Genomic DNA, 66,556 nt, shown 5'->3' with positions numbered 1-66,556 from the left:
TTTTTTCTGTCCATCCATACTGTGCTGCATGGTGTGAAACCGTAGTATTACTCACAGACACAGACTCCTCATTTACAGGGGTGGTTTTTCCTAAGCACCAGTCCTGGCTGCTTATCTGAAACTTCCTGCCTCTTTGGCATCCCAATGAAGTCAGTAAGGCTCTGTGGGAATACAAAGCCAGTCTGCAGGATCAGTGCCTCAATCTACAAACACAGAGCTACTGAATTTGGTGTCAAACACAGGCAAAGGTGCACTACCAACTCCCAGAAATCTCTGTCTTCAGCTTTGACAAAAGCTCAGCACTTTCTTGCTCCTTTATTGTGCAAATACTTTTTAAAATTAGATCATCTGGCTACAGCTCAGCCCACGCCATGATGAGCAGACCACCAAATCACACACGCTGCAGCCTGTTCCCCAGTTTCACCCAGGAACCATCTCCCTCAAGACACAAGGATTGGCTGTGGCTCTGATGAGAGCTGTACAAACAATAGCTTTTGAACCATTGGATAAATAAAACTATTTTCTATTTTTAGAGTTGAATTGCAACATTTTGTGGGAGTTTGTAAGTAAAACAAATAACATTGAAAGCAGTGTTGTAAGTGATATAAAGCAAGAGGCCATCGTTAGTTTACATCACTCAAAGAATCAGTTTTTGTTTTTCAGCTGGCAAGTGGTAGAGAAAAAGCATTCTTCTGGCAATTTCCATCTACTGAGCTGTATCCACTGCAGGCTTGTCCAAAGCACTCCACTGCACAGTGCTTTATCACGCAGAACACAAATGTTAATGAACTTTAAAAACCTGAAGTTAGCAAGTAAATAAGAGCTGAAAAAAATTGCTATGCTCTACTTTTCTGATTCATAGTAGAAGCAGTCAGGATTTTGTCCATTTTAGAGGTTGAAAAGCAAACCAATAGAGGTCTGGTTTTTGTTTTTAACATTCTGATTCCTGTCTTTTTCAGCTATCTCAGCACAGTTTACAACTTATCTGTAATAACAGATCAGCAGGTCAGCCAGGTGATTTTACATGTAGCACTCTGCGCAGCTATCTACAGAAACTGGGTATGAATCTTTTCCTCAGCCTCTTACTCAGTAATTGCTACAGATAAATGTGAAAGACGCTGTACAAAAGGCACAGCAAAACCCTGGGATTGCAGTAGTTACGCCAGAGGCTTTTTTTTTTCTTTTTACTCTCCAAATGGAACAAAATGAAACCTCCTTAGTCAAGAAAATACTGCGATGACATCTTGAGGTAAAGGGTATTAAGCAATGCTTGATAACCGGGGACACTGCTCTGCTGAGGAATATGCAGATGGCAGGACCAATAGATGTCAACATTCACTCCAGTTCCTGTTCTGCAGGGGATTCCTTTGCACCTCATCTTCTGGAGCAGAATGATGACACCTCGGGGCTACAGCCAGATAAAAGATGTTCTGAGAGAGCCCTTCTTACCTGTCTTTCAGGTAAGCTTTGATCCGCATTTCTAATGTCAAACCTCGTTCTATGAGCATCTTTAAGAAGTGAGTGATATTTCTGAGTCCTAACGTTAGAGTATCCATCTGAATATCTAAAATTAATTAAGTCCTACTTACAGTCAATGAGTCCTGTTTCCTGCACCTGTCCAGGCTGCAAAGCCAACTGATGATTCTGTAAGGAATGAATGATAGTAATGATCAGATTTTTGTCACCGGGCCATCAGAAATTGCTGTAAGAAAGAAATAACACATAGAAAAGAGACAAGCATATGCAAGAAACAGTGATGCATGCTCATAAATTAAACTTCAAGAAATCAAATCTCACAAAAAAGTAACAAGATTGGCCCAAATAAAAGACTCGGGCTCTTTTGCACCAAGTACTGGTTTTATTTCACCTGTAAGAGGATCTCGTTTCCTGTGTCCTCTACCCCTGTATCATAGGACCATAGAATAGTTTGGGTTGGAAAGGACCTTAAAGGTCATCTAGTTCCAACCCCCCTGCCATGGGCAGGGACACTTTCCACTAGACCAGGTTGCCCAAAGCCCCATCCAACCTGGCCTTGAACCCTTCCAATGATGGGGCATCCACAGCCTCTCTGGGCAACCTGCTCCAGTGCCTCACCACGCTGTAATGCAAATGCCTTTTAAAACCTAACATTAAAAATTATACAAAAGGAAACTTCTCTGCTCGTTTAGTTTCTCCCAAATCCTGATGGATTGAGGAGACATTATTTTACTCCTCTCTGCTTCCTTCATTACTTACAAGGTGTATGTCCCATTCACAGTCTTCCTGCCTGATTCCATGAGGTCAGCCGACACTAGGGCTGCCAGAAGAAATGCACAAAATCAGGGTCCTTACCAGCAGCTTTCAGGACTGGTGAAATTTGTGGCTGCCCTTTTGTTGGGGGCTTCAGGGGTGGTGGGGAGCAGAGCTCAGGTGTGGAGACAGGCTCTGGCTCAGGTCATGCCATCCCAGAGGCAGCTCAGGGTGCTCTGAACCTGTGGTGCCAGCAGGCTTGGGCTCCCCAGCAGCGCCCAACGGCTTGCGCCCAACAGTTTGATCATTCTTACCCACTTCTAAGCTAATATAAGCCAATTTAAGGTTGTCTACATAAGACTTTCCCCATTTAAATCACTTTAGAAATACATTTGCTTAAACTGGTATGATTATTGTGTGTAGCCCTAACCCCTAATTCCTTTCCTTCTTCAGACTGTGTATTAAATCAGATCATTAAATTCACTGTGTCAAGATTGTTTTGGTTTTTAAATCTCAGATATAAAGAAGTCAAACCAATAGACTGTGTACCTATTAGATCTCCTCATGTCAACAGCGGGGGTAAGTATGAACAGCTCAGAAATTAGTATCTCAGAATAGTTTGGTAGTTAATGATGAACGCCATTCCAAGAAATGCACAGCATAAAAATATACATACTGGTTTGATTTCCAGAGGCAGCCAGGAAGGTTAATAAGTAAGCCATTGTTGGCAGTGAAAAAAACGGAGGAAAACAGGTCGTTCTCAGATTTCAGCAGGCAAGACAGCAGTACCTTGCTGCTAGAGAGGACTAGGAGGCATGTAATGAAAGCAGTGAGCTTCATCTCTTGTGTTGTGCAGAGTGATGTCACCATCTGACGGGATGTAGGCACGTTCTCCCAAATCAGTCCTGAGACTGCCCTCTGGTTGCACCTATCTTACACTGTATCCATTATAAAGTTGGTATAGATTACTTTGATTTAGATCAATAAGAAACCAAAGAAACTTCAATCAATATTATCCATTTTTAAACTAACTTAAGTTTATAATCAGTTTGAGATTACAAACAGTTTTTGTGTAATGCCTAAAATAATTGTTCCTCACAACTGTTGCAAGGTGCCACATCACTACAAAAACACATGCTTAAAACTAAACACAAAGTTGAAGTTGTCTGACTGGCAAGCGTGACTTCATAATGATCTAAAAATATTGCTTTCTTTAGTCAATGGTGGAGATGGGTCACTGTCTCTGATTTAAAAGGAACTAATCAATACATGATTGTTCTGTTGACATGCAAGTAAACAAAATTAAAGTGAGTTCTAAACTGAAAGAGAATCGCAGCTTAACAAATCGATAAGCTTTTAAAGATTTCATCCAATACAATTTACAATTTTCTGTGATCACAGCAGAGTGCTTTTCTGGCAATAACCAAAAATCGTTTACCATAAAGATTTATATGAAAATAAATGCATTCACCTAGTTACAAATGAAAGATACCAGAAGTAAGCTGTCACAGCTGTGTTGTGATATCTGCTAGTACAGAAGAAGATTAACCTGACCCTGTTTTATACCTGCCTTAAAGCAGAAAAGGCTTCTGGTAAATTGATTTCCTGAAGGGAAGATGTGGCAGTACATCCGTAACAGAAGATCAGTCAACAGAAAACAGGACAAAGAGAAAGTGAGTGTCAGAGATGTGTTGTGCGGTGGGGCCATTTCAGTGCTGGGTGGCAGTAGAAGCACAAGGCTGTTTGCAGAGGCTACCTGGCGGAGTCCTGGCAAGCAGCACTGGCACTTGACATCTGCACAACACACACTGCCTGCCTTGGAAGGACTTTGAAATTATTCTAATCTTCATTCTTGAGGGCTAGCACTGAAGAAGGGGGCTATTGCTTCTTTTTGTCAAGGTCTGAAGCTTTTCTGAGCTTGTTCCCATCCCCCTTGACTTGACTGGATGACCAGTCTCTCTTGCCTCGTCTCTTCCCCCACGCCAGGCGAGCAGGGTAGGGTGGTGACAGGAAGCAACATGCCCCATCGACAGTCCAGCGATCATCAGGCAAAGGCATGTCCATAAACCCGGTCAGACGATCCAAATACTCCAGCAGCAGGGCTGGGAGCGGGCACAGCACCTGCAGCACTGCTCTGAATGGGAGCAAAGGCCCAGGGATGGCCTTCACCGGGGCTCCAGGGCCACTGGCAGAGGGTGGGTGGGAGGCGGCCCAGGGGCGGTTGCTCAGGGCTGGGGGGCCACCGGCGCACCCAAGGCTCTGGCAGGGTCTCCGGAGAGTTTATTCCAGCTTTTCAGCACAGGTATTGCATTTTAGGCACTTACATGTATTTATTATAACTACCCATGTAATTATCCCTGCTACACCTGTAATTACACCTACAGCAGTAATTTTTTTCCCATTACCTTTAGATGAACAAAGTCAGAGCAGACTCTGACCCATGGTTTGCAATATTAATTATTTTTCATAGTCACAGAAGTGTTGACAGAAAAAATTCCTGAAAATTTAATTTTAACACTTCAGTCTTTACTACCCAAATGATACCTTTCCCAGCAATTTATGACATTTTTTCTCTTCATGTAATTAAATTTTTTTAATTCAAGCCCCTCGTCTGTGATGTTTAGGATAACGAATACTGCAAAATCATAAATGCGCATTCGGAGGTTAAACATAGTGCCCTTTCCCTGGTGTTTTGTTGTTATAACTTTGCAACATTATAACAGTGCTGCTCCTTTTGTTTCAAAATAAAATCAATTTCCCCTCCTATAAGGTGGAGAAAGTGATTTTATTTTCAAACAAACCCAGTTTGACTGACACCCTCACTGGAGTGCACTCACGAGCACCCAGCTGTGCCCCCCCAGCCTGCCCAGTGTGCAGGGACCCAGGCATGCATCTGGTGGTCTGGCCAGGACTCCTTGCAGCGACGCTGAGGATGAGGGAGTACTGTCAAGTATTGGTAGAAATATTAAGCACTGTTTTATTACAAATGAACAAAGTTCCTACTTCAGAAGAGTTGGCCCACAAGCTGCACATTCTTATTGCAGAATGTTGCTGGAAATCCCTTAAGAGAATCTCTGTGCATTAATGGTAGCAGGTAGAGCATTGCTCCAAGTTCCCTCTTATACCTCTCCCTTTTGCTTCACCCAGCACACTGGGGCAGCCGAAGCATCTAATGACCTGTAGGCAATTTCAATACACTGGACACCAGCTAGGTATTTCCACCACGCCGGAAAAACAGTGGGCTTGAAACTACAATGTTTTGTCTTACCTTCCCATACAGTTGCCCAATTATAAAGTGCATCCTGCAGAGGGGAAAGGTGGGATCAGCTCCTCTCTTCTTCCCAGGAGAACAACAGGGGAGCAACTTCATCAGGAAACCCTAACAGCTCTGTGTTTTCCCAAATGCCTCCTAGAGAAGAGCCTGTTGCTGCCAAAAAGGCAGTAACAGAGGAAGCCAGTTTGGAGACAATGTGATATTTGTCCTGCTGAAACAAGCAACAGCCTGTTGCAAAGACACTGCTTCACGTAGGATATGCTCAGGGTTTGTGCAGCACCACATGACAAATACTTATCAGGATTTTTTCTGCTAGTAGGAGATACTGCCAGAGCATGTTTCCGCCTGTGACGAGTACGGTGGGGTTACTGGCGGTTCCTAGAGCGGAGGAAAGCGCTCTTAAGGCCTGTTGATTGGGGGATATCCAGTGGCTGTCAATCTCCTCCACGTAGATTGTTTTTTTGGTGGGAGAAGACTGAAAAGGTGATTGTGTTAGCGGGATTGCAGTTGCTTTGGTGACCCCCTCCTTCCTCCTGAGCCAGCCAGCCCATATTCGTGTCAATACAGCATTGAGCTTTCTGTTCCTTAAACACTGCCGCAGTCCCTGAGCATGCAAGTGTAGTGTTCACATGGAGAAGACTAGCACATTCCTGGAACGATGAACTTGCTTTTCTTTTCTGCGTTCAGGGCTGCCTGGATTTCCTTTACCGAGCGGGGTGCCAAGGGAAGATTGCTGGGCAGCAGAGAGCAGCAGAGAGCTATGAGATGAGTGCCAAACCCAAGGCAGCCTCCAGCTTTCAGAGCCGTGTCTGTGCGCATCTATCGGGCCTAGCACGTGAGGACATAATAAATAAACGCATAAACATAAGGAACTTGCTTCTTGAACAGTTGTTCAATTAAAAATTATATTTTGTTTTGCCAAGGACAATTTTTCCCTAAGTTCCTTAGTAGAACAAAATTGATTTTTAATCATGCAAATTTCTCAACAGATTTCCTGTGCTCAGGCATAACGAAGGATAATTTAGGTATTGGCGTGCTTGGAAAGGCTGATTGCTGAAGGGGCTGTATGCATACCACCTCTCACTGCTGCCTGCCTGCCTGCGAGGAGCCTGGCACTACAGCAGCCCTCCAGCTGTGCCCAGATGTGCAGCTGCCAGGACAAGCCTCTGCACCCCTACCTGTGTGCACAGCGCATGGCTCATGGACTAGTCTGGAGAGCTGCCCTGGGGTTATGCAAAGGAAGAAGTACAGATAAGGTCCTACGTAAAGTTCTCCCTTAGTCCCAGGAGGCCTAAGGCTGAGGTGTGGAAAAATGTGTTAAGGATGGACTAAAAGCTGGAGAACTGACCCTGAAAATGTCTTCATGGGCCAAACCGTTACTCCACTTTGTCCGATAATCCATTGGCTATACTGAGTATAATGCACATATTAATAATATCCTGACCTTTTCTTTCTGGGAAGGTTTTAGGTTAATACTCTTTGCTATTATAGTAACTCACTGAAAAGAGTTATCTCTATCTCACCAGAAGATATATTTTACTTGGGCTTTGTCATTGTCTACTGCAGAAAGGCAGAAATGAAAACCATTTCAGCCTAGATAAAATGCCTGCATGCTCTAATTAAGTAAATAACACTTTACCCATCCTCTGGCTAAATAAAATAAAATCTTATGTATTTGCCTTTATAAATTCCCAGCAGTAAATCAGCATCTGCTTTCAAATGGCAACACTAGTCTTTACTAAGCGGTTTCCTATTTGGAGAGCCCCCGCTGTCTGCTCGGATGGCATTACAACCTTAGTCAACATTGGAAAAGAGAAGGAATTAATTATTATCTATTTCGAGGCCCTGTGCCATTAGTTTGAGAGCTATCAGAGACTGGTTTAGAGGCCAGCGCTTGTGCTTTGGCAACCAGATACGGTTTCCTTTGAAATCCAGGCAGAGCTTTGTGTTTGCCCTGTGTAACTTTATGTAAGAAGCACCGCATTCGGTTACCACACGCGAGCGGGAAGCATGTTGCGGGACACGGGTGGGCGTGCGGTGTACGGGTCGCGCACAGCGCTGCCCGGCTATGGAGTGGGAAAATGAGGAATTCTCTGAGGAATTTACCCTGTTCTTCAGCTCGGGCTCTCCGGCTGCGGTCGGAGGCCAGCACGGGACCTCTCCCGTTGCTCCTGGAGGCTTGGCGGATCCGCAGACAAGCCTCCCCACCGGCCCCGCCGCCATGGCGGCGGCAGCGCCTGAGGCAGCCTGCAGGAGCCTGAGGGAGCGCGCGACCCACCTGACTCCGCCCCCCCCGCCTCCCGCCCCGCGGCGGCGGCCAATGCGAGCGGGCCGGCCGCTGACGTCACGGCGGCTGTGCCCACAGGAGCGGAGGCGGGCGGCGGCGGCGGTCAGTGCGCGTCCCGCCGACCTCGCAGCTGCCCCGGCCCGGCGTGTCGCTCCGCCGCGGCGGCGGCGGCAGAGGAGCGGAGGCCGCGCCATGTCGTGGCTCAGCCCGCAGGAGGAGAACTTGCAGGGTAAGGGCCGGCGGCCGCTGACAGGGGACACCGGGCCTGGGGCCGCCGCGGGCGGTGGCGGGGTCCGTGAGGCGGTCCGGCCTCCCCTCTCTTCCTCCCTCCCCCGGTGCCCGCCGGCCTGCGCGGCCGCGGGCGGCGCTGCCCTCAGGGGCGGCGCTGAGGCGGGCGGGCGGTCCGCCGCCGCCCCGGGCCTACCTGGAGGCCGGGCGCGGAGGCGGGGGCGGGCGGTGGCTCTGCCGCCGCTGCCCGGGCGCGGGCGCTTTGCGGGGGGCGAAGCCGCGGGGCAGCGTCCTGCGGCCGTTAAGGCGCCAGAAGCGCGCCTGCCTCCGTGGGTCCGGGCAGCCCCACGGAGGCTTGCTGCTCGGGCGGTGTGTCCCTCGGCGGGGCCGGGCAGGCGAGACCTGACGCGCTGTGCCCGGTCAGCCCCCGTCCGTACGGGGCGGGTTTCCCTACCCTTCGGCTGTGCCCGTACCGCAGCCCGGCAGTCGTTGCTCGTTAAACCGTCCTCAGAGCTTCCTCGTCGCGCAGGGAGATGAAGACTTGGGTGGAAGAACGGGTCAAATGTGAAACGCCCTGGTGTCTCGGTTGTGTAGCTGAACTGGCAAGTAAGGCTAGGTTAGCGTAGATCCTCGTGAGATCTGTGCACTGGGGCAAATGCAGATCCTTCCTCCTCAGAAGAAACCATCTGCGGGCAGTTTGGGATATGCCTTCGAGGAGAGATCAGGGTCAGTTGCGCGTATTGTGCGTTTCGCTGAAGTCGGAAGGAAATTTACCTTGCCCGTGAAAGATCTGTGTGCAGCTGCGTACTAAATTGGGTGATTTACACGGTGACTTTTAGCAATTTAAGGAGACATTCTCATTTTTCTGTGGAATTTTGCTTTTTTGTTTCCGGTTTTGAAAGCCATACGTTAAGAAATTAAGATTTCCAGACCTGCTGTACTCCCGCAGTATGTATCCTGGGCTGGAATATCGTATAAGATCATTCTCTTCAAAATCCTTCCCCACAACTTGGTCTGTTCAGTTTGCATTGCCGTGTTACGTGTGCTTTTATCTGTTTGTATTTCCAGCCTCGTAAAAATACGGTTTCTTTTGTCTTTAAATGATAATAGGACACTCCTAGTGCACTAGCACAACCTTACTCTCAAGAGAGTCTAAAAAAAACCCAACAAACGTGTAAAACACAGGTACTTCTGTTGTAATCTTAATCTTCTCTGTGTTTTATCATGCATTCACTGTTCTGTATCCAGTAAGATTTCAGTAGGTAGTGTTAGTTCGCTGTATGAAGCAGTTATGTTTGCCTGTGGTGCTGATGATTGTTGAAATGTGAGCGTGCCTCAAATAGTACACATCTTTAGAGGATAAAATAGCTTATGAGCATGTATACAAATCATTGTAGTGCAGTCCACACAGCATGAAGTCGTTCTGCTTTTATAAGCAGAGGAGCAGAAGCTGAGGTGGGACGTGCTGAGGAGCAAGGGCAAGTAGACTAGGAGCTAGCTGATACTCAAGGTAGCTGGAGCCAGAGCTCCAGCTGGACACTAGCTTAGTTTAAGCTTCAGTGGTTGCGATCATTCTTTGCTAACAACTGGGGCTTTTGTAAGTTTTGGGGGAAAGAGTAGGGGAAAGTTTGTCTGGGTATAAACATGTACCCAAACACATACCACATACGGTCACATGGAGGGGGAAAAAAAACCACAAACCAACTGTCCTGGTTTCGGCTGGGATAGAATTAATTTTCTTTCTAGTAGCTCGTATAGTCTTATGTCTTGGATTCAGTATGAGAAGAATGTTGATAACACCCTGGTGTTTTCAGTTGTTGCTAAGTAGTGTGTAGTCTAAAGTCAAGGATTTTTCAGCTTCTCATGCCCAGCCAGCAAGAAGGCTGGAGGGGCACAAGAAGGTGGGAGGGGACACAGCCAGGACAGCTGACCCAAACTGGCCAAAGGGGTATCCCATACCATATGTCATGGCCAGTATATAAACTGGGGGGAGTTGGCCTGGAGGGATTGCTGGTCAGGAACTAACTGAGCATTGGTCGGTGAGTGGTGAGCAATTGCATTGTGCATCACTTGTTTTGTATATTCCAATCCTTTTATTGTTATTGTCATTTTATTATTGTTGTTGTTATTATCGTTATTAGTTTCTTGCTTTCTGTTCTATTAAACTGTTCTTATTTCAACCCGTGAGTTTTACCTTTTTCCTTCCGATTCTTTCCCCCATCCCACTGGGTGGGGGGGAAGTCAGTGAGTGGCTGCCTGGTGCTTAGTTGCTGGCTGGGGTTAAACCACGACACAACCAAAACAACAAACCAGTTGTGAAGTAAAAGAGACTATCCAGAAAAATGCTTCTTCAAAGCTCGTAACTTAGTATGTTTCCATTTGAAAGACACTGTGGTCATCTGGCTTTTTAGAAGAGAGATATTAATGTTACTAGTGCAGATTAAGCACTTTGGCTTTTTGCTGGTTTAATTTAATTTATGAACCTTCAGTCTCTTCACAACCGGTATATCTTTCTTCATTTGATGTTTCTATGTCAGGCTAGATCTCTGCATTGGCTTCTCTGTTCCTCTAAAACTGCTCCTTTATTCCTTCTGCTGTTCTCTTGAGCTCTGCCCCAGCCCCCCTTCCTCAGCAGGAACAGTCCAAACACCACTATCTGTCTCTCCCTTTCCGTGCTTATGCCTTGGACATCATTTCTGCTGTGCTCACCAGAATTCAGGGAGTTTCACTTGCCCTCTTTCTCCTGTATTTACTGTTACATTTCCTGTAAACTGTTCTAGGATGGGCACAATATATCTATCTATTTCCGCTGTTGTTTACACACCTAAGCATGTTAGATAGGTAAATGCCACTGACATTTATACAATTCAAATACTCTCTGTCCCTTGAGCTGATATTTATGAGACAACAGATACAGGTCCTTTTGTGCATTGGTTACTGCTAGCCTAGAAGAGAGTTGTTACTCAGCACACTCTTAAAAAAACAAAGCAACATGTGACTGTGTTAAATATACTGCAAGTAGCAAACACATGATCTAGTTGTTGCCACATATCCTCTATTGCTTAACAGTAACACCTAAAAATCCTTACGGAAAAAGGCTAAACAAAACACAGTTATTGGACTTTCAATAAATTAATAAATAAACTTTGGCAGAGAAAGTCCTTGAGATTGTTTGTTTTATTTGGCTACCGCCTATGTTGAACAATAAAAATTAAGTGTATCCTGAAATTAAAGATCTTCAGCTGCAGAAAGAGACACAATGTACTGACCAGCTTCAGTTCTGTGAGACTTCCAGGTCACTAACAAAAGCATCGCCACATTTTGGCATTTCATCATGTTTATTAGCTGAGATGTCAATGCTAGTACTTCTGCATGTCATACTATAATGTCATGCTGGGGAGGATCAACAGTCTCATATTTTACATGCCTTTTATGCAAAATCACTTGGTTTATTCTGCTTCTATTTTCAATTATGCCAAGCAGGTTCCTGGGTGGAACTCCACTTCAGCAGTAATGGCAATGGCAGTGGAAACACTGTCACTCCAACGAGCCAAGAACAAGTACCAGCCTCTATTTCCATTCACAATGGTGACATGGAGAAAATACTCCTTGATGCTCAACACGAATCTGGAAGAAGCAGTTCAAGAGAAAGTTCACATTGCGACAGGTAAACAAGATGCTTTATTGTAAGCAAAGTAAAGGTCACTATTAGACAAAGCCATTTTTATGCACAAGTGGCAAAGACAAATACAGAAATGCTTATGTGTATGTGTGTGTTTACATATGTGTGTGCATATACATGCGTGCAGAGAGGAAGAGATAGGAAAATTTCATATGTAAAAGATTGATATTTAAATACTAGAGTAATGCCTGGGTAGAAGCCTGTCCTGAAACCAGAAAGAAATTACAGGGGAGAGGACTCCAGGAGAGTTGTCACTTCTCATGAGGATGCCATCTTAGGGTTTTGGTGTATCCTGATAAAGGCGGCCAGCAGCAGCAGCTGAACTTCCCACGGGTGTGCTGCTCGTGTACAGGCAGCAGCCTTGTTCTAATAAATAAAATACACTGGAGCCGTGTGTGGCTGTCATTCTAAAGGATCAGTCCTTGTGCAAGCAGTGTCAGTGCTGTTCTTAAGAGCATATAGCGCTACTAACACTGCTGTCTGCAACAGGAATGTCAGAGAAAGGTGATAATAAGCAACTTGTGTTTTGTAATGAGGTACATCAGTTAATAGTTCTTAGGTATTTGCTAAAGAATTGTCCTATATCTAGTTTACAAATCATAATAGATTTCTAGGAGTATAACACAACAAAACAACTTATATCTGATGCAAATTGTCAGTCAGTGTTGTTATTATTTGATTTTGATAGGCTATGAAGTCTGCAGCCTAAAGTTTATTTAAAAAAAAAAACAAAAACCAAAAAAACTACAGGACTCAAAATAGACAGTAGGTTGCAGAACTTCCTAGCCTTATCTGGCTAGTCTGAATTCAAACCAAACCCCACTTTATTCCTCATTTGCTGCCCGTTGTTATTTAATAAGTAACACAGGCCAAATCATACAGCCTCACAGGCATATCTCTGCACTGCTGAAAAACAGCTCTGTCCAGCAAACTTCTTGGCAGATCGTTAGAAGATCAATGATTAATTGAATATGATGGCTGGATTATGTCACCCATTGACAGATTAATGTCTTAAATTATGGTCAGGGCACTGTAGCTCTTTGGGAGAACTGTGCATGTAAGCTTCATTGACTAGCTTTTAGTGCATAACATAAACAAGGTCATAAAAAATTTATTGAGTTCTTTCTTACTTGTGCTTCTCTCTTTATCAAGCCCTCCTCGTTCCCAGACACCTCAGGACAGTCACAGAGCTTTGGAAATAGAGAGTCACAGCAGTGGAGAAAAGAATAGCTTTCAGGTAAAAATCTTATCTTGCTTTGGGAGAAAGAATTTCTTACTCTCATTGTTTGAAAACCAGCATTAGGAAATAAGAGGTGAAGCTGCTAATGTAGAGACTTAAATAACAGAATAGTCTTTGTAGAATCAGGTTTTGTGTATTTGTATCTGACTTGCATGGATTTTTTTTTTTTTTTTGTTAATCTGTAACCTGAGATATTTCAGAAGGATTTAGGTGCCCTACTATCTTGTCTTTTAAAATGGTTGGGTTCTCAAATGCCTCTTTCAAGCCACAAGTTGAAAAGGCCAACCTTCAGATCCTACAAGTAGCTTTTAGGAAAAAAGGCAATCCAAAAAATAACCACTAGTCTAGAATTCAAGAGAGCTGGAGTCAGCACCTACCTAAGCCTCCAACTTCTGGTGATCCTGAGATGTATCATGGTTTCTTTTGTCCTGTGAAGTGGGCATTATTCTTTACTCAGTAGGTCGATTGTGATGTAAGTCTAACAGATTGAGACAATCAGATTTTACATTAAGATATATAGGAAATGCATTGATAGGGTGGGTATATACATGGCTATTTATGTGAATATTAATGTTCAGTGGGCAATTTACCATGCAGAAGTTTCCTCTTCCCCCACTGACTGTCAATTTGGCACATTTCATGCATCCCCCACAATGAAATTTTATTTAAATGCACTACCACTGGTGCATTATGAATTTAAAAAGTGAATTTGACAGCAGCAAGAATTCCTAGAGTCACTTAAATGTGACAGCCAATAACATACATTTTCAGAGCGCTGCCATGGCTTTATGATTCCATTTTGTTTTAACAACTAGTACTTAGCATTTCTACACGCTGCTTTGGAAAACTCGCTGTTAGTTCTCATTTCATTTTGTACCTTTGTTTACATAATTGCAAAGAAAATTAGTAAATCCATTTGAGAAAAGAGTGGGGAAAACGGATACTATACATTAACCATGTTTTATTGATATACAGCTTGTTGCATGATGACAGGCTAAAATCTTAAGTCTTCACTGTGATTAGATACTGGCTTTTAGTATGAAAAAATTTACTTATAAAACATTTTGAGGAGTGAAGTATTAAAAGTATTTAAGTAAATTCCTCTGCTCTTCCAAAGACTTGGTGTATTATCTGGGGTAAATCGCTCTCCCTGCACTGTTTATATACAAAGAGAGATACTATTTTCTCAGTAAATCGAAGTATATTCCATGCCTGTGACTAATTCTTACAGGGTTAGCAGTTAGCAATTAGAAATCAAGATGATATTTCACTTGGGGCCTCTGCATGAAGGGATGTACGACGTACAATAAACTGGCAGAAGTTACCAGCACTAACAGTTACTTGTGCTCTGATGTGCAATGTTATTTCTTTAATTCTAGTAAGAACTCAGGACCCTTGCATCTGACTAAAAAAACAGATTTCTTCCATCACTTCCCTCTTTCAATTACTGTTGTTTATCATCTGTAGCTGAGTGTGCACTGGCTATTATCATCTCAGGGTCTCCTTGATTTCCTTGGCTGTCTGTATTAGTTCATGGATTATCTTCTTCTATCCCATGTTATGAACTTTTTAAAACAAAGTCTATGTGTTTGCTGTTAGTACAGTATTTAACCTTGTGGGGTTTCAACTTCATACAGTTTCTAAGTTATACAGACGTATCAATAATACGTAGTTTTAATCAGTTCTCAAAATTACATGAAATGTGCTTGGTCCCATTGGCTCTTCCTTTATCTGAAACTCTCCCCATTAGAATTACCACCTTTAGGTTAGCTAAATATGTTCCTGGAAATTAATTATTTTATTTTATATTTCCAGAAAACCCTTCCTATGTTTAAAGATCATTATTTAGACTTTGAGAACAAATAATCAAAAGTTAGAAAACCATCAGAATTAAAGTTGCCTGGACAATTTTATTTCCATTCTTAAGTGTATATGTCTGCATATATAGCTATTTTAATTCTATGATCAGATGCTATTTTTATCACAAGACCTTGGCTCCATTTAATGCACATGTATTAAGCAAGAAACTATTCTTATTCAGCATTTATGCTGTAATTCACTTGAAAACAAAGCCACTGTTTGTTTGAGGGTGTTTTTCTGCACAGATGTGTGCAGGTCAACCTGGGCTCACTTCACCCCTATTTCCAATACTGGCCCAAAAGCCAGGTAGCTTTATGAGACTAGAAGTAGTTTCACTTGGCTTGTGCTAGCTTGATCAAGGATCTTCAGGTGAGTATGACATTCATCCAGTTTTGAATGCAGGCAAAAAGTTTCTTCTGCCAAATGTCAGTCAGATGTGTGAACTGGAGATATTTTTGGATCCTGTATGTAAGGATTAAATGCAGGGCTCTGGCATTTTATTCCCAGGGTAGTCTTTACTTAAGCAAATATGGGGTATGGATGTGGGATATGGTCTTTTCCATTCACATCCTGCTCTGATGACAGATGTCCCTCCTCCCTCTGTCTTTATCTAGGATCTAAATACTAAAGTAGAAGGGATATGGAGAGTCCACGGTGGGAGGAGATAGGAGAAGTGAGCTTCAGAGGTAGTCTAGCATATGGTCTTCGATGCAGAACAGGAGCTTTGTTTTGCAGTACTAACTTCCTACCTATCGTAGTTCTGAGTAGTGTTTGATAATGGCTCTTTGTTGTAGTCTGAAGAAGATTTTCTTGAAAGGAAGAAAGAAGTAGAAAGGTTCCTGAAGAAGAATATAGATCGGATATGGGATTGGTCCAGCAGGCCTGAGAACATCCCACCAAAGTGAGTGCTGTCAGTTCTTCTGGATGAACTCAGGTGCAGCCTTTACTTCCACAAGTCTAGATATGTATCTGTTAATGCTGTGACTGTGTTTTCTTCCTCAAAACTAGGGAATTCCTTTTTAAACATCCCAGGCGCACAGCTACTCTCAGCATGAGAAATACCAGTGTAATGAAGAAAGGGGGGATATTCTCAGCAGAATTTTTGAAGGTTTTTCTTCCATCTCTGCTGCTTTCTCATTTGCTTGCCATTGGACTAGGGTAAGTGTAAATTAAAAAAAAAAGGTAGATTTTTTTTTTAACCTGTGTTCTCTGAGGTGTAATTCTGACTCCCAGTTGCCTCTTTGTCTAAAAGATGGGTAATACACTTTTTCCATAGAAGGGTGACATACAGTTATTCAGGAAGTGCTTTCTATTTGTCTGTTTGTGGTATTGCTGAATGTATGAAGTTTTCCTTTTCTGCTTTTCTCACTAGTTGAGAATTTTTCAAAATAATTAAGGGGCAGTGAAATTAGGAGTTATATGTATGAACCATAGTTACACTTAAACAATACTTGGTTCCATTGGAGATATGACTGTTAATCTCACAACTAATTGCAAAGGAAAAAGATACTATTTAATATATTTTAAAATTCCACTCACACCTGGGAGGGATGGGGGACGTGAAACAAAGTGGGAATTGGTGTTCTTTAGATGATTTAGGGGTTAGATGATCCTTCTTTAAAAACAGCTGCAGAACACAGACTAAAGGGAAAAGATTAAATGCCTTTTAGTTAGGATCAGAGTTTGCCTGTGCCTAAGCATGGCAGATTCTCCAATACCAGCAAGGAACTCTGGGAATCTGGGCATGTCTAGCTGCTCTCCCAGCAGAGTATGCTGTGCCACACCAGAGGGCTCAGGGAGAAGTCAGATGAGTTCTGGGGTGACACCTGTCATTAGCTCTGGTCCTGCTCTTTCTCTGCTCACTCCTTTGCATAAATCCTGAACCTGATCAAGGCTGTGAAAGTTGAGAGTGAGGGGATGCAAGAGATTGAGGGGAAGAGGAGGGCTCTGTGCAGCTGCAGTAACTGGAAGGAGGGACAGCCCAAACCTTCTGTGGTCCGTGTGGTATGCTTCATTTTGGATGGATGAAGGCACAGGTTATCTTCCTGTACAAACCCAAGATCTCAGCCACATAATACTGTAAAAGTAACATGAGACTAATTTAACTCCTTCCAGAAATAAAATGAGTAATTGGACAAGATAGAATAAAAGCATAATGGAATTTTCCTTTCAAAATAAACAAGTTTGGTGATGTAAGTAAGTACTTATTTTCTTCCTGGTCACCTCTACCACTGCTGCAAATTTGCATCATTCCAGTTCCATAATGAGTGAGTAATAAAGTCACATCTTCAGGAAGTGCTTAATGTAGCATCAGTAAAATAGTTACACTTCAAAATAATAATTTCTTTAAGCTACAAGAAATATATGAATAGAAGATGCAGTGTAGGGCAGCTGTGAACGCATACCAAGCTGGGAAATAATGACTAGAGAAATAGTAAGAAGTACATGAAGATGACAGTAAAGTGAGAGCTTTACAAATTTCAGAGGTATTCAGCAAATGGAAAAACTTAAGATAACAAAAGGAAAAAACGTAATAAAACATCTGACTTTGAGATCTGAAGCAGTGTGTCCTTGCTAACCACATACTTATCTCTGACTCTTGCATTCCTGAAACTGAACAGCTTACACAGAATTGTTCAGTCTTAGAGCTCAGGGAGCATTACTAGAAAAGGGTGTGCACAAAGTCACTAGCAACTGAAAACCAAGTTTCATAGTGGTCACTTGATTTGCCTGCTTAATTATAGCTGGCACTGCTGCTCCTGCTGGAAATTACGTAACTAGTAACCTGATGAGGAAAAAAAGTGTTCTTGCATGCTGTATGTTCTTTTTAAAATGAAGTGCAGCACTCACTGACCATGTGTTCTTGGTCCTCAGGATTTACATTGGAAGACGCCTTACGACCACAGCTTCAAGTAGTACGTTTTAAAGGCACTTGACATCTAGTTTCAGAGCAAAGAAAATACTCATCTGGGAATACAGGAGGTGAACAGCAGAAACATCTGAGCTAGCGATGACTACCTGATCAGTGTGTACTTGTTCTGTAAATGTGTTCATGTTTAGTAAGAATGGGAAAAGAGACACTAAAGCTAATGTATCATATATAGTCTTCTGGATCAATTCATAGAGCTTTTTTCAGATGCATTAACATCTGTTATATTGCTTTGTAGTGAAGTATCTTTGAAAATTAAAAGAACTTGATGTTTAAAAACAATCCTAGCTTTAATATAGCAATCTGATTCAGCTAGGTATTCATCTAAACTGCTGCTTTGTTGTACTTCATGGATGCGAATATTTGTCACTGCTGCTGTAATCGTGACAATAAGGGATTAGCCCAAAACAATGTGTGGCCTTATGTACTATATATGGGAATTTGGAGAAGCTTTTACCTTGCTTGAGGCAGTTTCTTCCTTACGTAGATTTTACTTAGTGTGCTCTCACATTTGTGTGAGATGTGAAGTGTTGAGAGACACAGTCAGCTGGAAGGAATTAGCATGAGTGAAACTTCCATCAGTTTTTACTAGTTCGGAGTGTGATGCACAACAGCCTGAATTAAAATTTGGACTTTAGTGCCTAATACATAGCTTCTTTTGCAAAGATGTTTATTTAACTCCCCAATTAATAGAAGTTCCTTCTGTTGTATCTACTTGCAGGCTACTGCTTCTCAGTCTTTTTATCTGTAAAATAATAAATTTGTCTTATTTGCCTCATCCTTGTATAGATTTTAAAAAAGGGTTGCTTGCTTATTTGTTTTTACTAATAGAATGCCTTTTCATTCAGTGATTGTACCTTATTTAATGAGAAGAAAATGAATGTTTGCCAAAATATGTTTTATATATTTAAATAAAAAGGTTCCTTGTGGAGTCAGAGTTTTCTCATTCCTTTTTCTCTAATAACTGTTGAAAGTGGCTGATAAGGCTCTGTCTTTAAACATGAGTTTCATACTGTGTAACTGACAAGAAAGATGTTTTCACAGAAAGCAACTTCAGTGCTTGTTCTTAAACTGGAATATGGCTGAGCTGTCAGTAGAAGTTGCTCAGTAAACAAACTCACTGAACTTGTAATACATATTCTACTTTGTACTGTTGTCATCATTTAAAAATAAATTTGCTTTCTACTTTTATCTTTGTCCTTATTTAGCAGTACTGACTTCTGTGCTTGAAATGGAACCTGTAAAAATGTGGTTAGTGGGCACCTGGTAATACTGTATGGAGGGCAGGACCTGCCATCATGCAACATCCCGTGGCTGCAGGACTGGATGCTGCTGTGCAGGCCAGCACATGTGTTTTGTTTTCCCTGGGAGTAAATCACTTGTTCTCACTTGTATGAATTTAATCACACACCTTTTACAGGTGGACCAGTATCTGTTTGGGTTTTTTACTGTCGTGCAATAAAAAAAATGGATTTATAGGATTGTATTAATTTCTGAATAATACTTCCCCTATGTGATGTTGGATGCATTTTTTTATCTGACTACAGGCAGAGTTGAACCTCAGTGCTGCACCAAAATAGTATTAAAAACATTGGTATCAGAATGACTGTTAGATCAACTGCTTCCTCCTCCTTTGAAAAAACAAGATTTATTTTTTTTAATATCATTACATCAAATTAAATAAAAGATTCCTTATAAGTACTGCTAAAACCCCAACAACTAGTCCAACTCCTCACACCCACCATTCCTTGAATTACAGCAGGTAGAGGGGGGTGTTTGGTGAGCACCAGCCTGTGTGCAGGTTCACGTTTTATTTAACCAGGGTTCTTGCCTTGTTCCTTGGTGTTAGATATTTGTTTTCAGTGAAAGTGAAGATACACCGTGTTGGAAGTTCCCTGGGTTCATATTCTATTACAACTGGTATTTTAAAAAGGAAGATTCACAGCAACGGTTAAAGGCATTTTAGGATTATGCTGAAGTAATACTCACCTGAGTACTCCTATCTGCATTGCAAAGTTAGTTGTACGAAAGTATCTGTTGTGAATAAAGGAACTACATCGGTTCTTTGTTCTTTTCTCCTCTTAAACACAGAAGCAAAGAAATCCTGTATGGACAGGAAGAGAATTACCACCCTGAAAGACCTGCAAAGTAGGCGTTTGTTAACTTCCTTGCAGTAGCTGGAACTCTTCAAGCCCAGGCTCGTGCATGAGGCTAAAAGCAAAGGTTGGAGCAGAAGCAGCCAGAGCATATCCTCTCCTTGGCAAACTGGAACAGGTGAATGCCAGCCTGAACTTTCTTGTTAGGCTTTCATGTCCTGTATAGCTGTTACCACAGATTAAGGTAGTAAAATGAAAAAAACATTCTGTATATGTAAGCCATGTTACTTATTTGCATATTTATCATTACCAGCACCTTGACAAGTGGTATATCTATTACCTCTCACAGCTGGTGAGAAAACATTTCTAATTTACATTGCTACTTTGCTTTGAAATGAGAAGTAATTTATGTTACAGTGTCCCTTATTATTATTATTCCATCAGCTCCACCATCCCGTGGGATCACGCTCATGGGTATCATGCAGAGGGGTAGATCAGCCTTTACAACGTCGGTCTTGCGCAGTGTGGTACCCTGCCCAGCAGGTCATCGCAGCCCAGAAAACCCCTCACTCGTTGTTGGACGTTCACTAAAATGGCTGTGGTCAAACTGGAGCGAGCGAAAGCAAACAGTGCGAGACAAGAACGGGGAAAAGGAGGGCGGCAGAAAAGTCATCTCAGTCTCTTGTTCCACAGACCTTTGCAGACGGTCAACTTTTTCAGCTTAGGCACAATGAACAAGGGTTTTAGAGGTAGTTACACATTTCATCCTTACTCATTCTTAATTTACATTGGTTTTAATTAGAATTACATGCATAATCATCTCTGAGGATCTGATCCTACATCCTTGATCTTGCAGGGGATGAATATAGTTTCGGCAGCTTTTTCAGAGTGCATGTGCAGGTGCATGATAATTTTCCTAAAGCTATCAAGCAGAAATAGTTTGTCCATTTTCAGTTATCACAGAAAGTTGAAGGTAATAAATATAGATACTTGTTTTGTGGATAATATGGACTGTGATTCTCTATATTTCATCAAGAACGCAGCAGCAAGGTGTACTCAGGGTGCTAACGCTGTACTTGGGTAGTGGAGCACTGACTACACAAGTATCATACAGCCATTAGCACTCTGTTTATCCACATTTCTAGGATCATCATTCAGAAAACCTCACGTTCAACCCACTCTCCACCATATTTCTATGAAATGCCCAAGGTGATGATTACCCATTTCAGAAAAAACAATGTGTGAAACACCTAGAAGAACATCAGACAGTCAACGTCTGTATCAGAGGTTTGTGCTTATGGCAGCAACTTCTTAGGCTGCCCTGATCCAAGCTGAACCACTGTATATGTAATAATTATTTTTAACATGATGGAAAGAAGCAAAGTTAATTAAAAAAAACCCAAACCCTAGTCATCATGGTGCATTTAAACTACTGGACATCATTATCCAATTATTGGTCAAGGCATTCTTACAGAGCTACATCAGTTTTCTGTGGTCAAATGTCAGCCTTTTGCCTTTGTGTCTTCAACATTGATTTCTGTAATAGATGCCTCATACAAATTTCACAGTTATCAATTTTTTAAAACAGCTTTAAAGTGCACAGGCTTTGCTAAAGCCATGGAAGCAGTGAACAACTAGTCCAAAAGAAATACAAATGCTAAAAGAAATGGCCCAGTACTGCCTTAATATGCTAGATATTGACAAAATCTGCACTGAAGACTTCAAGCTGTTTGATCCTCACACTTCATACCAGGGGAAATGGAAAATTCAGTCAATTTTGCAACTAAACTTATTTTCTTTAAAAAAATAAGAGGTCACAGCATAAATAAGTACCATTTTAAGTACAGCACAGTTCCAGTCCAAGGAGCTTTATCTTTTTAGACACACACAAATGAATATAACTCATCATAACTCATTTAACAAACCTCATTCCCAGTCGTGCTTCCAGCTGTGGACCCAAGGTGTCGGCGCAGCTCCCTCCACCTTCCCTGGGGAGGGTCCCCTTTGCCGGGGTCACCCCCCACTGCGGGCAGACCTAGCCCGAAGGACAGACAGGAGAACACCAGCCACAGGCACAGGGTAGGAAGCCCGGGCTGGCACAGCAGAGCTTCAGCAGGGGCACAGGCTTGCAGGAGGCAGCCAGCCCTATTCAAAGCTGAGCTTGTCATGGTCTGTTTGACTGCTTTCAGGCTTAGCAGGCTCATGACAGCAGCAGCCAGCTCAGGGCACACCAAAGGCTTGTGTACTTCTGCACAAGAAATACGGTCAGTGAAACTGTGGTATTAAAAACTTACCAAATATGAAAAGAAAGTCACGAGAGAATTGTTATGGATCCCAGCATTTTCTAGAGTCCCGTGCAAGCTATCACCAAAGGCTCTCAAGGCTTGCAGCAGAAGCCTGTTCTTGCTCCAGAGCAGCAATCAGTTCGTTGCAGTCTTAAAGCATTTTCTCTACCTGGGTTTAAAGCTTTGCATTTCAGCATGCTTTGCTCTACTAGTGGAAAGTAATCCTCAGCAGCAACGAGCAGAGTCAGAGGCCAAGCTGACAGCTCTGGGACACGTGGGATGCATCGCACACACTATTTATAACCGCAAAGGAGGCTGCGAGGAAGGCCAGTGTCTGGGTAAGCTCAACGTACAAGGACCTCCATCAAGAGCCGGCAAAGGTAAAGAGAGAAGCTGAGCTCTAAGACTGAAGCTTTCAAGGATGCTACAACAGAGGGCATTTGCTGCAAAACCCGTTTCTGTTCTCTGCAGACTCCTCACACCCCGCAGTTTGCACGGAGGGGGAGGTTTCCTTCCAGGAGCCACTTATGAACACCGCCCAGAGCGGCACAGACCCCCAGCCCAGGGAGAGCTCCGCAGCGCAAGAGCTGCCTCCTCCCAAGTGTCGCCCCGCAGCCAGACCCCCCCAGGGGACCTTCAGCTGTTCCCCCATTAGCAGCTCAGCCAAACACAGACGCTTGTCTGCTCAAATGAGCCTGTGAAGTTCATACTCATCAAGGCTTAATGTAGCTTCTTACCACCAGTTTTGTAAGCACCACCAGAGTTTGGATCAAATTTGGTGTAAGGCAGGAAAAGACCTTTACATCAAAAGTGAATTAATGGGACACCAACGGCTGCAGCCACCTGCGTGTCCACGTGCTGCCCAGCGCTCAGCATCGACGAAGAGCCGCACGCACATTTGCTCTGAGTTACAGCTCGCTCTTTGGAGCGGCTCGGACACCACGTCACCATCACTCGGACCAGGGAAGAGTCAGGCTTGTTCCTCTTACCCGGCCTGGTGAGCACGGGGCCCTTTCTGCCCATCACAAACCCTGGATGCAAAGAACAGGACAACAAACCCCCAAGTATTTTATCTACAGCTGATGAACAAATATGCATCACGCTGAGCAGATGGAAGACTGGCACTCCCTTTCCCCCTCGCCCCTCCAGCGTAAGCCCCTTGCTGGCTCCCGTGCCGTCTGTGAGGGGAGGGATCCGGCAGCAGCCATCTCACTGTGTTTTAATTCCCTAAACGTTCACCTGAAGTACGTGTTGTGAATTCTGACATCTGGGGTTCCTGCTCCTGGCTGCAGGCTGTCAGCACAGCTGGATACCCGGTGGCTGCTGGGTTATTAATTCCTGCTCACGAGGCAACGCTTGCTTATCTTCCCAGGTCCCATCTGTGGAGATGGGGGATCGTCCCCCGACCCAAACACTGGCCTCCAGAGAGCTGCTGCCAGAGCCACTCCAACAGCCAGGAGCTGGAAACAGTTCGAGAGAGAAAAAAAACCCCAAACCCACCATGCCAGGTCTTATTTGGTGATGCAGGGGTAGTCATGGGCATAGGAAAATATTGCTCACCCCCCTTCTGTAATTCCAGGACTGGGCAGTTCCATGGGAAAGTCCTTGCACGCCTGCCAGGGAGTCTGAAAGGTGACTTCATTTCTAGATACAGCCTTTGGGCAGGGTACGGAACAAAGAACTTTGGTCAAAAGCTCGACAGAAACAGTTTCTCTGACTTTGGAGCCTAAAAATAGTGTTCTAGCACATAACACACGAAAGGCCAGATTAGTCTGGAGGATGGCCACCTCACAGGAGAGATCACAGACCGCAGGGAACCATGCCCTGTGTAGCTCACAGTCACGAACGTCCCTGTTCTCCAACCGCGGGGAGGGAGCCTGGGCGAGGGCTGGAGAGCTCCCTCACCCCCTCCTGATTTCCTCACCCCGGGAAATTAGAAGGACAAATTAAGTGCCTGAACTCTAAGGAAGCACATTTTATTTCATCAGGTTGTAAAATGTGTTTCAGCTGTCCTTCAGCCACGCGCAGCACCCCTTACCACCCTCAGTCCCGGCACATCAACAGGGGCAGGGGCAGGAGCTGATCCCTGGACGCGCTGATTCCAGGTCCTGCTTTTCAGAAACCGCTGTGCATCAGCACCGAAGCCCCCAGGGCTGTATTTATACACCCCCCCACATTTCTTACTTTACTTCACCTTCCCGACATGTTTTTTCTGGAGTCACTCGGCATTTCCATGAGGAAGTCTGACTCTTTCAATCTGTGTGTGTTTGTGCTCAGTGTAAAATGACAATGGAATTCAGAGTTTAATCTTAAATCCCATTCCTGCAATTTCCAAACCCATCCCCAAGAGGAAGCAGCAGACCTTTGAGAGGGTGGTTCATCTTCTCCCAACACTTTTTCATCCTGTAACCGGTGATTAGTTACCACAGATGCCCACTTTCTGCTCACTAAACAACAACTACGCTGATTTAAAACACATGCACAAGCTTTGTGAAGCGCGGATTACGTACAAAACTCTCCCTCAGGTTTACAGAAACTGCCTCCGATACGCAGTGCTCGCTTCAGCCCTAGTTAACGGAGCATTAAGGATTCATCGTACCAAAGAAGTGACTTTAAAAACACATTTCAAAAAATCTTACCTCTAATTTCTAGTACAGACAACTTCTGCTCTCCTCAGTTACTTCCTCAAAAACAGCTGAGGCCTGCAGTTACCTTGCTGCTAGGAAATACTTGCAGAACAGGGGATCTGTGTGTTGTACATAGCTCACAGCCTGTCAGAAGGCGCCCGTAGGCGTTTTTCACATGTGGAAGCCCCGCGCTGCATCTCTAACACAAGATCCCTGCCACGCGTTACCGACAAGATGCTCCATCTCCTGGAAGTCAACCGTTCGGGGTATTGCATGTGCGAGTAGCGCAATGCTCTTGAACTGGTCCCAGAAGTCAAGGGTGGTTTGGGGCAAGTATCTGAAAAAACAGTAATTTTATCGAATTGACAATAAAATCTGGGTTTAGATAAAATGAAATGATAAAAATTTCATGAATCATCAAAAACTATTTAATTGAAAGTGGTACAAGCAAATCATGTTTTATATAATAGAAGATTTCATCATATCCTTTTTCTTTTTACTCATATTCCACTTACATTTGCTGAAAAAATAGATCAAAAATAGACAGCACTAATATATTCACTGAATATGAACAGACAACTTTCTGAGTTAGAGGTATGACCATTCAAAAATTAATCATTTAAAATGGAAATACAAACAATCTTCAGGTTGGCTCATTTGGCCAATTACCTAACAAACGGAAGAAAAAGTTGTCAAAATACACAGAGCAAGTCCAGGTAAACATTTAAAATTTATTAAACTTTTTGGTCAAAATAATTGAACAAGTATGTACAATCCCATTGTATTAGCTCTATTATGTATTTTAGGAACAAGGTCAAATCTAACGCTTTAGTGACCCAGAAGTTCCACATTTCAAGATTTTCAAATAGTGTCACAACCAATATACAGTATAAGTTTTTTTTTTTTTTAATTTAAACTTTATTTGTAGAACCTCAAAGTTAGTTGTACTTACTAGCTTACCGTGAACAAGAGTGGCACTCTATGGACATTGATCGGGAGGGTAAGAACAGAGACATTTTGCTCTTACATATGCAGATCTGATTCCATAATCATAATACACCTTCATTTTAAGAAAAATGGAGTGTAAACCACACTTCTGTATTGCCTCTGGGAAGCTCAGGGGATCTTGTTTTTCAGCAAGAATTTCTAATTTGCAGGCACATTTCATAGAGTGTAACGTCTAGCTACTTGATGCTACTAAAATGTGCTGCAACAGCTTCAGGAACAGTTTCTCACCCAGGCTAGTCTAGGGTGAAGAGAAGGTTGATGCATTTTAGGCCTCTTTGGGGGGGGGGGGGGGGGGGGGGGGGAAGTACCTAAGGCTTAAAAAAAAAAAAAAAAAAAAAAGTTAGCAAGAACAGAGTTACAACAACCGCAGTTAACACCAGCTCATGGCCTCAGTGTTTTCTGACATCTTGGTGTTAAAGTCAGAACGTGCCCAAGTCTATTAAGCTGCGTTGCTGCTTGGCATAATCAAGAAAGGTGTTTGGTTTTTTTTGCTGGCTTGAACTGCAATCTGAAATACAATATATTATGCCAAATATTTAAAATAAACTATATCTTCATGACAAATACTAAAAAGGTTAAAAAACATAATGCACGTAAGGTATGTCTCTATCTAACATTGAGAGGCATCAGATAAACTGAATTTTTATCTTCAAAGAAGAAAATCTGTTCAGTGTTTTGTTTTCCCTTCTGTGCAAGGTGGTCACTTTCTATTAAGGCTGTGGATGTCTTTATACTAACCTTTTCAATCTCCTACTTGGTACACAGATAGTGTTACAAGAAAACCAGTGCAACTTAAACTAAATGACAATTTCATGGAAACTCTAAATTTAGAATTTGAAATACTACACAAAAAAGTTTGTATTAGTCTGCCAAAAATCAATGTTTTGGGGCAAACATTGTCAAATCTGCCCATCAGGATTATTTTGCACAATCTCAGTACATGCAATAAAAAAATAAAAAGACTGAATACATACCTTCAGATTTAAAAACAGTTTTTATAGTTTGTTATTTTATTAAGTGGTTTACACCAGAAGGTGTGGTTATAGATACAGTTGGTGAGTAAATATTCATGGAAACCTGTCTACGAACCCAACTCAAGACCTACCTAAGTGCTCAAAGGTAAAAACACCTAAGCCTAGATACAGGCCAGAGGAGGAATGTTTACAGGCATTAAGCACAATATATGTTTTGAAAGGCCCAAATATTACAGCAGAGAAAGAGCGCGAGAGATAGAAATTACATTTTTATGACAATTTTTCTTCTTGGGTGTTAAATTTTTGGTCTATAAACTGGAAAGGAAGGCTCAGACTTAAATAAATACATTTGTTTTGAGTATTGGCCTTTTGAGCACTGTCCATCAATTCTGCCTCTAGAGGGTTTCTCCCAGAAAATTGCGACTGACGTTCCCTACCCCCACCGAAGGCAGAACTACACCATGAACTCAAAAACCAGGCCAGATCCTTTCCTTTATCTAAAGGGAAGTAAGTGCATCAATGTTCTTCACTGGTAGGACAACAAGGCCTTCTCTTTTACAGATAAACAAATGAGCTTAACTATGCAAGACGACGACTCTGTCCTCAAGTAAGTCATCTTTAGTTAATTTTGTCCTGGAATATATACAAATTATTGGTGGCAGCTACAGCAATGATGTTCTCCATGGGATGCCATGCTGTATGAAGAATCTTCTTGTTGAAGTCCAGACTGTCAACGCTTATTTCATCCTTCTTTCTTTTGCCACCTGTACACACTTTACGTGGCTTTAAGATGGCACGAGGTTTGCTGCTCTCCCTGGATGCTTCTAGAGTGATGTCCCGTCGCGTGTTTCGGTCAAACATTCTAAAGAAGTTGTTGTAAGATCCAGTCATGATAGCACTGTTTAAAAGCAGAAGAAAGGCAAATCTTACTAGGTTTCCAGAAATAGTATTCAACCCCCACCTTATCCCTCTTACGCACAAGCTGACTATCAGACCAACTTCACGACCAGTATGTGGCATTACACTCTCTTCCTCTCTGATGTATACCTTTGCTCAATTCTGTTCGGACTTCAGCACTGCTTCCACTCCACCACTTTCTCTTCCCCTGGTTCCCACCTCCTGCCACCAGCACTCAGCAGCAGTCTTATGCTTTGTTCATCTTAATGTGAGCAAAGCGGGTTTTCCCGTTGCTACTCTATCCTTCTATCCTGCGGCAACAAAAGTCATGGTGGAAGCAAAGCCATTGTAAACTGCTTCATTACCACAAATGAAAGTGCCCTCCTTTGCCCTGTGCACGTGTTGACCATGAGCATGCCAATGGATTAATTACAAAAATTTGTCTTGAATCAGTAAAAGCAGCCCCTTGTGCAAATGTCTGATGCAGCCCTGCAGAAACAATTCAGAGTTTCTGCACAGTATCAAATTTGCTTTTGAACAAGGCAGAGAAAAATTTGCATCTGAAAATGCTTTCATGTATCCAACTTCCAAAGAACAGCTTGTTTGTAGCTCTCAAAAAATATGCCTGAAATTGAGGCCGAATTGGTCATTATTTTCTGTATTGAACACTTATCTCTACCACTTGAAACTGAAAAGCCACTTCCCACAAGGCAGAAGTCCCACAGATTGTTAAAATTGCAGGCACCTCACCCTTGTCGTCTTATTTGCTGATACGCATTGTCTTTGTGGCATTAAAAAATTAATGACTAGGAGGAGAATGAGATACTATTACCACAACATATACCACTCAGATTGTCCTAGGAAATGCACTGAGTGAAATATTTTTTTCTTTTTCAAAGGGAGGTGACCATCACAACTTCCATGACAACTTATGTTCTTATAATATGTTCAAATGAGATGACCTTGCTTTGACCATTTCTCCCTCCCCGCCCCATCCTCCAAAAAAGACTTACTGGGGTTGCTTGAAAAGAAAAAAAAAACAAACCACATAGAAATAAGGGTCAGTTTCTTTGCATTTTAGCTTAGTGAAAAACATACACCACTTCTTTTATGCATTTTATGTTAGATACTGTAAATATTGCTAGCAATTTTTTTTTGTAGACTGACTGACACAGTATTTCTCCCCTCAATAACTCAAAGCCAACTGCAACCTCAGCCACTTGCAACCTGGTATTTAGAGTAACCAATTTTCTTTAATATTGTTCACTTAAATTAGTATGCAAGTGGCATGTAGCAGTACTTGCAATCTCAACTATCATTGCAATAGCAATGTAGGTAGGTTTCACTTCCTTTGCTGACTTCTGTGCACAGCTTATGAGATTTGACTTCCCTGATCACTGTCCCCATCTAAACTATGTGATGGATCTTTTCTTCTTCCAATATTTGATAGACTTAGGCCAAAGCTTGTTTCACAGGCTGATCCTGTTACCATCACATCAAAACTGATACCTTTTCATTGAACAGTTTGCAAGCATTTGGTAGCAGACAAGTCACTGTTTTAGGTATTTCAGATATCTTCACAAACCTTCCACAAAAAAAATAAGAATCCCCAAGGCAAGCCAAGACAAAGCATGCAGATATAAGATCCAGATCTGCCACAATCTTATCCATGGTTTCTGAAAGCATTTTAACAGGTAGCTAATATTACCATCGCTAGTGACAGGAAACATACACCATTTGTGCCAATATATGTAGCTTTGCTATCTAATTATAATGCTTGACAACCTGGAGGCAAGACATATTTCTACTGTTTGCAACAAATATGAGTGATTATCTAACACAGTTTTATCTTCTTTAGCCTACAGAAAACATGGAAAGAAGATTCAATTTACAAGACACAATGCATGTTCTTATATACACTTTAAAAATGAAACTGAGTCACATTTTCATGGCTTGAAATGGCCAGTCTTGACTATATAAAACTTCAACAACAATTCATATTAGAAGCAAACTGACACACAAAAGCATATTCCACTTCTGCAACTGGAGGGTGGAGGATTGAAGAATGAAGTCTTCTTTTTTCAAAAAAACCAAACACACATACAAAACCCCCCCAACAAACCCAGTTGATTTGAATGCAGCTAATTACATCCTTAAAGTTAAGTACCACTTATGGCTTTCAAGACTGGAAACCAAATTCTTAATGCTGAAGGAAAAACAAAAAAACAAACCAAACCCTCCAACTTACCTATCAGAACCATTCCAGCAGCATTCAAATTTGTCAAAGATGCAGTCATTTTCATAAAGGGAACAAAGCTTGCTTCGAAGATACTCATGAACCTGTTTGGAACATTTAAATTGGTATTAGATATAAAGAAAAAGAAGAAAAGGGGAAAGGAGGGATATTTAAGAAAACTTGAACACCATACTTGATATGTCTCTACAGGCCTGTTTTCCATATTGAGATCCCACACTTTAACAGAAAGGTAGTCTCTTGTCATCATGTATCGACCACTGTGACTGAATTTTACATCAGATATCGATGATATTATTTCTGAAAAAAACGATCTGCTGCTAGGATCTTCAGGTTCTTCAAAAACTGTAGATAGAAGACACAATTACAAATGAAACCAACACCAAGTTTTACAGCTTTGAACAGTTTTCGATACTTGGAAAGTTTTAAATCAATATACTAGTTTCTTTTTAAAGAAAGTTGCTCTTAAATACTTTTTAGAAATAATCTCTTTTTAAACAATTTTATGCTCTTAGGCATCTAGCAATCTGATGACTATCGCCAACAGTCTCAGCCAGAGCATAGCATCAGCAAACTACAATTCACAGGTCTTAGGGATGAATCAGAGAAAAAAAGCTAAAAAACAACCCATGGGTATGGTAAACATTGCAACTGATCTACAAATCATGTTGAACAAGAGCAGATGAAAACATCAACATCCCAAACACAGTATCTTAATGCATGACCCAGGCATTTTGACACTACCGTACAACATAATTTTCTTTAGATCTGAACAAAAGTTGTACAACACAACCTGCTGAAATGAAGTATTAGTATCTACACTTGAAATGCAATTTGTATGGTTTTAGAAAGCAGATAAAGAAATGCATTATTTAAATTGAAGAGTCAATCTTTGAAATCAATGTTTCATGACACAAGCTACCCAGAACTATTTATTTCATTTTTGAATAGACCCCTTTTAACAGGATGTTATTCAGTCACAAGCAGTTAAAAAATAAAGTGCTTCTAAGTAATCTAATGCAACACTAAGTCAAATAGATGAAGCGGCTTAGCATTCTACATTTCCCATTGCACAAATATTTCCTTCCACCAACAAGAAAACCTTATCTGCACTATAGAAAGCTTACCTGCAAATATCAGTATGGTATATCACCCCACAGGGCTAGTAATACTAATAAACTATTAGTTTATTAGTAATAGCGAACAAGAAACAAGAGGCTGTGTGCAAGGCACAGGCAGTTATCCTTATGACTTCAACAGAAAAGCTTTCCTCACCTATGTAAGTTTACGTGGCTCAGCAGACCAACGAGCATTCACCTTTCACCCCTGCAAACTCGCTTCAAACGCAGCGCATATTCTTAAGAATTAATTCTATCCTAGGAACTGCAAATGGTCACGAAGTAAATGGATTCTGGCAGCATCAGCCCAGTTTCTAACGCACAAAGGTGAATAAACTGCCCTAAACTGGCATTTGATAAGCAGATACCTTTGAGAAGCACCAAGACTGAGTCTGGACAGAAGACAGGTCTCACTGGTGCCAAAAGCACTTGTTCCCATCAGTTTATGATGCATAAATGGGTAAACAGGAGCAGAGTCAGATCGTCAATTGTCTCATGCTACACTTCTGCTTGTTGAGGGCCTAGAACAAGACAATTAAAATGTTCCATTCTACAAAACTACCACCCCTTACCTTGTATGCTCTTTACCAATAAGCAGAACTTGGTATGTTTATTTATAAGCAGAACACCTATACACTCTATCTTGCATGAAAACAAAGCAAGAAACCCATAAACCAAAGACGCGTCCTAACTTACATTTTGAATGCCTATCACAGAGGGCTGAAGAACGCATGTCACAGAGTCGAATAGTTCCTTTGCTACTACTATAGACAAACACGTTACAGTGATGAGGGTGGAACTCTGCAGCAGTAATCACTTCTGTCAGCTCCTCCATGTTAGCAGGCTTAATATCTACAATATCTGGGAAGGTTTTTGTAAAGGCATGTAACATTTCACATTCAAATCACTTCTAGCAGATAATTATTGAAAAATGTTAAAAACACCATGTAGAAAACTAGGGCAAGATCTTAATTTCCACTGTGTGCAATCTACACAAACTAAAGTGACCTGAGTAGATTAAAAAAAAACCAATAATTTTTACAGATCAACTTTAACAGATGCTAGAGATAATTTCAGACTCCTCTCAAGCCTCCTTCTTAATGCTTCCTACTGAACTCTGAATATACTTCATCTATTTACCTAAGCTTTAGAAAACTTGCATATCTCCTATTTAATATTCAGTATTTCTGCAACTTTTATTTTACTGCAGATTTGCCAATGTAGGACATACTACTAGTTTTGGATACACAGGCTTGCAAAAAGATTTGAAAATTATTTCTGCAGTTAATGATATCATTTGACATTAAAAAAATGGACATTTCTTTTCTTTAAGAGACGCATCACTTAGGCAGTTAAGAGACCTTAAACTTTGGAAAGAAGTATCTACAGTAACAAGGGATCTACTTTTCAAATTTTTCAACTCTTATTTAAGTTGACTGAACTCCACAAATAAAGGATGCTCCCCAAATTCCTCAATTTCTCTTTAGAAATCAAACTATCTATATTTCTACTGGCAGTTTTCCATTGAAAGAATGCTTGCCCTCAAGAATGAATGAGAGCATCCTAAGGCCTGCTTTCACTGTATTAAACCTCCAGATTTTAAAATCCTGTATTTTAATCCCTAGATTTAAACACCTACTCTAATTAGTAAAACTAAAGTGATTCTCTTAAGCATACACAACTGGATGTGCCCCAGTGTTCACAGAGAACAAAAAAAGGATACTAAAACTTCTATCTGTGATTTCTAAATGCCATAGGTTAATTCTTAGGTCATCTGCAGAAAGGTATGTTTCATGATCACTATTTACTGAAATAGAGTTTATGTGATAAGTATGTGCATTTGCAAATATCCTTCTGGGACTTGCTTCTACCATTAGGTCCATGGGTTTCAATATTGGCACCTGAAACATGAAAACAAACAGTCAATTTTGGCATAAAACTGATTTCTGATTCAGAAGATATTAATTAATTGCACACCACAAATTTCTGTTTTGATTTAGTGACTGAACATTTTCAAAACCACTGAGCAAGAAAAGTAATAAAATAGCCTATGAATGCTGAGTTTGCATACTACCAACACAAAACCTCAGACACTGACTTCTGCAGAAGTTACCTGTCAAATACAGCAGTTTTGTACTTCATCCAACACAAAAATGGTGTATGTTTATAACAATATTTGAAGATTACATTAATTTGAAACAAACACTTAAAAATGACCCCCATATCTGAGAGGGGTGCTTGTGAAATTGGCAAGAACAGTTTGCAAAGAAAACCTCCCATTTGTTTAACTGAACACTCAGTACGATTTTAGGAACACATGGATGCCCTGTTTCCACAACTAGCTGATCTAAAGGGTGACATGGTTTGTCAGGGTCAAGTGGACTAAGCTTCCCTCTAGCTCCTTCTCACTGACCAGCAAGTGAATAGTTTAAGGTTGCCCAAGGACGTCCTACGCTGTTCCAGTACATACAATTCAACACAACACTAACTTACATTATCCAACCAAGAAAAAAGTTATGACAGTGTCCAAGATAATCTGTCTTCCTGGAACAAGAAACAAATTAATCCAAGAGCTCTGTAATTGCTCTCACCATGTTTGTATCTCACAGTCTGTTTACATCAAACTGTAATGATTAAAATTAATCTATTACCTTTTATTAGGCAATTTTCCTATCTTACCACATGAGTGTTCCTAGCCTGGCTGTGAAATAAAAAATACATTGATGTGAATTATCATGTATGGTACTTAGAAATGCCATGCTCACTATGCAAAGGGATGCAGCTCTGAAGTGCTGCTTCTCCTCCATGTCTACTCCTTTATAAACAAATGGGGATTCTATTTCTGTAACAAAATATGCAAACAAAACCCATAAAAGCCCAAGGTACACACACTCTAGATCTCTAAAACCTGATCATTTTAACATATGGAGGTAACTCTAGGCAAGTTTTTTTCCCCTTCTGCCAACTGTTCCTCAGACTTGGTTCATTCCATCATCTCTTCTTGTAAGATGTAGTGCCTAGCAAGCTCTGCAGCTCAGCCCAACCTTCCTTTCCCAGAAAAGCAGCAAATTTAGAAGACTAACTTTTAAGAGAGAGGTTCTTGCTTTTTGTTGCTTCCCCCCATTCAGCTTGACAATTCCTAAATATATTACAGCGTTTAAAGAAGATGCTAATGTACTCCTTTAGTGATACAGCCCATACCTTGTAAAACCATTAGGCCGTATTCTGGACTCTCCATGTTCCCAGATGGGTAGTCTACTGCTACATAAGGGCAAGGTTGTAGAACCCAAAATTTCATCTGTACCTACTTCCAGCCACTGGGCTAAGGCATTGTATCATAATTCACTTCCTTGGTTTTAGATATTTTCACTAGAATACTCAATCAGATCTTGGTTCCCATATGCTGAATAGAAAGACACTTTGCAGAGGAAGTGGCTATCCTTTCCCAACATGATTATGCATTAGGCTTATGTATACCTAAAGCTTCAGTTCAATATTCAATTTAAGCAAAAGCAAGGCAAAAAAACCCAACAAAAACCCACAACTGTATAGTCCCTAAAAGTGTCAGGAGTGGCATTGGCTTTGAAAGTAGTGAGAGCCTCAGTTTGATTCCTATTTATGGTAACAACAACAACATAAAAAAACCCCAAGAAAAACCCCAGCCCCACATGATTTCATTTCTTGAGCTCCTGCTTTAAATGATCCCATGTTTGGAGCACTAACCCTACCACTACATCCCTACGCAAGTGGAAAAATGTCAAGACTATTCAAGTATATATCAGGTTTTCCAAATGCTCAGAATTTGCCTCTAACAAAACCACCTTCTACTTAGAATAACCATAGAATAACCAGCACCTTGTTTAAATTTTTTAGTCTTGCTCTTAGAAAAAAGGCCAAACAAGTTAAATAAATATGAGCAATATTGAGGGAAAAAAAATAATTATCGATACAAAGCCAAATTCTTCCTAAATTCACAATGGCATGTGCTTTAAGCCAAACAGAAGGACCCTACCTGCCAGTTTCACAAAGCAGCACTCAGGGAGGATATAAAGGTTAATCTGGGCACCTACTACTCCTTACTAGTGACTGACACAGACACTACAGCATTATCCTCTACTGACTAGTCACAGCCAGGAAGAGAAGTCAGTATGTCATGGGTCTCTGAAATAAATGTGTTCCCTGCACTTTTCTTCATGTTGCATGAAGACATTAGACTATTTTAAGAACACAGCAGGATGAGTCCATGCTTCTATGAATTAAGTATAGACTAGTGCAGCTCCAGCCAGAGATACTCCAAAATGCTGTATTGTCAGGCTTGAATAACAACATTTTGTTACATTTTATTGCTGTCAATAATCAGTGTATCTTATTCTACAATTTGAATATACTGAGGTGGATGAAGACTGTCTCTAACAAAAAATTTTAAAAAAGTTTAAATTTCAAATCCATTTTAAATATGCTAAGATATTCCAAGAAAAAAAAAATTAAAATCAACAAACTATTGGGAAGCTAATATGATAATATAATCATGAAAGTTTGCCTCAAGTTTTCCAGAGGAACCTTATTTAATAGTATATAGATATGTAATGATGTGTCTCCTTTTTTTTTTTTTTTATAAGATTTCAATGACCTTGACCAAAACATCATTTTTAATCTACACATTTCAGTTGACAACTTTGGTAGTACAAAGGTAGAGAAGTACATGCAAAAAGATATTTGAAGTCAAAGAGCAGAAACATACCCGTAGTGCTGTGATTCTGAAAGGATCCCTAAGTCTTCCATCTTCATCTTTTAAATTATAACCTTCGGCTCTTTTATCCCTTTCACTTATTTTCCATAATTTAATAGTTTTATCTAAAACCAAAAATTCACATGCTTGAGAATGAATTAAATTCAAAATAAGATCACTAAATAATGGAGTCAGCAGAGTGGATATTATTTATCTATCTAGGTTTCCGCTACTTGCAACAGAAAGGATCCTGATGGAGTCCTTTAAACAACAACGTAATAGGGAGTACAGCCCTCCCTACATATCCTTTAAGTACTTTGCCTTCAGCTATATTTTTTAGGAGAATTGATATGTGAAAAACAAACAAACAAAATATACCAGCCACATGCACTTGGAGGGTGCAGATGGGAAATACATCAAAATATCAGTAAATGGAGAGGAAAAAAAGATGGATTCCATTTTAACTCCAATGTAACGTTCAGTTTGAATAAAAGACAAGTTTCTGCCTGAACGGTAAGGCCCTATGCCTACCATTCACCAAAATGACCCTTCACAAGGGAAGTTTCACACACCAATTACCAAAATTCACCAGTAAGCCCTGTATGACTATCTAAATTATTTTTAACAGAGAAATGCTAGGGAAAAAACCCCAACAAACCCATGAATTACATATACTAACTACCTTAAGGAAATCCAAGTTTATCCCAGGTGTATGCTAAGAGACAGCCAAGGGTGGTAAGTTAGAACAGGACTTGCCCCCGTATTTTAGGGCTCCACATCCAAAGCCACGTACTTCCCAGGTCTTACTAGGGGGAGTCTTTCCAAGTGCAGAAAGTCAGTATACACCAAGAGTGAGATCCTTAGCTAATTGGAAACAAACCTCTCCTCCCCAAACTAAGCATTTAAGATGACATGGTTTAAAGACTGCTTTAAGTTTAGTAAGACTTGTATCAAAGTAAGATTATTGTAATTTCAAAGTCCAGTAGACAGAAGTCATTCCTGCTTTTAAAATTTTGTATAGCAGGTAGGATATCAGCCCTTATATAAAGTCATTTAAGGACAAGGCAAAAAGCGATCCAAACTGTTAGGAACAAGTGTATTCCTCTGACAATAAGAGCAAGTTTTTCCATGCACTGTTCTACATTTATATTTACAGCTTGCTCCACGATGCATCAAAATGAAACAGACCTAATAGCTAATAACCACTACTAAAAAACTGGAAGAAATTAAAAATAAGTGCATAAAACCTTGTAATTTCCAACTTGTAATTTTTGCACTGCTTTTATGTATTCTAAGGTACACAGTGAAAATGGTATAAAAATATTCCTCCTAGATGACTGTTGTCTTTTAAACAGTTGCTTTGCAAAACACACATGATGTTTTAGTATTGGAAAAGCAAAAAGAGCATTGTAACCACAGTGTTTCAATTTCAAATGTTTTTATTAAAAATTCATCTGGGATCACAAAAAATTTAAAATTTCAAAATTAGGATGATCAAATCAAATTCAGACTTTTGCTACAGTTCAGCATACTGGGAACTAGTTTATACAAAAACTATAAAACAGAGTGACAGGGTATGTAAACTGATAGCATGGTCAGTATACCCACAGAACACAGCTCTAACTATGCCTATTCTGTCACTGCTTCATTATTTTCACATTCAAAAATCAGTAATTTACAAAGTATTACAATCAAAACACATTTTGCATATAATTGGAGAAGACATTAAAACAACCCCAAAACACTCCAGAAAAAAAACCCACAAGTGGATCACAGGTGAGATAATATTCAAATGACATAAAAAGTTATTTTTACAAAAATAAAGTGTCCTTACCATTTGTAGACAGCAGGAAGTGAGCAGCATTCTGTTGCGGTAACCACCTAATTTTATTAATTTTTTCCTCAATTTCTAGACTTTTCAAGTAGTCAAACTCAGGTTCATGACTCTGAAAGGTACTGTAAACATTATATTCTCCCCTAGAATGAGGACGGCTTTTATTCTGCAAGGAAACATAGTATTTCTTAAAGCTGATATTACTTGGCTCATTAGGAATTGTACATACAAACTAATGACCAGAAATTGTCAATTAGAAAGTAAACTTTTTACAACAGATCTTGATGAATTTTACATTTTTACTCTATGATACTGTACCTAGTTTAGCATCAATACAGTGCACACAGACTTCCTTTTTAAAAACGTATCTTTATATATTGACATGTGTGTACTCATAAAACATAGCATATCAAAGCACTTTAAAGAGGCACGCTGCCCGCAAAGGAGTTCCTGTGTTTGCTTGGAAGAGTTCCAAGCTACGCTACCTCTCCCAAGCGGTTTCAACAGAATCGGAGCAGAGAAGTTAGCTATGTCTTAAATCCTAAACCACCAATTCCATGTAATTAGTTTCTGCACTTCACCTAATCTCCTTTTCCGCCCTTTTCCAAAACTCACTCCTCTAATCACCACCATATGGACATAGTGCAGGGTTTCCGGACTAGGAAATAAATGTTAAAGGACATAGGACATGGAGTAATTAAATATGTTTTTTAGAAAAACATGATTGCACAAAGTCATTCTGCTGAAGGCACAGCAAGATCAAGTATGACCATTAGATCTAGCTCTTCTCCTACTCATTTTAAAACATGCTGTGTCCAGAAGTGGTATCAAGACTTATAATTAAGCTTTGACAACTTTTTTTATTATAAAAACTTGAAGGCTGGAATTACCACATTTTCATCTAAGCTGTTCTATAGTGCTCATCATGATGTACCAAAGACTATTACAAATACACCAACAACTTTTCCCCTCACAGAACTAGAAGACTGCTTTGTATTATCCTCATTTGGTAGGTGGCGGCAGCAAGGAACAGATATCAAAGTCACAAGTATCCACAGATTTGCAATATCAGATTTGAGCCAAGTAGTCACCAGGCTTTTCAAATAAGTTAATGTTAGATAGTAATTCATGTTTGGAGAACAGCCCCACTTGTAGAGCTGCAGTGCCCAGAACTTCTGAAAAAAACCCAACACAACCCCCCCCCAAACACAATCGAAAATCACTCACTTGAAAAGCAGCAAATCCCTCACTTGCAAAGGTAGGCAAGAATCAGTGCAGGAAAAGCCTACCCTGCACACTAATTGACAGCACGTTACTGTGGAAGAAACAGTAGTGACTCACATCATTGAAGACTACTAGGCCAACATAAGGCTGCAAAGGCAACCTTTGCTCTGACACTTCCTTACGCTTCCACGCTTGACTTGGCAACTTTGATAACGTCATTTCAGCTAGGTTTTTTTTTCCTGCAATGTCTCAAAAGTATGGAGTTTTAGTTAATTCTGAGACTTTACATTATTTTACCCCCTACTTGTCATTTAACTTTTAAGCATTTTGGACAGGATCCTCTCAACAAACACTATTCAGTATAGTTATCTACATTACTTACCTAGCCACACACATTTTGAGCAAGCTGCCTTTTCTGGCACTAGGCAGTGGTCTCACTCTTTACTCACACATTTGGTTGGAATAATCAGCTGTTTGGAACTGAAATAATGTCATATGAGTTCAGGGCATGATGCACAACATTTCAGCCCGCCTTCCCAAATGAAAGTATATGGGAAATTTTATAACTATCCTAAGTTGTTATTAATGTAGTTAACCTAGTCTAAAATCCAGACTGTTAAAAATATTTGTTGTAAGATTTTATTAAGGTTCCAGTATTATATACTTTAGACTTTTTCCTCCACTCCAGAAATTCTGCAGTTTTGCACATGACAAGAGAAATGACCCTTGTACCCAACTCTTCCCTACAGTCTGCATGTGCTCCCAAGAAGACAGTTGAATATTCCTGTGTGAATAGTCTGACTTGTTTGGGTTTTGGTTTTTTGGGTGGTTTGTTTTTGTTTTTTTTTTTTTTTTTTTTTTTTTACACTGCGAGGAAATGATGTGACAGCTGGGTTTTGACTTACAGAACAACTGAGCACTAACAGCTGAAAGCCAACCAATAATAGTTCCACTCTAAACAAGCATCAAGAAAGTCAGAGATCCTAAGCAGGTGGACACTTTTGACCTTGATCTCTCTGTGCCTTAGTTAAGTCTATACAGCAGACTAAATGATAAATGAGTATGAGCTGTCTAGATGTAGTAGTATAACATTTCAGTAGTTTTTTCAGCGATAGTATTTTCATTTCACTAGCTCTCAAAATCCTCAGTAAAACTGGTAAGTCACCTTTGGTAAAATGTTTCATAAATAGTATCACAGTGAGGATGAAATGCAAAATATTGGATAGCTGTTCATTAACTGAGCATCACTTGAACCACACAACAAAAGAAGTGGGATTCTGCTGAGAAAAACCACAGCACCTAAAGATTAGTATACTTCATGCACAAACAAGCTGAATTAAAATTCCACGATCAATTTTGGTGTTTCTGATCCAGGTGAAGGCTCATAACCAAAGGCTCAAATTCTCATCAGCTCTTCAAAGGAAAGGAGAAACATGCTCTTCAGTGGCAGGGGAGAGGGTAATTGCCATGAGGAATATCGACTTTTTAAAGAAGACAATTCCGGATTTCTCCCAGACATGACAAGGCATGACAATTATTTTTCAGCTTTTAGTGAACTTTTCCAATACTCACTATTTCTCTGGATATAAAAAGCTCAGTGATATATCTGCATCGATGAATGGACAGAATACGTCATAGCATTATCACATAACTGAATACCATTGCGAAGAGCCAGCTGCAAAGCTGTGTAATTGTAGGAGGAAGAGTCTTCCTACCCTCTGAACTGAAAATGCTCAAGTGTTTCTGGACAAGTAGCTGTTCCCAATGTTTTTGATTCATGCTTAATTCTTCAATTTTTGAACCATCTTATCCTGTTGTCCTTGCAGCTTAACTTTTATCCTTTTTTATAAACTTTTCTTACCTTATCTTCAAAAGCATTATGATTTGTCTTAGATCAATATTACCAAGTGTAAAGTTTAGGACAAAATCCAAAGGCAATTTTGTAAAGTGATACTGAGCATACTAGGTACATATATAAAGAACTCACCTGTATCTTTGGGACTTTTTTTTTTTTTTTTTTGAAGGGAGGGGAGGGGAACCACCAAGTTCAGCGCAAGGCAGATACTTAGAAATCTGGCTACCTTAGGGTCTTCTGAGAAAACTATCCAACCATTTAAACCTCACAGCATGAAAAGATGAAGTGAGACTGTGCAACACAAGAACAGTGTAGTAACAGCACTTTTGTTTTTCAAGTCACTGACCTCTTGTTCCCTTTGAAATATAACCACTCTGCCACCTTTGTCTCCTGTTGCAAGAAGATCACCAGAGTAATTAAATTCAACTGTTGAAATGATATCAGCTGTAAACAGAACAGAAATAAAATAGCTCTGTAATGTGTAAAGCAAATCAAGATGTTTCAAGACTTGAACACAAAATTACAACTTGTATTAACACAACTTCTTCATTTACATCAACAATATCCAGAATATAAGCCATGTTCCAAAGCCTAACAAAATTTTATTTGCGATCTAAACCACTTCCTCATTTCTCAGTTTAAGCTTTTGAGGACCTTCAATCATAAAAGAGAAGGCATATCGTTTTAAGAATCCGAACTGTGTGTTCTACCTGTTGACAGTAAATGCTGAAATACGTAACAGAGATATGCCTGCACAGAGCTTCCAAAAGTAAGAATCATATCAAAAGCGGTGCAGTGTTACTTTGGAGCAGCACTGCGGCTTGCACTGATCAAACTGAGGTTGAGGCATACCTGCCTTTCCCCTGAGCTGAGTATTCACGTAGTTAGTTCAGGAACCTGAACTGGGTGTCCCCTCTCTGCCAAAGGGGGGGGGGAAAAAAAAAACAACAAAAACCAAACCCGAACAAAAGAAAGAAAATTCTTCCAGTTGAGCTTGCTGACCCAACTCTGTGCAGAAGCATCAGCATGTATACAACAGACAAGAGGCAAGGATGATTGCAGCTGAAGGAACAGGAGAGCAAAGGAAAAGACTGCAGGATCTCCAGTTGAAACTGACATAAGTGCCCTTGGGACTGAACCCTGAAAACAACCAGTATTTATTCACCACTGCATGCCACAATTAACCTTTGGAGGTGGCAATAAAGAAATAATTGCCATTAAACAATCTCTAACCAAGGGGCAGAGAGATAAAGGGCTACAAATATCTGTCACAGGGTTTAGGCATATGGTAACAAAACCAACAAACCACTTAGCATAAAATTGTAAGTAAACATTTATCCGTACTGTTGCTTGCTAGCCATGCAAATATTTCATTATATTATGCAGGTATGAAAATTGTAAGATTTGAAGTATATGATAGCAATTAGTTTCAGAGTTTGCAATTGGAGACTAGATGAAAACTACTTTCCTGTATTGATTTTGATGTGCTATCTTTTAAATTCCTTTCAATAATCCCCTACTCTTAGGAGGAAGGTGATTAGGAAGTCTAATCAGTTTTCCCCATATATAATTCATATTTCATCTTTTATTAACAGATGCCCTTGAAACAGTTTTTCTGCTAGTGTATAAAGATCATGATTTACCTTCTTTGATTAAAAAAAAAAAAAAAAAAAATCTTTCTACAGATTTATCCCAGCCTTTGAAATCGCATTACTAACCTGCTTCTAGACACATCTATTTTTATATTCACCTTTTTTTAAAAGGTTATGAAAAGATTCCATTTTGGTAAAGAACAGGATGATGGCTAATCCCAAATCCTCAACAGACCCAAAACATTAGAACAAAACCCATACCCTTGCTGCACGTACTGCATACTGAAAACACCAATTTTTCCTCAGTTGACCTACTTTCAAAAATTAACCATGTTTCTAACTAGTCTCCCTCTCCGTTCACAGTGATCCTTACCTGCCACTGTGCCGCCCAACTAGAGCGACCACCACCTCACAAGTTCTCAAGTCATCAACCACAGAGCTCTTTGCAAACCTGACCCTTCATTGTTGGCCCTCTTCCAAGCAATTAAGCAGCAAACTCTTCTGGCTTTTCACTGTCAGAACAAAAATTAATCCCCCTATTCTCTTTACACCAATTCCACATTTTGTAGCCAATTTCTGGTACGTGGCCATTTGCCTCCGTAACAGACTATGCAGGAAGTATTGAAAACACAAAAACCCCCAAACAATCCTTCCCCTCTCCAAACTGCTGAAATGAATTTACAGCAATAAGTAGTTACCTATGGAAAATAGTGTATGGTATAAAAGTTTCACTAGTACTAAATGATCTCTTACTTTAGAAATTGCTTTAGAATTATGAGCTTCTAGTAGCACAACTGATAAAATCTTAAGATATATATACATACACATATACACACACATCCTTAAATATATATATTTTAATATGTATTTGTATACATACATATATGTAAACAAAAAAACCTTAAGACTATAGAGTGGTACAGTGTGTGTTCAATCAAAAAATATAAATAGAAAAGCTATGTATTTTCACTTACCATAAAGATCCACTTTGTCAAAACTATACCTACACGCTGAACACAGCAATAACATTTCACCGAACCTCAGTGTTAAAACAAGAAGCAAAATGCCCAAGTTTAAACAATGACACATTAAATAATGTCAACCTGCATGTGACTGGGACCTCTGTTCCTCTCTTTGCAAGGTTAAGGAAAACTCAGATTATTGATACACTAAACCCAGGCTATCAATATTAATACCTGTCCTTCCTACACTATAAATAAACAGGACTCAGCAGATGATGGACAAACAGTTTAGATGCTATAAAGAGACCAGTTTCTAGCTCACTGGTTTCCCAGTGAATCCTGTTCAGGCTTTTTACCCCAGGCAAGTCAAAAGAATGTACAGCGTACCTTGTATGTAATTTAAACCTTTTCTTAAATATACTTTCTGTGAGAGGTCAGAAAAAAATTTGTCAACCTGTAATGCTGATACACTATTTGGCTTTTCCAAAGTTTGTCACATTTCTCTGATGTAATGTGCCATACCCTGCTTCAGTCCTCAGACAAGCAAAGAATCATTACATACACAGAAAGTGTATGAGCTGGTCCATGTAAAGCTTTTTGTTAATCTGGAATATTTTACTTTCTTAAGAAAGAAAACAAACTTAAACAAGGCCCTTTCATAACGATCTGTATAACATACGTATAGGGTAATCACGAGAATGTTTTAAAGCCAACTCATTCTTCCTGCCTGACAATCATGGGGAAAACAAGATGTACGAGAATTGAGATTTAATGTCAAAAAAATAAATCTCTGTGTATGTGTCTAATATTGCTGTTGGGCTTTAATACTGATCCACACTAATTATTTTCACAATTAGATGTTCGCTTTGTGCTCAATACATGCTTAAATTGTGTGAATGTATAATTATAAGCCCTTACAAATGGCTGGCTGGCTATGAGGTTTTATAGTTAAAAATACCAACTATCATGACATAAGCAAAGAATTTTCTACTAAAATGAGAAAGCTAGTGAACTAGCTGGAGACATAATCTTAATGCAATTCTACTCCAAGACTGATGATAGTGCTAGAATTAAAAAAAAAAATTCCTACATCCCATTATCACTCAATTATACACAGGAAAAAAACCCAGGCATTTCAAGAGACACCATGGGAAAGTAGTAAACGAAGGAAAAAAGAAATGAACAGATAAGGTAAGCAATCAGTGAAGTGACTTGATAGAATAATTTTATGACATTTTCAGTAGTTTACTCAAGCATTAAGTAGCCCTCAAGTTACAAAGATTTATCAGTAGCAAAACTAATATTCCACTACCACAAAAATCTGAAAGCCATTCTAACACAGATCATTTTTACCCTTTGAGACACCAGTAAACATGCTAGCAGAAATAAATGACTCCTTAACATACACAATTATTTCAAAGTCACAAACCCAACTTTTCCATTTAGTTTCAAAAAGAGAAAAATATATTATTAATTTCTCCCATGTACACTATCAAAGTATTTACTGAATTATTTGCTCAAGATAGACTGTGCATCATTTTTGCTTTAACATGCATGTGAAGTCAACATCATTTGTCTGACACAGCTATTATTTACTAGCAGTGCTATCAGCCAAACATAATCTTGGGTTCCTTTATATTAAGAGCTGTGGAAACGTGCTAAAACACAGACACTACCCAAATTCTATGGTTTTAAACAAAATGTACAGGGAGAAGAGGGCAAACAACATGCATAGGTAAAATGATCATGCCAGCACAGAATGCCTCTCTTTCCTAATTGACTACCAACTGGAAAAAGCAGCTTGAAATTTTAAATCAGCACTGAAACAGTATGTCGCCAACATGCCAATATCTATTGCCAACATGCTATATGGAAATAGGGAAGTGAAGGGGGCACATCAGGACAAAAATATAGAAATTTTCTTCAAATATTTTCTACGTTAAAAAATTTTGAATATGATGAATCAATTTTTTTTTTAACAGCACTACACTTTTTTTATATATAAAAGTATGAATTAAAAAGTTTTTCCTATAGCCTTGTTTAAATGAAGCAATATCAATCCCCAAAATAATTCTATCCCGTATCCTCAGCATTATACTATCTCAAAGCGAATATATAAATAAAAAAAAAGTAAAATAAAAAAAATTACAAGACTAGAGGTAAACCAAAAAATTAATTCCAAACCAATCACTCAGTGTTCTGCTCAACATACTTTACCCACCTATATTTGCTCTTTATTTCCAAGTCAGCTTAAAACTTTTAGAAAAAAAACAAAGCAAGCCTTCGCAGGTTCTTAATCACCCCATTAACTTTGGAATTTCTAAAGCTTTTTTAATTATATGTCATATCTTTTTCTTATGTGTACAAGCACCAGTCTTCTTTCCCAGCAGAATATTTCAGCCTTTTCTCCATACTAGCAAAATAACTCACAATGAAATGTACAAAAGGGTGAGGAAAGACAAACTATCACAATATTTGCTCATGTACAGCATCCTAATGCACTCTTCTCATATATAAGACACCTTTGTGATTATGATTTTCCAGAAATGGAGAGGTTTGTCCAACCTTCCCTCCATTTTTGTTGCAGTGTGGCTAGGATTCTCTGTTCTGGAAGTAGCCATGTAAACTTTCCTCCTGTGAACTATGGAGAGCAGCAAGACCTATGGCTTTACAGTAAGACTTTAGTCTGGCAATATTTCATTCCAGATGTGAAAAATTAACGTTTAGCCTCACTTTTGAAAAGGACTTCTAACTTAGGTACAGTCTACATACAGAATAGGAAACTCCTAGCTGTTTTCAAAGCTAGTATTTACGTTAAAAAGATTAAAAGTATTGCTGGCAACTAAATTATGATTCTGTAGAATCCCCAAATTTAAAACCACTAAGCACTTCCATGTGTAGTAAACACCCTCCAAACACACTAGAAGGCTACAAATATCCATCTTTATAATAATGTAATGGCAACCATTCTCATTGACTCAGGATACTGTCCTGTAAGCCTTGATAGATGTTTCAAACTTCAGTGTAAGTGCTCTAAGCCTTTTAGCATCACTGCTGAATATTAACCTCCCTATATCACAAAACTCCTCTCATAATTCTGAGAAAGTTCTATAAACTCCAAAGCCTCCCAGGCTAGTTATTGAGGGGCAAAGGGGGACAGGATGACAGAGACCACTATTTGTTAGGATTCTGAGATGACAGCAAGCTTATACCTGCAAACTAATTTAATCCCACAAAGGGTTCATACTAGGTATTTCTAACTGTCACTGATATCAACATCTGGGCTGTTTGTTTAGGTAATGGAGAATGCAAAGAGATCCAGAACATCTAAATTAGATGCCTAAAATTAACTACTATGAACTTTTCCTCTCTAAGCTGGCCGCACATTGCTACTTCAGTTAAAATCCAAAAACTGAAAAAAACATAATTACTTCATAGCTCACACAGTAGATTAATGACTTTGCAGCTGTAGTCCATGCTTAGGACTAACACTAACTAGACACAAGCAGCATCAACTTCTCTCTTATTCTTCTAAACTTTTCAGAGACTTTTGTCAAAAGCCCACTCCTCAGATATTTAATGAACAAGGAAGTCAAACAGTTACTGGTTTTGAACATATCTAAAAAGGGGGCTGCTCCAACTTCTAGGGTGTCCTGGTTTCAGCTGGGATAGAGTTAATTTTCTTTCTAGGAGCTGGTATAGTCTTATGTCTTGGGTTCAGTATGAGAAGAATGTTGATAACACACTGATGTTTTCAGTTATTGCTAAGTAATGTTTAGACTAAGGCAAGGATTTTTCAGCTTCTCATGCCCAGCCAGCAAGAAGGCTGGAGGGGCATAAGAAGCTGGGAGGGGACACAACCAGGACAGCTGACCCAAACTGGGCAAAGGGGTATCCCATACCATGTGAGGTCATGCCCAGTATATAAACTGGGGGGAGTTGGCCTGGGGGGATTGCTGCTCGGGAACTAACTGGCCATCGGTCAGCAAATGGTGAGCAATTGCATTGTGCATCACTTGTATATTCCAATCCTTTTATCAGCATTATTGTCACTTTATTATTGTTATTATTATCATTATTCATTTCTTGCTTTCTGTTCTATTAAACTGTTCTCATCTCAATCCACAAGTTTTACCTTTTTCCTTCCGATTCTCTCCCCCATCCCACTGGGTGGGGGGAAGCGAGTGAGCGGCTGCCTGGTGCTTAGTTGCTGGCTGGGGTTAAACCAAGACATAGGGGGTTTTAACTTAAAATTTTCCAAATACATAATGGGCACCACACTGCTTCACATTCAGTACACAGACTGACCAAAAAATACATGTTAGCAAACCTGTCTCCTGTCCCTCCCCTTGAAAAATATTTTTAATACACAGCACCTTTTTCCATGATCTGTCCTAGAGATCCAAAGAATGAACTGCTTTAGGGACTACGAAACTCTCTGAAGAGGCTCATGTTTTGAGAGGAAATGACTGGATCTGGACCAAAGCCAGATGCCTGGCATAAACTGTAAGGGAGATTGCCAGTGGAAACTAAACATAGAAAGAACATTTCTGTGCCTGTGAACAAGATCAAAGGTGACACACCTTTCCCTCCAACACACAGTTATTCTACAGAGCATTTTATTCTACAGCTGGAGAAAGCTGTCGGAGACATTGTATGGTCTCCTACAGTTCACGGGAATGAAGCAGAGAGCGTAGAAGGGGGTAAGTGCAGGTTATGTACTTTTAAATCAACTCGGAAATCAGAAGTTGGGATCTCCCTGTGACGTTGTGCTGAACTGTTAAGACATGACATCAGAACAAACAGAACTCTCTTTTGCAGCAGACAGTGACAACATACCATTCTGAGGTATGACTGGTGAAAAACATGGTCAGTCGGGGCCCATACAGAGAACGGCAAGGAACCATCGCTTCAGAGCAACTAAATGAAGATTCAAATAGAGTCAAAAAAAAATATAAAAGGAGCAAGTAAGATTAGGGAAAGGAAAAAGATAGAGACCCATTAGAGGGACAGGTTATCAAAGAGAATGAAGAAATTTAGAGGCTAACACCTGCTAAACAGTAAATAATAGAAAAAATGTTTTGAAAAACAAAATCATATTTGAGCTTAACAACTTACAGACACACAGGGCCTTAGAACTGCTTGCTACTTGATTTACAATAATTGCAAGACAACACTCCCCAAACATCACCAGTGGTACCTATTTACATTAAAAGGCTTGTGGGGTGGGGAGGGGGGAAGCAGTTGGTGTAAAGTTTGACAGTTCTTCAATTTGGATCACAACAGTTAGCACAGCAGACGACAGCAGAGAGCCACACGCAGGCACTCTGCTTCAAACCAGACCCTACCCTTCTCCTCTACGTGTTGGGGCAGGCAAGCACTGTCAGAATTTCAGTTACTGCAGTTTTCTGACTTCAGCACTGGTTTCCAGACTTCAACCTCTCCCCTCTCCCTCATTTCTGTACCTTTCGCTGATTTGCTTCTGGGTGAATGAGGATTCCCCATACTATGGCTGCCAGAACACTCAATGAAAAAAGAGTGGTATTACTCTGCAATGAGGATGGACTAAGATTGGTATTGCTGTTACGGTTCCTAAAATATTGTTTCTTAACAGTTGATAGAAATCAGATTTCTATCTCTGAATTGTACTGAAAGGTGAGCTGAACTTTAAAGTCATCAATAATCACTTGACAATATACATACACATAGAAGTTACTCAAAATCACCTTTTTTTCAGAATATGCCACTTTATATACTCAGATTTTAGATTTCTGCTTCCAGGATTTATTCGAAGAGTTAACACTGAAGTGAGATGTACAAAAAGTCAGGAGAATAAATCAAAGGTGGTATAGTTTTGCTCAGGTCAAATTTCTTCCAGCTTACTCTGCTAAGCACTCTGCCAACGTAAAGTATCCATCAGGCCTAACAATTTTTAATGCCCTAATACTCAAACAACTTACAAAATTGCTTGAACTGCCTTTAAGTACTCGGTAGAGTTTAACTCGGTCCAAAATAACTCTGCTTTTTGAACGAATTTAAAACACTGAACAGATTTAAGGTCAACCAAGGGCATGAAGAGGGCACCTGAGCTGCTTCAACAGAAGCACAGCGGCTTGGCCAGCACAGCTCGAGAAGCAGCAGAAGCTGGTTGAAGTCAGCGCTGCCACTGACAGGCTGCGACAAACTACAAGCAAGAGCATTTCTCTGGGAAAGACTGCCAGCTCCTGTGTGTCCCAGACCCCATCTGGACCTAAGCCACTTGGCTTCTCTGAGGAGAGAGCGCACAGGCCATTCTGTTCAGAGTGCTGTAACAAACTGGTAGAAAAGAAGCAACATAAGGTGTCAAACTGTTCCCAAGACCTGTTCCAAAGGCCAGGCTGCCCAGCAAACTCCCCCAAACCAAACACTTGTTCAGCTGATTTAACAGTCACCTAAGAGTTTGCATCTCATAAAAGACAATTCATGCAATTCTCTTATTTATTTAAATTTGCATTTTCTTTTCAATGGAACAAGATTGTAATTTGATGCTGGAATCCTTTGAATTATATTTGAAACCCCCCCTGTCTTCATGGAGTTTAAAGTGCATGTAGTTGTCTGGATGTGTTAGTACAAAGAAAGGGTAAAGCAGCAGCAAGAAAAGAGAGTAGTAAAGCTGAAGTTCAGTAAGACAGAAATAAATGTTACTTTCATGCTTGCCAAAGCTTGCTGTGCCTTTTCTTACAAGCAGTGAGAAATTATGGAGGCTATTTATAATATTGATAACACAATCCAGTATTCTGTGTGCAAATCTATTGCCTCAGTATTATTTTTTAACCTCTGGAATAGTAACTCCAATAAGCTTTCTCTTACTGGAAGTATATTTAATTAATTAATGTTATTCTGTTAGTTTTTTTCTAAGTAGCTAATTGTCATGTTTGTCACTGTACTTTTATTAGGAGTTAGTAAAAGTCTTAATATGATGGGTAAATAAAATTTTTCTTCCAGTTGCACCTTTCACATCTTCCTGTCCCTTTAAAAAGAAACCCCATTAATAAAGTGTTATTTGTCATTTTTGATTAAGCATTTCCCCCAGATGTTTAAAATACTCAACAAATGGCACAGTAATGAGAGTGCACGTGGGAACTGTGTCAAAGATTTCCTGGGTCAATAGGTAATACACCCTGCTGTCACCACAGCCTACCACTCTGCAGAGAGACAAATGGCAGTGGCTCTCACTATTCACAGATTAACAATACAGATGTAAAGACTTGTACTAATTTCTGTATTCCCACTACTCAAAATGTTTTATTATGCACTCCTACCTTACAACTCTGCAACTGATACTTTTGGTTACCCAAACTGTTTATCATTAATTCATAAGCTATGCATTCCTGCAGTTTCACATTTTAATCAAAATATCATCCAGCTACACCTAGCGATTTGTCTTCTCTTGTAGCCTAGTGGTTGCTTAGTCTTTTAAAGGATTTTAACTGTTCTTTAATATTCCACTTGCCATCTTTTGCTAGTATTGAGATTTCCCCCCCCCTTAATGCTCATAAACCTCCACCTCTGTAGTTTTCTGGCAAGATTGTCCTAACTTTCTTTTATGTATCTGAGTCAGGAATAAGATGCTAGATACAAAAGCTATGGGTGAACTTCAACAGCAAAATAAGGCATTTACGAACCACTTCTGAATGCCTTTAAGGTCTCCACCTAGGCTGTAAATTTCCTAGTTTCCTTTACAAAAAAAAGATAGATATCATTTTCACAATTCTCAGAATGCTAAACATTTTTGTACTTACATTCATACTCCTCCTCCTGCCCCTGCAGTTCCATTAACCCATCATGTGCACATGCCAGAAAAAAAAAAAAATCGAATTTGATACTATGGTAAAGATTACAGATTTAAATTCACGTTTGTAACTATGTTAGCTGGGAGGACAGATTCTCTTCTCCACAGAAAACCGAGAAGACATCACTTGACATGACCACTTTTATGAAGCCTGAAGATCACCTGGAGCTTTTTTTTTTTTTTCAAAAGCATAGCTATTCACTTGTAAATCTGGGCTTCCCCACTATGAGGAGTCATACTCTAACCATTATGAGACAGAAACTTCCAAAAGTTCACCAACATCGCATTTCTCACACACATCACCTTGTCTTAATACTCTCCAGAGCTACGTATACATTAATATACAGTACGTGCAATTTACTTTCCAGTGGCATAACACACTGGTTTTTTTGCTGTCTGACAGAACCGGAATTCAGAAGAACACTTATTATTAAATACTGCTGGCTGAGAACAACATTTTTAGGTAATAGTGTGGTGTGGAATAAAGGGTGAAGACAAATTCTTGGTCCATGGGTCGCACCAAGACTCAAGATTAAAGTGGTCTACCTGAAGCATTAAGACTAGTTTCTCCAACAGGAAACCAATATATAAAGTGTTCAGCTCAAAACTGTTTGCAAAAATATTATTTCTGCTCACATTTAAAAAACACCAAAACATTTCCCAAATTCAATATTATGTCATCATATGTATCATGCAGAACACCATATACAACACACACAAAGCAGGGAAGATCAAGGAAACTTTCAAAATCTTTGGTCCCTGCAAGAAACGGTGGCTCTTCAGAATATTCGCAACAGTCCTTTGGGGAGCAGAGATGTGGTGAACTGTCAAAGGATCGACGCAAAACACGCTACTACATATCACCATAAACCAGGGATAAGTGCGTAATATTTGATGGAGGGCAAAAGAACAGGCATCTAAAGTCCTGTTTATGGCAAAACACTGCTTTTCAAGAAAAAAAAACAAAACAAAACACAACTTAAAAGCCCACCTTCTGCCCAATTCCAGTAGTGACATCTTCAGGGATAACCAATTATTTACAATGAAAGGAAACAATACATACGGCTTAATAATGGAGTCATTATTACTATATTTTCCACTTCTTACAGAAAAAAAAGTAATCTTAAGGATAGCTACCAATTCTGTCATTTCTTCCATGCAATTTTAACCAGATGTCAAATAGCTGTACCTCTTTTGGAATATTTTTTTTAAAAGTCTGAAATCATGCCAGAATTTGCTTTAAAAACAGTGAGAATAGGCCAGTTAAATTCCTGAACAACACATGAGAACATTTTTAAACCACTGATTTGTAAAGACGATGTAACCTTAACAGTGTTTTTAAACCACTCGTATCCAGACTTGAGAACAATTACAGGATTATAGTCCAATATATTTTTATTAGACCATGGTCATCTTCTCTACTTGTGTTCTGCATCCTGACAAACTTCGGAGGTGGACTTACTCTGCACTGTAACAGCTTTAAAAAGGAGATGTAAAGAATTTGTTGAACTGATGGTAACAAGGTATCTTTCAGTTTATCAGTGCTGTCCATACCAATCACTATTTGGAGTATTTAAAAAACCGGGTACTTTTCTTTGATCTTTAAATGGAGATACAAAATTTCTTAACAAGTAGAAAATCCAAGACAAGTATTATGAAAATCAGTGACAACTTTTTTTGAAGAACAAAAGTTTTGCTTATGTGAAAACACCTTACAAAGGTTCATCCTCAAGTTAACTAATGGGAGCTTCCAAGAGCTCTTGCTATTACGAAAGGGCACCATGTCCAGCATTTATGTGCAAAGACTACGCTTTACACTCGGCTGCTTCAAAAAAGGTTTCAAATATAACACTTAAAAAAGGTTAAGACTTAAGCTGATGAAGCTCCCAGAGGAAATCAGTACCTGTTTCATTTAGTGCAGTAACCATACCCTTAAAGCTGCTTATAGCTGGAACAGGAAGATAGATCTAACCAGTGCCAAATTAAAACAGCATTTACAGAAGGGAACAGTTCATCACAATCCAAAAACCCAAAGAAATCCCAGTGTCAATAATGGTAAACCCATAATCTCCATAGCATACATGTTCACATTCTGACAAGGATGAGACATTCTTCCCAGTATTTCCAACTTGTCACTAGTACAAGTCAGTTAGGAAGATTTATAGTGCCCACTCGCTCCATATAAAAATAATATATTCTGTTAATTACACCCAGAAGTGGTCATGGATTATATGCAGAACATCTGGCCTAAGGGAATTTGGGCATATCCGTACACTATTTAATAAACTGTTTTATATTTTGCTTGCCAACCCCCCCCCCCCCCAAAAAGAACGTTTTTGAACATGCAAAACAAATTAAACACTGCAATCACAAAACCGATTAGGTCTCAGGTAGCATTATAAACCCCCCCCCCCCCAACCTGTATTTAGAACGGTACTTTCTACCAAAAAAGGTAATCCAAGAATAACAAGTTTCACAGGCAACCAGTATGGCTTTTGTAGTCACACGGTTTTACACTAACAACAAAATTACAACACAATTTTAAATTACTTTCTTTTTTAAATTAAGCTTGTTGCCATCCTCAGTATCAATTCTTTCATTCAATATCTGTTTTATCCTCCAAACCTCCTCCCTGAATCCAATTAAACTTTTCTGATTTAGAAAACTATGGATTCCAATAACTGGTATATTTTCCCAATCTCTTTGAAATGGCCAGATTGGAAATATAAACACTGCTCTTCCACTTATTTAAACAGAGCATTGTAGAGATTTCAAAGATTACTCACCGAAGAAAGTGAATACACAGAAAAGACAAAGAGGAGACAATGTGATTTTCTATATTAATGACCTAGTTAGAAAAAATCCTGGGAATGAAGATGGCAGTTGCAAATCAAACTATAGCAATTTGTCATAGCCATGTTAATATTTTTATTAAAGCAAGACACATGAGAAACAACTACTGAATATAAAATGTATTCTAGAATTGCACTTAAAGAAGTGACTTTGGTTAAGTTGCCTAACTACCAGGCTTTGAAATTTCAACTACTGAATGAACTGCCTATAAGAACACTTAGCAAAAAAGCCTGCATTTAATATGTTTGACGGCTGCTTTATGTTGTCTTTTTCAGATTTCCTCTATAGAGCTTATTTTTCACAAAACAGAAAAGAGAAAAAAAAATGTACAGAAGTAGCAAGTTTTCACTATCACAAAAATTTACATGAAATTCACAGTGGTTTTACGTAATATTTGCAGTAAGGCTATTTCAAGGCAACAGTCACCCATCAAATAGGTTTAGATGTGCCGTTTTGTAAAAGAAGTTTTAAAAAAGGTAACGAGTAAGTATTTCCATAACTGAGGCCAAAAATCTAGCAATGTAATTGCACTCTTATTGCATACTGCTGAATCAAATTCAGGCAATTATTAGCAAATAAATTGCATATTTCCTTTATTTAATTCAAATTTCAAGGCAAGAACTAACATGGGGGGGGGCAGGGGAGCCCACAAACCAAAATAAAGACAACGGGTCACAAAAACTGTAAGTCGTTCTTGTATTCCAGTAGGAAAACAAAACTCTAGTACCAATTCTGCAAAACCAGGTGCTGAATGATTACTTATATTAATTGCCCTATGAAGAAACTTAAATTCCTCATATGGAGTAGCATCACGCACAATCTGAAGTCCTCACTCCAAGAAAAGTCACATTAATAAGGTACATCTGGGAAAATCCAGGGTAAAAGTGTTGAGCATTATCATCACTATTTCCCCTTACCACTCCTAATTACTCAAAACAGAGAGCTTGCCCCTCTCTAACCAAAGAGCTCTTCCTCGGTGATGTGTCTTATAAAGTAATATAAGTTCCTCTTCCAACAGTCCTGTTATGCACTTAATTAACTGGGTTTAGGACATACTGGTGTTTCAAAAACAAGAAGCTTTCCAGCTCTACACAAATTCATGTTGGTCAGTAATTGACTGGGAAGGCGCTCATAGAAGTGTATTTTTTTGCAACATGGAGAACTGACTTTTAGTCACCTAGATGATAGATCCTAAGAAAAAAAGGACCATTTGGGAAACTCATGAAAGCTACTTAAATACATTTTCATAAAAATTCTGGGAACTTCAGAACAATAGTACAAGTTACAAAGTATATTTAGGGAAAACAAAAAAAAAAAAGAAAGAAAACAACTGAGTCTGAGGACTAGTTGCTCAAGCAGTTTTCAAGCCTATTCCTCCCAGAGCTATTGTTTTAAATGGAATGCCAAACAAGTGGCATGAAAATGAAAACACTGTCAGCATAATTTCCCTGTAGTAGACAGTAAGAAAAAATATTTACTGCATCTAGTAAAAAAAAAATCCGAAACCCAAGACAACCACACGCTGGCACTGCAAGTTGTTTCACTTAATACAATAAATACAGCTATTTCAGTTAATGCAGTAAAAATCAAATAAACAGCACAGAATTATGTTTCACACACATACTTCACCCCCTCTTTTCTAAATAGTATTGCCAGCCTGAACAGTTTTAACACAGAAAATTTAGGAAAAAAGAACTTTCTCATCAAAGTCGAGCAAAACTTCACATTGTTTCTACATACTACAGAAAAACGCTTTCTCCAATTAAAACATTGCTTATTTTCTACTCATTCCAAAACATGCCATGCTTAGAAACTGTTTCAGAGAAAAGTAAAGGTATGCCCATTTTCCCTACTTAAATATCCCTATGTATAGCTTCCAAATGCTAACAAGTAGGAATAAAATCTCTTCACAGCTGCGGGAAGCCTTTAAACTCTACTTTTTAAATCAAGCACAAATGACAGACCTGCACGCTCCCTCTGTTGCTCTCTTTGCGTCAGAGTGAAACCTGACAAGCCTGACAGACTCCATTTGTGTTCCCCCCCCTCCGTGTTTTACCACTGTCATTACCTTTTCTCCCTAGCGATTAGAATTAAAGAACAGGAGGAAGGCACCGTGTCTTCTCTATTAAGCTCTCCCGCAAAAAAAAAAAACCAAACCAAAAAAACCCCCACATCGCACTGGCAGCACAGGCGCTTAGCTTAGTCATTGCAACACACACCCCGTCCTCCGAGCCTCGGGCACGGACCGGGGAGATGCTGCAGCTCGGCCGTTCCCAGCCTCGGCTCCTCCAGCGCGGGGTGACACAGATGTTGCGAGAAGAGGAGAAAAGGGTGTTGGTGCCGCTGGCTCCGGCGGAGCGGCAGCCCGCGGTCGGCAGGCACCGGCGCCTGCGGGAGCCTGTGGCACAGCAGAGGCTGCTCGACGGCGGGCCGCCGCGGCCCGGCCCTCCCCTCCCCTTACCTTCCGCCACGTCCTCGTCGATAGCCCCCTTCACCTGGGAGAAGCACCACTGGAAGTCGTTGCTGCCGCCGCCGCCGCCTCCACCTCCAGCCACCCCTGAAGAGGGAAGAGACAGGGGCGGTGGGTGAGGGGAGCGGCTGCCCCGCGGAACCCCACGCCGACCCCCTCGGCCCCCGAGCTCGGCCCCGGCCCAGCCCCTTCCCCAGCGGGGCCCGCTCCGCTCCGCCGCCGCCCTGCCCGGCTCGGCCCAGGCCACACCGCCTCGGCCCCACGCCGCGGCTCGGCCCGGCGCCCCGCGGGGCAGCCCCGCTCCCCACACTCCGTCCCCGTCCCCCCGTCCTCCTCCTCGCCCCGCCGGCAGGGCGCTGCCTCCCGCCGCCCGCATCCGTGCGGCGCGCTGCGGCCCGGCCTGCCGCGCCGGCTCCCGCGGCGCCCTCCGGCCGGCGGGCGAGGCGGAGCCGGAGCCGTAGCGCAGGCGGCCCGGCGCGGCCTCACCTGCCATGTCGCACGGTGCCGGTGGGGCGGGGGCGGGCGGCCGCGGGGGGAGGCGCCGGGCGGGAGCGGGTCGCAGCAGCCGCCGCCGCACAGGAGCTGCCGCCGCGGGAGGTTTCGGGGTTTCAAAATGGCGCCCATTGCCGGTCGGCCTGATCCGGTGACGTCATCGCCCCGGCTCCCCACCAGGGAGGGGGCGAGCGCGGGCGGCGGCGGCGGCGGGCCGGGCCGGGCCGTGGCGGTCCCCGGGTCGGGGCAGGCCCTCCCGGCGGGCTCGGCGCTCGCAGAGGAGACGGATGAGGAGGAGGAGGATGTCCTCGCCGCTGAGGCGCTTCCCGAGCGGCAGGCAGGCGGGGAGCGGGGAGGTCCAAACTCACCGTTACAAACGCACCTTTACGTTAAGGGGCGCGGCGGGCCGGGACTGCCATGGCGGCCTCGGCTGGGGACAGCTGTGGAGATCACCTTGTTGACGTGCCTTCTGCTTTATTTTCACCTTTTTTTTTTTGTCCCCCCCCCCCCCCCGATGTTTAATTGTGACGATTCCTAAAAAGATGAGCGTGTTTGTTTGCTCTGTCAGCGAGTGCCAGACCCGGGGCCGGTTTAAGGGTCACGGCGTACGGCCTGGCCCAGGCTGAGGAGAGGCGAGGGGAGCCGGCCTAGCCCCCCCCCGGCGGGCAGCGGGGGGCTCATGGAGGGTCAGGGCTTGTTTGGGGACCAGAATCGTGCGAGGGACAGTCCTGTTGAGGCAGGCAGCCCGTGGGGTCTGTCCCCTGCCTGGGGTTTTGAAGCCCAGGTGTGTGGCAGAGCTGTGATGGTGTCAGGAAACGCAGCTGGTGTCTCCCAAATGGAGTGTAATTGGGCACACCTGGTGCCTGAGAGCATTTAAGCCCCGGTGTTCAGGTAGCATCCCTTCCCGGCATCTCCGTCTGGAGTGCTGTGAGGATGCAGGCTCTTGTTTTGTAAGCTGTGAGTATTACTGATGCTCTGTTTAGTTTTGGCCTCTTACGCTGATTGTTTTTTTCCTAAATCAGCATAGATACTGAATGAAAGCTGTGAAGATGCAATTTTTGCCCCTAAATCCTAAAGAGCAGAAAGAAATCAAAATTAATTTTGTGTTTCCCCAAAATTCCTGTGTCAATATATTTTTGATCTATAAGCCCCATGGAAGGTGGCATAAAGTAAACTTTAAAGCCCTTACACTTCTAGGGAAGTGCTAAGTGCTTAGAAAGGTAACAGGTCCATGTTGTTGTGTCTTAAATGTTAGGTATGTTTCCTAAATCAGGTTGGTTGTAGGTAATAAAAGCAAAGTCATTGATCAACTTTGGTTAGTTGCGATCTTGAATGCAAATGACAAAAGAAGTATATCCTCTTCCTTATGGAGGAAGAGTCTCATTAGTGATAAGTAATGCTAAATAAAGTACTCTGCAGTGAGTCTTCCTCTGTTATTGAACTGAAGTTCACCTGTAGATGCCTCGGGATCTTTCTGCAGAAGGACTTAAGTCTGATACTTGCCTAAGTCCGGTAAGGTTCCTCTCGGAGACAATTTCTGCTCTGGGCTTACAGCCTCTTTCTGATACCTTAGACACAGAAATGCGTTTGACTTAAGTTTTCTTTATTTCATTTCTTGGTATGATGTTTGTGAATTCATTACTTGATTTGTGTTGTTTATTCCTTATGCACTGTATTATGTATTTAAGAATTTAAATGAAATTATTTTCAGCTTAGTCTTTTGGATGTGTCCCCTTTGTAGGTTTAGGAAAGTAATCGTTTAAGGCAAGAGGGTATTAGTTGTGTTTTATTTGTTATCTAGTCTCTGCTCTTCAGAGAGAACTTACGGAGCAAGTTCTGTGCTTAGCAAAACTCCTACTTGTCTGTTGAAAGTTGTCCATCGTGCCTTGAAATCTTATTTTGGCTTAAAGTAAACACTGGCTTCGTTCTGTTACTGAACTGAGAGGGGAGGTTTCATGTCACACTGTTGGCCTGAGTCTGCTTAAATCTTGATGACAGCTACTAGTCATGAATCAGGTCTATTCTTCCAGGAATTTTTTAACAAGAAAAATCACTTTAAAAGTTAAAGAAAAAAAATCAGCAGAAACTCAGCATTCTTACCAGCTTTTTTCCATGTGTCATGTTGCCATGATGGTGAGCTGTATGTGTAATGGTAAAATTTTAAAAATAAATAAAACTGTTGGAGATCTCTTGTGTCTATGTTTTGGATGTCTTCAGCCATCTTGGGGGTGACTGTGGGGAAGGTGGAGGACAGCAGCTGCTCAGTGGTTTACAGCTGAAGTCAATTGATGCAAGCTGCAGCAAGGGAAATTCAGATTAGATGTAAGGAAGGGGCTTTTCACAGGAGGGTTGTATGACACTGGAACCAGGGGCCCAGAGGTGGGCGAAGTCCTGTCCTTGGGGAAGGTCTTGACTCAGCTGGCCAAGGCAGCTTGATCTGCCTTTTAAAAGTGACCCTGCTTTAAGCAGGGGTTTGGGCCAGATGACCTCCGGAAATGCCTCCCAACCAAAATGGTTGGAGTCTACAGTATACATTCAGTCATAATTCTTACCTTAGTATTTTTGCATGTGTGTCTGGTGGTGGGGTTTTTTTCCACTTCTTTTGTGCACTAATGTGTGCTTTTGGAGTGAACTAGAGGCCCTTATATGCCATAAACTCATGTAAGTTAATGAGGATGTGTAATCTGAAAGAGAATTCAAATGTTGACGTAGGTAAATTGTTTTGAAGATGTTCTGCTAATTTCAAAACCAAAGTTAAAATAGCTATTAATTAAATTAGTCTCTTGAAATGGGTGCATGCATTTGTTCATTTTCTAATGTGTGCGATTTTATAAGCAGGATCTTTTTTAAAGTGTTACATTCTTGTGAAGTGCTTTTTTTAAAAAAGTTAAATTCATATGCAGAATGCACCTGTTCTCGTTGATTGTATTCAAAGAATAGGTTAATTAAAATGAAGGAACTAGTTAGTTTTTACAAGCTTTCTCAAGTTTGGAACTCAAATTCAAAAGAACGTGTTGATAGAAAAAGTTTCAGCCCACCATGATCTGTTGGGTGTTTTGCAGTTTATAAATCTGTTTACAGTTGTCTGACATTTGTGTGGGACTTTCTTAAAATACTACTCCACCCACTTGCTTCCACCTGGAAGTTTGTGTTGGTCACTTGTATCGGATTGCTGGGAAAGTTTTCCCGTGCTCAGCTACCCATGCGTTGGGGAGCGTGGGGGGAGAGGCTGTTGCACAAGCAGCGGGATGGGGGGTGGGTATAATACTTTTGTATAATTCTCAGAATTAAAGCACGGAGTGTTTGCGGTGGCTGTTTCCAGTTTAATGGTTTAGTGTCATGTATTTAGGAGTTACGCTCGGAAGAAAGTGACGCTTTGCTCTTGCCACACTTAGCAAGAAAAGCTACTCAGTGATGTTTCCAAATGTTCTCTCAAAATAGTATCTTGCCCAGCCAGCTGCTTCGTGCCCCCTGACATATGCTGTGTGAAATGTTGTTGCCAACTCATCAGCAGTTGTTTCTCATCGTATTTCCCATTATCTGTTTATGATTAAACAAAGCCCTGAACTCTGCTGGTGGTTTGGTAGTGGCCTTTCACTGCTATTGCTTTGAAAACAAAGCATGGTGCAAGTGTATTTATATTTTCAAAAAATATAGCGCAAGCCATAGAAATAGCATTTATCATAGAGTGAAATACAACTGGCTGGCATACGGAATCAGATTTCACTAATAGATACATATTGCATGCTAATTGACATAAAAACATCTGATTATTATTAGGAGAGCAACAGATTTTTTTTTTTCCCATGGGATTTTTGTCAGTCTTCCAAACTTCAGAGAAAATCTGTGGTTTAGAAGTCGGTAGGGTACCTTATTAGCCCTGTATTTGGTCATCTTACCTGTATTTTTTTACACCGTGTTTATCAATATGGTATATAAATGTATTCTGGACTTCAGTCCTTAACCTTAGATTGGACTTTGTTTAGCTATGTTGGTGCGCTGCCCTTGTTGTCTTTGCCCCCAGCCCCTCATGGGTGGATGCCTGCTCTCAGACCAGTCCCAAAGCTGTGAGCTACAGACCCTGCTCTCTCTGGAATATTGTCATTTAGACTCTCTCTTTTTCTGCACCAAAGAGTCCTTGCATCCAAGCCCCTCAGTAAAGTAAGTCCCTTTCTTCATGTCCAGCCTAACATCCTAAAACTTGCAGTTCAGCTTTTCTCTCGGCTTCCTGCTCTCCTGAAATGCCAGCCCTCCAGGCAGCACCATTGCCTTCCTCGCTGCCACCAGACTCTGTGTCCTGTGCAGAAATCCCTGTGACGCACTGCAGCTGCCTCTGCCAGCATGGCCCCAGCTGATCGACGGCACTGCCGAGGGGAGCTCTTCCAGGAAGAACCAGCACAACCTTTTTTCCTAGTGCTAGTTTGGCTGCTGCCACCCATTTCATCTGTGCGTTATGGATAGCTTCGATATGAGGGAACGGAAGGGATGATGGCATATGCTTCCGTTTCTGTTTACAGCTGCAAAGGCAAAGTGTGCCCTAGTTAGTCACAATTTGTTGTCCTGCTCACCTTCCAGTAGTATTGTCAGGCATTTCACATGGTTGTTTAGAGAGGAAAGAATGTAAGGAGAAGGGAAGAGCTGCAGAGACCTTTGCTGCAGCTGACAGTCATGACGAATATACCTTGGGTATGTCAGCTTTAGACATCTAAAAGCAGTGATTTTTTTCCCCAAAATAGAAACAAAAGAAACTCTTTGATAGCTGAATCACCTCCTGACTGAAGAAAATGTCTGTTCTATTGTGTTTTTCATGCTGTGATCCAGTAATTGCTCTCTGGCATTATAAGGAAAGATCTTGAGCTAAACAAGAACTTCAGGCAGCTTCTCAGCACTCTGTGAACACTTCTCTATAAAACACTTTTTTAGTAATGTCAGAAATGTTGCTACTTGGAGAGGATCTTGGGAATGGTTGCTTTGTATGCCTGGTTGAGGAGCCACAAGAGTTTTCTACTAAATTGCATTGGTGTGGATTTGAAAATGGTTTTGCATTTTACTCAGGACCAAGCCAGGGATTACATCTTGTTTTGTGCAGTAACTCGCTGTTCCGTAAAACAGTAGTCGGTAGTAGCTAAGATTAAGTTTGGAGATTACCTCCTGGTTTGGCCTTTATGGTCCAGCCTGTGTAGACAGGGAAAACTATCAGTGACTTTACCTTCGCCTTTCCTGCCCTTTTCTCCTCTTGGGTACCCTTTAGCATATTGCAGTCAGGTTTGCCATCCTGGCAGACAGGCGGTAATTTTGATCAATGCTATAGCCTTCGTATTTTGGCTTGTAATTTCAGTCCACGAGGACTCATGGCTGGTAGTTGGCTTCTTTAATTTTATTCTGTGTTTGCTGTAGCACTACACCACCACCAGCATGCCCTAGTCTCTTTCTGGCATGTTTTTCCTCCTACATTGAAGCCTTCTGCTGTTTGTCCTCATTTCGCAGTCTCTGATTATGCCTAGGCAGCTGAAACCCTTGTCTGAAAGCTGAATGACTTGGTTTCTCCAGGTACCACTGTCAGCAGGTATCAAAACTTCCTGTTGCCCCAGTCACTCCAGTATAAGTTACTGGGGCCCTTCAGAGAATGCTATCATAGAAGCCATATTTTCAGCTTCTTTCTTCAAAAATTAAGTCCTTCCTCTAGACCCTTTTTCCTGTCTCCTGCCCGTAAGTAATGTGGTTGATGGTAATGGGCAATAGTTGCTTTTGATTCTCCTTGAAGGTGGGTTAATTCCTCAGCGGTGGATCATTGGACATTTAGCAAAATATTCTTACAATAATCCTGTGTGGTTTTGCATCTGTTTGCACTCTTTCTTCTGATAGTTTTGATTCATAATTTTAAGGCATAGAGAACATCAAGTATGGCTGTGGATGTGTTCTGTTTGAATGTAATGAGGTTGTAATAACTTTGATCAGAGCTGCCCTTAATTTTTAGTTCTAAGATAGAATTATAGAATCATTTAGGCTGGAAAAGACCTTTAAGATCGAGTCCAACTGTAGACTTAACCCTGCCAAGTACACCACTAAACCATGTCCCTAAGCACCACATCTATGTGTCTTTTCAATACCTCCAGGGATGGTGACTCCACCACTTCCCTGGGCAGCCTGTTCCAATGCTTGACAACCCTTCCGGTGAAGAAATTTTTCCTAATAGCTGATCTCAACCTCCCCGGTGCAACTTGAGGCCATTTCTTCTCGTCCTATCTCTTGTTACTTGGGAGAAGAGACTGACCCCCACCTCACTATACCCTCCTTTCAGGTAGTTGTAGAGAGCGATAAGGTCTCCCCTCAGCCTCCTCTTCTCCAGACTAAACAACCCCAGTTCCCTTAGCCGCTCCTCATAAGACTTGTGCTCCAGACCCTTCACCAGCTTCGTTGCCCTTCTCTGGACACGCTCCAGCACCTCAGGGTCTTTCCTGTAGTGAGGGGCCCAAAACTGAACACAGGACTCGAGGTGCGGCCTCACCAATGCCCAGTACAGGGAGGCGATCAGTTCCCTAGTCCTGCTGGCCACACTATTTCTGATACAAGCCAGGGTGCCCTTGGCCGCCTTGGCCACCTAGGCACACTGCTGGCTCATGTTCAGCCAGCTGTTGACCAACAGCCCCAAGGTTCTTTTTGGCCAGATGAGTTTACATAGTGTGTTCTGTGCAGATGTAAATATGTTTCTGCATTTCAGTTTTCTTCTGTCAAAGTAGAGAAGTGCCAGCAAACCTTAAATGTTGTTTCCTCTGTGTGCTTTCCCCACCATCAGGTAAAGTCCTTACAAGACCTCCCCTACCATGCCCTTCCCATGCAGAGTTTTCCTTGTTACTCAGTGCTGCTGGGGGTTGTGTGGTTTATTTGCATGAAAGCTAAGAATTCTGTCTTGTTTCAAATTAGATTAATCTCGGTTAACTTTAAGGCTATTATTGCCTTTGACATAAGTGATTCTTTGCTTTGTCCTGCCCAGAGCCAGTCCCTGCCATTTTGCTTCAGGTCTTGTTCATCGCGGTTCCAGACACTCAGCATTGCAGAGGTGCTATCCATTTCTTTCTCAACTGGAATAGCTATCAAAAGGAAGCGGGTGTGTCATTGTAGTCTTTCAGTTTAAAATGGGAGCCAAATGTTTGCAATCTTGTTAATGTAATGAAAAAGAAATAAATCTCTGCTTTGCCACTTGCTGTGTTTTCTGATTTTGTTTTCTACTAGTGGTTTAGAAGCTAGCTTTCCTGAACACATGGTAGTCTCTTACCTAAATGGACTTTGTTTTGAGGATAGTCAGTGTCACTTCTCTGTGATGCGCCATCCATCCAGAGATGGCCCTTTATGCTATTTTAAGACCTATGTAGCTGATGAACTATGAACATCATGCTAAAATACTGATTTTCAAGTTACCTTTGAAGGGAACTTGTATTATCTGGTTTGAATGGAATTGCTCATCCCTCTGCTTCTCTCAGATTAAAGTAGAAATTATCTTGATTTCACAAGTCAGAGAAGATGGATGTCAGACACAGAAGTGAATTAGTCATATCTGTGATAGCAAGATTTCTGTTCTGTGACACTTTGCTAAATGTCAAAGTCTCATTCCCACCCAGCCGCAGCTGCTCCACTCTGTGCAACTTCAATTAAAACTTCAGAATAATTCCAAACATTTTGGGGTTTGTCCAGCCTCACCCAGATTTTAATTGCAACTTGTGCTTTTTCCACTGGAGAAGAAAAGTTATAAACCTGTCACAACCAAGTTATGAGTCACTGCTTCAGCTAGGTGTGGCTGTAGATACTCCACTCCTTTGACTTTAAGAAGTCAGTCATTACCCACATTTTAACAGTATAGCAAATAAAGCATGGTATAGGACTTACTCAACTCTAAAGTATTTCTTCCTGCATAAAACTGGTGTGGATGCTTAAGGGGTGGTGAAGAGAAGAAGAAACACTTCCCTTTGAAAAGAAAATGTTTGAATTCTACTGTAAACACTCAAGTTAGGGAAACGCCTATTTATTTGAACACTGAACAGGCTGCGAAGAGAAGCGCTTAAGAGCTGTGTGTGATGATATACATATATGTAGAAAACGACGTTTTTTTCTTGATGCAGCTTTTCTGTTTTGAGATAATGAAGGCTTGAATGAAGACTTTTTTTTTCCCCTCATACCATGCTGATTGCAGTGTATGATTTCAGGAGGGTCAAAAGACCAAAGGGCCATATGGACCAAATTCATGACTTAAAAATAAACAAGATTAACAAGCCCTTCTACGTTCATTGTTAGCTACTGCAGGAAGTGCATGTTCTAGCAGCAGTGCTATAATAAACCCTTGGGGTGCTCTGCTCATGAGGCTTTGGTTTGGGAAAATTGTTAAGTAAAACTCTTTTAAAAAAAAAAAAAAGTTTTTTTTTTTTGAGAGAGATGGGAATAAATGAAATGTTGAAACCTTTTCACAGCCAGACGAGTATACTGCCTACTCTTTGTCCAGCAGGTTGATGTTAAGTTTGGTTGGCATCCAGACCTATCAGCCTCTTAAATTGATTGGCTTTTCAGTAAGTATTAAAAGTATATTGAAAATAACATAAGAATGTTTAAGCTATAGTGAAACAATGGAGAAAATTCAGTGTTCAAAGAAGCAGCACTAAGATATGCTAGAGCTAAGTCTGGTTGGAAGATGCAAAAAGAGTATTTGAGATGTCGGTGGATATTGGTAACAGAATATGCGTTTTACTACAGGCTCAAAATGGTGAAATTGTGAAGGATTGTAAAATTCTTCTATCTCAAATCTGTCTGTCCTGTGCACCGTTTAGCATTAATGGTGTGTGAAAGGGAGTAAATTCTAAACTAGTGAAAGTTGCCATGTGTATTTTGAATAGTTTATTGCACCACTCTGCCACTTCAGGAATGTAAGTAGAGACAATGCTGTTCCTCCTGGAACGGCAGGCTGTGTGTGACAATGCACAGCTGAGTGTAACGCCAAGACTGTTGCATTAGGAGTGCTTTTGTGCTCCAGCCTGTGGAAAACAGTGGGCAAGCCTAATGCCCCACAGAGGGCTGCTGTCCCCATGCACGAGCTGGTTCAATGCCAGCTAAAGTTATCAATGCTCTCCACTGATGCCAGGGAGGCTGGGGTCATGTCTATGTACAGTTGTGTAGCCCTCAAAAGTCCCTATTATTCAAAATACATGTGCCAGCGATGCACCAATTTGCTACGGACTTTGCACATGTTATAGGTCTTCCAGAATGTTAAACGTAAGTTTCTATCAAAAAAGAGAAGAGGAATGTTACTGCTCATGATAGTTACAATTTGATCTGTAAAACATGGCAGGAAATAGGCTTGCAAGCCTTTAAATCGGTCCTGGGCTCTAACCGCTGTGAGACAGCCACGAATGTATTCCCGGGGTATTGTAGGGACGTCACCGTGCTATAGGCACATGCAAGGCCAGGCATCAGAAAAGGAATAGCAGTTACCCTGGCTCAAGAGACTAGCAGCTCATCACAAGTCCTTAGCTGCACAACAGAAGCCCTTAATTATTCCTCTGCCAGAACACATAATATCACAGATAATCTAAGCAAAATTGGAGAGCTGCCACCATAGCAGATATTGTTATGCACTGGCTACTGGTATCATTGGCTAAATGTTTCTGCTCAGACTGGTCAGCTAAAGAAAGGACCGTTAGCTTCTGTCTGCCAGAGCTGAGGGAAGCTGTAGCTGTGTCC

The 66,556-nt window shown here is 40.9% G+C and overlaps 2 protein-coding genes across 7 annotated transcripts; one reads left to right on the top strand and one right to left on the bottom strand.

Moving 5' to 3' along the window:
- Nucleotides 1–7,861: 7,861 nt before the first annotated feature.
- On the top strand, nucleotides 7,862–18,657 carry BNIP3 (BCL2 interacting protein 3). Its single transcript, XM_052799474.1, has 6 exons — nucleotides 7,862–8,019; nucleotides 11,502–11,685; nucleotides 12,853–12,937; nucleotides 15,595–15,701; nucleotides 15,809–15,958; nucleotides 17,675–18,657. The coding sequence occupies exons 1-6, from the start codon at nucleotides 7,983–7,985 to the stop codon at nucleotides 17,724–17,726; spliced, it is 615 nt and encodes a 204-aa protein (XP_052655434.1). The 5' UTR covers nucleotides 7,862–7,982; the 3' UTR covers nucleotides 17,727–18,657.
- Nucleotides 18,658–25,448: 6,791 nt separating this feature from the next.
- PPP2R2D (protein phosphatase 2 regulatory subunit Bdelta) lies at nucleotides 25,449–56,972 on the bottom strand. 6 transcript variants are annotated; one of them, XM_052798677.1, is made up of 10 exons: nucleotides 56,825–56,972; nucleotides 56,330–56,425; nucleotides 40,977–41,074; nucleotides 37,552–37,717; nucleotides 35,730–35,842; nucleotides 32,712–32,889; nucleotides 31,685–31,849; nucleotides 30,046–30,215; nucleotides 29,865–29,956; nucleotides 25,449–27,617 (listed from the first exon to the last, which is right to left on the bottom strand). In XM_052798677.1, the coding sequence occupies exons 1-10, from the start codon at nucleotides 56,829–56,831 to the stop codon at nucleotides 27,338–27,340; spliced, it is 1,365 nt and encodes a 454-aa protein (XP_052654637.1). In that variant the 5' UTR covers nucleotides 56,832–56,972; the 3' UTR covers nucleotides 25,449–27,337. The 6 variants fall into 6 exon arrangements, with proteins under 6 accessions (XP_052654637.1, XP_052654636.1, XP_052654640.1 ...); XM_052798676.1 differs by lacking the exon at nucleotides 56,825–56,972 and adding an exon at nucleotides 56,588–56,809; XM_052798680.1 differs by lacking the exons at nucleotides 35,730–35,842; nucleotides 56,825–56,972 and adding an exon at nucleotides 39,158–39,255 and having other exon boundaries at nucleotides 56,330–56,428.
- Between the last annotated feature and the right edge of the window lie 9,584 nt (nucleotides 56,973–66,556).

This window comes from Harpia harpyja, chromosome 10, assembly GCF_026419915.1.
Source record: "Harpia harpyja isolate bHarHar1 chromosome 10, bHarHar1 primary haplotype, whole genome shotgun sequence".
NCBI lineage: Eukaryota > Metazoa > Chordata > Aves > Accipitriformes > Accipitridae > Harpia > Harpia harpyja.
This window is presented reverse-complemented; position numbering and strand designations above follow the sequence as displayed.

Excerpts from the sequence above, each read along its gene's own strand:
- BNIP3 (XM_052799474.1), top strand. The coding sequence starts at position 7,983 with ATGTCGTGGCTCAGCCCGCAGGAGGAGAACTTGCAGG. Across the intron at positions 8,020-11,501 it reads GCAGGAGGAGAACTTGCAGG|GTTCCTGGGTGGAACTCCAC; the intron begins GTAAGGGCCGGC and ends TATGCCAAGCAG. Across the intron at positions 15,702-15,808 it reads CCTGAGAACATCCCACCAAA|GGAATTCCTTTTTAAACATC; the intron begins GTGAGTGCTGTC and ends CCTCAAAACTAG.
- PPP2R2D (XM_052798676.1), bottom strand. The coding sequence starts at position 56,714 with ATGCGGGCGGCGGGAGGCAGCGCCCTGCCGGCGGGGCGAGGAGGAGGA. Across the intron at positions 56,426-56,587 it reads CGCGGCGTGGGGCCGAGGCG|GGGTGGCTGGAGGTGGAGGC; the intron begins GTGTGGCCTGGG and ends TTCCCTCTTCAG. Across the intron at positions 35,843-37,551 it reads CTTCCTGCTGTCTACAAATG|ATAAAACTATTAAATTATGG; the intron begins GTAAGGACACTT and ends TTTTGGTTTTAG.